Source organism: Ixodes scapularis, unplaced genomic scaffold, assembly GCF_016920785.2.
Source record: "Ixodes scapularis isolate PalLabHiFi unplaced genomic scaffold, ASM1692078v2 PGA_scaffold0__279_contigs__length_252992795, whole genome shotgun sequence".
Taxonomy (NCBI): Eukaryota; Metazoa; Arthropoda; class Arachnida; order Ixodida; family Ixodidae; genus Ixodes; species Ixodes scapularis.
Window position 1 is genome coordinate 22,140,054 of NW_024609835.1, and position 72,089 is coordinate 22,212,142.

The following is a 72,089-nucleotide window of genomic DNA, read 5'->3' on the forward strand; positions in this document are numbered from 1 at the left end:
AAGTGACTTCCTATAAATACCTCGGTGTAATCATTTCAAACGACCTGCGTTGGAACACCCATATCAAATATATTGTTCGCAAGGCATTAACTAAGCTCTGGTTTCTCCGGCGAAATTTAAAGCAAACCTTATCGGATGTAAAATTAACAGCATATAAAACGTTTGTTCTGCCTATATTAGAGTATGCGTCCGTTGTTTGGGACCCGTTTACTAAAACCAACATAAATTTACTTGAATCCATACAGAGAAAAAGCTTGCGTTTCATATACAACAAATTTCAGAGACAATACCCGGTTTCCGAACTATATGTGTGTTCCAGCATTAGCCCATTAACCCATAGACGCATGTTTCAAAGATTACAATTTTTGCTCGACCTACTAAACAACCGATTTAATATTGACACCTCTCCATATATTTCACCTGCTCTTCATAATTACCCCACGCGAAATTTTCATTGTAGATCGTTACAAGAATACAGCTGTAGGGTCGATGTATTTAAGGTCTCATTTTTCCGAAGGACCATTCATGATTGGAATGCCCTACCCAGTCATATAATAAATGCTTCATCTGAGTCATCACTCATTGCTAACCTTCGCAGCTTTTGTAACTCCTGCGATTGACGGTATTTCTTGTAGTTTGTTTTGTTGTTGTTGTTTTTCAAATTTTTATTCAATAGTGTATAATGATGACATTTATTGCCTTATTCGCGTGTGCTAAAATGACTAGAAATGTATGCCTTTATACAACATTATGTACCCCCTCCTACCACATCTCCCGAAGGAGATAGTAGTATCAATAAATAAATAATAATAATAATCTAATCAAGTATCATATCTTGGTCAGTTACTGCATGACAGACGTTGGACCCACATTGTCGTAGACATTTGAGATGCCAAAAAAAAAAAAAACTCGGAAAGAACATGTTTAGTTTTAAGCTGCACGAATGCTTGAGGTTGCAAAAGCGTGAGAGACACCTTGAGCGATGCACAACCTTCGGCGGAATTCGGAGTCGGGGACACACTTCCGATGTTCGATACACTTTGTGAGACGCGTCTGTCTCACCTTCAAAATGAGCTTGGCAGTGCGTGACACTGAAAATCCAGATCTCCATGACGCTATATTTCCTGGAGTTTTGCCTGTTTTAAGAGGAACAACATAGGCTGACAACCATACAATATAAGTTTCTGGCAAGTTAGTTAAACATCCCAAAAACAGTGGCACAAAAGACAGGACAAGTAGAAGACTGGGCAGGACGAGCACTACTTTCAACTGAGGTTTAATAGAGATATAGAAAAAGAAATTTACAAAGATCAAAATCAAAACTGAAAAGAAAAAGACGACGCAAAAGATTGAAAGGAAAATGACGCACGCGGAAGGGATTATTGTAGAAGAAAGAAATTGCAACAATATGAGTTGATGGCCTAGTCAGTTAAACATCGCAAAAGGAGTTGATTCGAAATATAAATGACTAGTAAAAAACTGGACAGGCCATCAAGTTACATTGTTATAATTTATTAATTTCTGACAGGCCCCTTTCCGTGCATCAATTTTCCTTTCAATTTTTTTATGCTTAATTTTTCTTGTTTTTTTTTTCTTTTCTATTAAAATGTTAGTTGAAAACATAGCTTGTTTTGGTTAGTCTTCTACTTCCCTTGTCTTTTGTTGTAACTGTTTTTGTGACAACTTACTTCGCGAATTTCCCCTGACCTGGAAGCATAATTTTGACATGCAAAGAAGGCAACCAATTTGTGGGTCTCTTGAAGGCTTTTCAACGTCTGATTGGATTTTCCTTCTGCTATACCACTATACGCGTACTCGGAAATTTACAGCCGTCACAGGTAAGGACCATCATGCGTTCACATTCTTCGACGTCATGAATGTCCAAAGAGCTGATGATTTCTATGGCATGCTGCAAACGCTCTGAAATCAAGAGGTTTATTGTAGGTGGAAACAAAATCGATAAATTATCACTGAAGGCTTTTTTTTTTGTCTTTTGTAAGGCTATTGGTGAGTCTGAACAAATTTTATGCAGTAGTGTAACTTAATTAGCACACTCCAAGGGTGGATCATTGTATATTTTGTTGCCTGCTCAATTGTTTTCCCAATCTGGTATTAATTCAAGTCTATTCAACTCAATTCAGCGAGCGGTGGCGCCTGAGTGCACTTATCTTGGTTGGATAACGAAAGCTTTGGATTACAAAAAAAAGAGATTTTCTGCCGAACGCGCGACATTCACATAATTTGCACCAATCTCGTACTAGCATCAATAAATATAAATTGAATACATACCAGTTAAGGACTGCAAACTCCTGCTGGTGAATGGTGCAAACGAGAACCGGAGTTTTTCGTAAGTCTATAGATGTGTACCGGCTTATATTTTACCTTGTCTGGATTTTCTACATGTGCATTCAAACTAAAGATGGAGTCTAAATCTAAATAAATACGGAATTAATTTTGTAATGTCGCTTATTGTGACGAGACGTGATGGATATCGTAAATGACTGATTATGTTAATATTCCCTTTTCTATGAAAGCTGCTTTATGTACGCTAATAGTATAGGCATTTTACTCAAGTCGGGCTGTCTATACAAATATTGTACATGAAGAGTATGCCCCAAGTGCTAAGCATCAACTGCAGACTATCTATATTTTTTTTGCGACCGAAAATTTCTTTTGCGAGCTTTAGATTGCGTGCATATTACTGACCAGATTATACGGTATTTAACCACGTGATGTCCGAATGCGCGAACACTTTCTGATAATTCATCACATGCTTTAACAGACCTTAAACTAAATAGATTATATTTAATGACTGAACATATCTTGACCAATATCACCTTGTCATGTAAAGCATTATGAGAAAATTATCACTGCCCTTTGTATATGGTACTGATATAGGAGTTACTCCTTAATCAGGTGAGTGGGAAGTGATATCAATAGCGCCGTAGGTCATCTGTAGTCCAAATAATGCAAGTGTCCCATCATTGGTGTTGGTAAGGTTAGTTTGGCCAGAAACTTCTGCCACTGATCTTTCATCCAAACCCGCTTTCGGGTCTTTCAAAATGATGTTGAGGCTACACCAAACTCCACAGGCCATAAGCGGAGTCGTGCAATGCAAAGGGTTGCTGGACGATTTTCTTGACCGATGACCTTACTAGACGGCAGACGTATATAAAACATATGAGCCTGTATTAACGTCGTAATGTCGCTGATGCTGCTGTATAGTTTCATGTGCGCTTTTTAGATGTCGTTAAGATCAATGTTCGTCCTCCCTTTATTTCGTTTTTGACGTGATGTCAATCGGGAACCCTTTAACCCAGGAATGTTTTAAGCATTTGGTTTTGCATTAGTATAAGGTAAGCATCATTTAAAAAAAGCCGGTTAAATTTTGGAATTGCAACATCTCAATTTATATACTTATATGACGTAAAATAAGAAAGATGCATGGAAATGTTTTAGCGAATTTCAGCTGATATTATTACTCGGCAGTCAAAACAGACTTGTGCTTACCTCAAATAATCTACTCGAGATACTGCATTTCAAATACTTTTGGTAGTAATTTGGGGTTTTGCAAATACATTTTACCGAAAGTATTTGTCACTCTGTCTTAATTGAATTTTTCTGTATTTTCTACGTGTCATATTAAATATATTTCGCCATCTTTGAAAACCTTTGCAGCTCTAATATTTCAGGCAAATAGGAATCGGCGCCCCCTTGTGTAAAGCTCTGCCGATTCAAACTTGAAGAGGAAATGACCGAACACAGAACAGGAAAGACAGGAAAGAAGCCAGAACGAGAGATGCCCTCAAGGTGACAAAAAAGAAGGACTAAAAGGAAATTAGAAGATGATAACAAAAGAAATCAAAACGTGTTTTATGTTTTGCGTTTTTAAGTTCGACCAAGCTTTGACCAAGCTGGCTGAAGGGTGCCAGATTGAGGATTTCTTTCGCCAGGCTGGCACACTCCGTGAACAATGCTTGTTGAGGAACGGTGATAACTTGACGCTTTCGCATAGACAGAAACAAGGCAGGAAACTAGGTACAAAGAGCACGAGCTTTAAAAATGCGAGGAAAGAGTCCTCATGAAGTTGTGCGCCTTTCTGAACGCCCTTCTTCAGCTTAGTTTGGCCTGAGCTTAGTATTAGGTGAGTTTAGTATAAACAATAAAGAAATCGACAACCGCCTGCAGAAACAAGCGCTTCTGCGTGTCCTTTTGTGCCTTGTTTGGATTTAGTGATCTCTCAATGCTGGGTTTCGGTAACTTACTTGAGGAAGCCACGCTCAAAATTTGTTTAACGTGAACTCCTGATATAGCGATATAGCCCCCCCCCCCCCCCCCCCCCGAAACGAAATCCTGGCTACGTGCCTGCAACTTACGCATAATAAATTTATTAGAAGTTGCAATTTTCAATGATGTGACTTTAGGTAAAGGGGTCTATATTGGCTCATACAGTCCCTTGCACAGGGACTGTATGAAATAGAGTTGTAATCTATCCTGTTTGTTTTCTTTGTTCGCATATAGAGCTTTCCGGCGTTACTGAAGTTTATAGGTGTTACTAATAAGGAAAGATCTTCGATTGAAATTCAATCACAGTTGATAAGTATATTCGTATTCTACTCAAGGTATTTTGCACGGAAAGTGACTTGAGTAATATTCTAAATTAATACTTTACATGGCGGATTAGTAATTTAAATACCTGTTTCGAGTATTTTGTCCAACACTGAGTCAAAACAATGCTGCCCTTAGTTCGTTGGGGGTCTTTCTTCTATGGGGATCGGAGTGTACGAAACGATTCGCACCTGACAGATCTCCCGTCCCTCCATGAACCTACCCAGGAGGAAAGGCCAATTTCATACAAAACAATTTCGGTGAAAAATTTGTGCACCCTGTATTGTAACAATATCGTGCAGGACCATTAACAGCCATATCTGCCTATTCATAAGAAATGGAACCCGGAGCTCCTTTTTATGCTGTGCGGAAAGAAATATATCAACAGCGACAAAAAAACTGAACTCGTTCTGGTTTCTTGGAGGGCATCGTGAATACCCCAAGCGTTGTTAGGACTTCCCTAGGGACATAAGCACCTGTGTTTTAACTCCACACAACAGCACTCGTGCCGATACTCTCAGACGTGTAACTTAATTTATGTTTCATTCTAACAGAGACCTTATATGGCCAAGATCAAATGGAGTTGTTATTTTGAATCACTATGATCTGCAAAGACAACACCATCCTGCAGCTGACATCAGAATCGCCGTAAAACTGTTTTCTTTTTTTTTTTTATCTTGTTATCGTTTTCTCATCCCATTGCCCAACCTTGACTATCTTTCTTCCTCGGGCTGTTTCCGGGCCCACAAACAAAAAGGAAGGACCGGCCCAAGAGGAACACGGACGTTTCATTCATCATCCGCCTTCAATTCCCCCTTCACGGCCTCGCATTTACATCGCTTAACGTGCGGAAAGCGCGCGCGCACACACACACATGCGAACGGACATGGCGAGAAAAAAAAGAACTGCCTCGATTTATGGGGCGCCCCCTCTCTCGCTCGTCCAGCAGCAGCAGAATTTCTCGAAAACGTTTCAATGGACACATTCGCTGAAAACGTCTATATATTTAGTCCGCGCCGCGCACATCTTACTCTCCCCCTCCCCCACCTTTTTCCTTTCCCTCCCAGTGGGCACCCACAATCCCCGTGCGCATGAAGAAAGTTGGAGCGGCAAACAGAGACCGTCGGCGCAAGCTCTGATGGCCACCCTCTGCTGTGTTTTTTACCCTCTCTCTTCTCCCTCCCCCACCCGAGGGTAAAGAAACTGGCAGACCAGCACCCCACGATGCGAGCTAGCACGCACGCACTCACGCACGCCAGGGCCGATTATCGACTACAACAGCACCACCAACCTCCCTTGCCGAGGTCCCCCCCAAAGAAAAAACATATCAAACCCCCAGAAAATACAACGGCAGAACGTAGAAACAATCTTGGAGAGGGTAGATGTTTACGAGGCGTCCAGAGAGAGAAGACCCCCACCCGAACGCGGGGCACCCCACCGGCGGCGTTTCTCCCTCCCGCGTGCGGGGTGTGCAATTTTCTCGGTCTTCGTGCTGCGTCCTCACCCATAGCCTCGGGGGCGTCTACTTCACCGGAGGGCCGGGAGACCTGGGCGCTGCCCCCCTCAATTCTCCAGAGGGAAACATCACCTGTGGTGTGGTCTTTTGGGCTGCGTGGAACCCGACGGGGGCCCCCGCCGATCGTCCTCTGCCAGCACCCAAAACACAATGCACGCTCGTCTTCTTTTAGCGGCGAGGGAAGAAGGACCCGACTGCGGCCGGCACAGCTGGTGGTCTTTCTTTGGCATTCCACGGACCCGCCGCAGCCGCCTGCCTGCCTGCCCGCTCTGGTGCTGAGTTCGTGAGGTGCTGCTCCCCCCTCTCCTACTCTTCGAGATGCCCCTTAATTAAAATTTGACTATTTTCAATCCGCTTCCGTCTTGCAGAATGCTTCTATATATTGATGGAGATGGGTGAAACTTGAAGGAGACGTGCGGGAGGAGTTTGTGTTGGGCTTCGTATGTCTGTCTTCGAGGAGGAACTGGTGGATCGCTGGGTTCCTTTTGAGGGGCTTTGTTGCTGGTGCCCGCAAGGCGCAAAGAGACGTCGTCGTCTCGTGATGAATCCTGGACGCAATCTTTGGGCTCATGACAGGCTGTCCAAGCCAGATGTGTAAGTAGTTCAACTACTGTACTCAAGTTACTGTAGCTTAACTACTTTTCTGAGTAGTTTAGTAACTTGCAGTTACATTTTTATTTCGGTAGTTAGTAGTTTACTTTAATTGCTTTCTTCGAGTAACTTCTACTAAAGTTACAAAATTACGTTCGAATGTTAGTGGTTGTTTTGCCTATAAACAAACATTCCTGCACAAAAGAGATAAGATGTTCGAAGATCAGCTCATATTTGCAAAAAGGGGGTAGCATGTGATGTAGGAAAGGGGGGGGGGGGAGAAAATGGCTTGGAGAGTTCAAACCCCCCCCCCACATTTTCACAAGCCCCCCACCCCCGGCCCCCCCCCCCCCCCCCGTACACACACACACTGCAACAACACTGCTACAAGGCGCGGGGAGCGAACAGACACGACGCAAGAAAGGCCGAGTAACTCCGGGATCGGCGGCGAAGACTGGCGTTTCTCTGTGTCCCGAAGCTCAAGGAGACTTGACCCTATTGAAGAGAGGACTGGTCCCCGCTTCTCCCCAACGTAGAAACTATTGCCCGTTACAGGAGGCGCACATACTGCATCCTCACTCAAAGGAGGCAACAAAATGCAGCACCTGCTCTGAAACTCATCTTGTGCTCCCGTAGTTTGAGCTGTACTCGAAGAATCGCGTGCTAAAGGGCAACGCAAGAAATTACCTTTTTGCGCTATCTTCCCTCCCAAAAAACCAGAATATGCAGATCTTCAAAGATTTATAAATCGTTCGAGAAACCTGTAGTAATTCCCCCAACGTTTTTATATAAAAAATAATAAACAAGCAGTATTGGGAAGTACTCTAAATGCATGGTGCTTAAAGTAAAACTGTTTATAATATTTGCACTTTACTTGAAGTAAATTATCTGAGGATGTACTTGTACTTCACTAAAGTATTTTTCTGGTACTTTCCTAGGAAATTAAAACTCTCGACTTCGATACACATTCCCCAAATTCGACAACAAAAAATGGCGTATCGTCCTGTGAAAACGCGATCCTTCGAGACGTCATCTGGTAATTTCTCTAAGTGAAGTAGCGGCGGCTGTAAGACCGATGGAAATAAGTGCCTTTAAGTTGATTGTGTCAAATAGCTCATCAGCGAGAGTAAAGCAACTTCTCTGCGACGACTTGACCGTATGCAATATTTGCTGCAATTTCCGTAAAAAAATTGTGCACCTCCGATCACCCCTGGAGCAATGCATACCAGTTAAAAAACACTGTATAGGGAATGAAAAGGCATCATGAAAGATTGTGTTAAAAGTGCTTGTAGTTTACCTTGAAATGTATATATATGCGTTACTTGAAGTCAGACGTGTACACGTTACTGAAAAAAGTAACCGATTACAATTACAATTACTTAACTGTAAAAAGAAACCGATTACAATTACAATTACAGCCTCAAAAAAGTAATCGAAAAATTACTCTAAATGGAATACTTCCAACGTTATTTTTCATTCAACTTTTTTTTTTTATATTACGGTAGCATAATCCTTAAAATCTCATCCTCAATTGTTCCGAAAAAAAAAAAAAAGCCTTGGCCGTTTTAGTTTAGAGTTGAGTGACGCCAAAACACCCAATCCCTCTCGTGAAAAAAAAAAATACAAAAATAAACAAAATAAAAAGAGCGCTGTGTAAATACATTACACACAACAGGTTGGATAAGGTCATCTTTTATACCCAGACGTAATCTCCGGTGCACAAAAAAAAAGTGTACCCAGGAAACGAATCCAAGTGATAATGCCTACTAATCATCGAGGTCCCGTGCTGAGTAATTAAAAAAAAAAGAAATAAATGACAAAAATAACTTTGCCCAGAGTTGAGTAACTCCAGCACATCTAGCCCCTCCCCGCCCCCCCCCCCCCCGTCACTCCAAAAAAAAGAAGAGAAATTGAAAAAAAAAAAATTTTATTGAGTAATTTTGTAATCGATTACAGCAAAACAGTAATTGAATTGCAAGGATCGTTACTATTTAAAGTAAGTAATTGAAGCGTTACAAAATCACAGTAAAATGTAATCGATTACAATTAATCCATTACTTGTAACGCGTTACGTACAAGTCTGCTTGAAGTACATTGCAACCGGTGTACTTACTATTTTACTTGAAGTACATAACCTCTCATTTACTTCAAGTAAAGTAAAAACTTTAATTCAAATACTTTTAGATGTATTTGACGCAACACTGCCTAAAAATCAAGGTCACACAGTGCTAAACCTCAAAATACAAGTGACACATTCGCAGTACATCATTGACCAAACAAACAAGAAAGTACAAAACAATTTCGCACGCAGATGCAGAACCAGCTATCAAAGCATTTCTGTGAAAAAAAACGGGCGGATTAATAATTGGCTAGCACAATTTCGCTAACGCATCAAAACCTCTGTACTTTCTTTTTACTATAAAAAACATATAAAAGCATCTTCAAAAGTAATTTGCTACTTTTTTATGGTAATTATAATTCTCTCAATTACTTTCTATTTGAGTAATTTCTACTCCACTCAAATTACTTTTGACGTCAATAATCAGTAACTTAATTTAATTACTTTTTTTTAGTACCTTGTACATGTCTGGTCCAAGCACAGAGGTTCCACGCTTTGGTTTCCGTGCTCTGGCAGTGGAATGAACGAAAGAATACAGCAAGCGTCCGGCCATCAACAATGTTTTTTAGTTTTTTTTTTTTTTTTTTTTTTTTTTTTGGGGGGGGGGGGGGGGAGTTTACGTAATAGAGTAGTTCGATCAAGATGTATACACCATTTTACGTTTTACGCCAGCATGGTAGCACCGTCTGTCGCACGGGGCGTGCGCATATGCTCTACCATTTGAGCAACCAGGTTTCTTCTACACATACGCACACACAAACCAGCTGGCGCCAGATGCGCTCGTTTAGAAATAATGAGTCGGTGTGTACATTGGTTACCGCAGCGACATTCTTAGGCATTCCTTTTGGGGTAAAGAGCCATTCGAAGGCATTTATGGTTCGCGATGTTTCTACAGAAACAGAACATGCAAAGATTATATATATATATGTAGAAAAATTAGAAAGAATTACTTGCGACTTAAATTCGGGCCTTTCCTATCAGCACAAAATTCGCGGCCGAGAACTAGGGCTGCCCTTCCTTTCTTTTCCTCTATCACGTCCATAACAAAGCCTGGAGCACGGAATATTTAAGAAGTAATAAGTCGTCTGCGCTAATAAACAACAGAATACGTGAAACGTGATATTTATGGCCGCCCAAACACTAAAAATAGATCGATATCTAAAACAAAACTTCAGCGGTCATAGTTGCAGAGAGAGTTGGACGTGACGCGTTTGAGGCATTGCGGCATACTTAGTCACTTTTTTGCTGAATAAATATTAAAAAGATAACGAATCGGTTGGAGGGCTTTTAAAAAAAAGTCAGCGAGGAGCGTGTTCTTGCTTCTTTCTTCCCGAGTAAGAGGAATGGTACCTCGTGTCCCTCTTCTTTTCAGGACGTTTGCTGCACCAGCGTTTTCCGACGTCACTCGAACCGTGGCTCTGAAGCCTAATCGCGCGTTCACACTGGGCGCGGATCCGCAAACGCGAAGTGATTCCGCGCGTTCTCAGCCGCAAAGCGGCTAGAATCGAGTGGTTGGAGCGCGTTTTTGCCAACCGCTTCGGGACCGATTTCTCCCAACCGCTTTCACGAACCGCAAAGCTGCAACCAATCACAACGCGACGCTGACGTGCCGTCAGTGGCTTTCGAAACAAGATGGCACATGTCGCTGGTGAGGCGTCCAAGGCGCTGTAGTCCTAGCGTTACAGCAGACATATCAACGGAGAAACGTGATGCTCATGTCCGTCACTTGAATCTGCCGCGAAAATAATTGGCTCGTAATCTTAACGGGCTTCGCACCGGAGATTCGGTTCGGGTAAGAGTTTGTTTATTATTCCGGGTGCCACAGCCCGAAGCTCGCTGCCTTGTTAGCCTCGGCCCGTAGAACTTTGGAGCCCGCACTGGTCGACCGAAATGTCAACTTTTTTACCAACTCAGACTGTCGCGCGAACTATTGCTTTCGACACCGTGCATGACCACCACGAAGGCTGATTGAGACGTACTATACCGCACTATAACGCACTATACCGCGGAGTCGGCAGGGTACCAGCGCGAGCTTGACCTGTAACGTTTACTACTAACAAAAGAAATAAAGGAAACACACTCAAGGAATAAAGTGTACGTACCAGACGATGCAAAAATAATCCATACGGCGTTTTCTTTTTGTTTTGTTTTTTTTAACTTAATGTCGAACAGACAGTAGACTCGATCGACGTGCGAGTGACGAGAGGAGAGTCCGCCACCAACGAAGCCGCGACCGGCTAGCCAAACACACTCCCCCGCACCACGGTTTACCCCACGGTTCACCCCACGAAGGCCCGTTCACACTCTTGCGACCGAGTACGACCGAGAGAGACCAGACCGGTTTTTAAGCCTCTTGCGATCACTTAGGACCGGATGCGATGCAGCGGGGCTGGTCCTCGAGGTCGCAAAAGGTTTAAAAACCGGTCTGGTCTCTCTCGGTCGTACTCGGTCGCAAGAGTGTGAACGGGCCTTTATCTTCAAAAACGATAAGAGCGAACAACGAGGGTGGAAAACTGGCGCTCTATTCTGAAAACAAGGTCCGCCTATTCATGGGGGAAGGGTCCACTTTGAAGGAAAGGTCGGGGGCATCCTCTTGTGTGTCATCAAGGCGCGCCTAGCTGGGCTTCGCTTGTGGGCGAAGTCGAGGGAATCGCAGGCAAGTTTCGCGGATTAATATGGATTTTGGATTGTTTAACAGGGTTGCCAAATGCAAGTCTCAAAACATCACGCGTCATCGCCGAGAAACTGCCAACCGCCTCTCGGTGTGTCTGAACGGGGTCGCTCGCGAACCGCACCCGCAACCGCTTCGCGAACGCGGATCCGCTTCCAGTGTGAATGCGCCATAAAGCCTGATTTGCATGATGCGATTTTACCTGCGAATTCGCAGCTGCCAACTCGCAATTTTTTGTTTTTTTTTGTGTTTTTTTTTTTTCGCACGAGCGACGTTGCAATTCCTAAATCGCAAGTAAAACTGCACCATGTAAATCGGGCTTCAGGAAGTTATTTCAGTGAAGAATGAACAGAGTGTGGCACCCACCCTTATTGCTAGAATGGTCGGTACCGCTTTGTTGTTCATAGTTTGGCCTGGCATGCATCCAGCAGAAAGTGAGAGTAACAGAATGGGCAAGTGGCCTAGTTTGTACGTAAATACTGCACCGTATGTCCCCGATTAAGCTCCTTCAAGTAGGCCCCGCCCTCTCCCATTCCCAACTCCCCTATCCACACGTGCTCACATGCGCACACACACGTGCTTTGGTCCCGTGGTTTGACTACTAACTAATGGTTCCTGAATACGTCCGTTCTGCTGTTGAAACATGCGGAGAAGGTCAGGACCCAGTCACTGGGTTTTGTCCCGATGTGGGTTCCCCTTTTTTCCTGGCAGCGGGAAGGTTCACTCGGAGTGGTCTCTGTCCTGACTCCATAGTATATTTTTCCCTGGAATGAACTGTAGCGCACGCTACAAGCCGTTGCAGCCCATTCATGGATGTGATTGGTCCACGTACTGTTCGGTTGTAGTGTGAACGGGACCAGATCCGAATAAAAACAAATGGCAAAAAAAAAAAAAAAAAAAAAAACGGTTTGGATTTTTTGAGAAGGTTCAAACGAGAAGGTCCGGACTAGTGTGGGGCGAAATGAAATAGAGCGAAATGCTAATGTGACCTTTCGAGATACACCCGCGTAGGAGTGACCACAGCTTTAGGCTAATCGACCATAAAATGTTTTATATGTTGTCTTTCAACAAAACTATAAGGCAATCGAAGCTACAAATGACTTAAAAAGGGAAAACCTCCTTGAAGCCGCAAAGTAGACGTCATTTTGCACAGACGCTGAACTTCAGCGCAATACCTCTTGGCCTAGTGGAAACTAAACGTGCTCCTAGCTTACTGAGCGCACACTTATTCACGAAAGCCTTCCGTTACGTTCTTCTTGAAGTCATAACTGCGGGGTGCAGGGTAACTATTGCAGGGTTGACGACCACTTGATACCTACGCACGAGCGGGCCTAAATAATTACTTTCAAGAGACCTTCCATTTGTACGCGAGAGGTTCGCCAAATACAGTCATTCCGAGGCACTTCAGCTTCTGTCTCTTCGAACTCTCTGGAGCTAAACCCTTTAAGTGCTGTAATGGTTAGCTCCTAAACGTGACCATTTCATGCTGCGCGTATCGATGTCCGACCGGAGGAGCAATTATGAGGGACAAGTGAAGATGAAAATCTCATTCCATTCCCCTCCACATCGATGCAAAGCGGGTTTTTTTTCGTTTTTTTTAATTCTTCGTTGGCAATTTTATTACGTGTTGTCAACGCCTTTCTGCCTTAAGTTGTGGCCCGCTTCCAGATGATAAGAAAATTAACTGAAAAATTATTCGGGCGTTTTCTCAAGCAACTAGTGTGCGACGCACCCTAGTTGCTTGAGTTGGCCGCTTCGGCAAGCATGGAAAGCAAGCGCCAGGAGAACCAACATCAGCTGTCAACAGCTCAGCCAATCAGAAGCGAGTTCTTCTATTTGGCATTCGAGCATATCACCCACAAAACACACCAACACATAACACGGCAACGGTCAAAAGCCACGCGATACTTCCCGTTAGAAACCCCGATTAAAAAAAGCGAGCAAATACTTTGCTAAGGGAATACATTTTACTCCGCAAGAATTCAAGGGCCTTGGAACCGACAGCTTTTGCCGAGGTAGAACGGCTGGACGCGCAGCCTGTAGGGTTTCCTTTGAATTGGGAGGGCTGGCTGTCGCCATCCATCGTCTTGGATAGCCTGGGACAGCGAAGACAGCCGTCTGTGCTGTATTGGCAAACACGGTATCTCGGTGCGTCGGCTGCAGCTCTCTTCTTTGGCGAATCAGCGACACCGTGGACAGTGCGATGAGCGCGTACTCTCTCAGACGCGGGATGTCGCCACCGCTAGGGCAGGATTTGGCGGTTTAAGCGCGCTGTCTAATTAAAATGAAAGGAATAACACCATAAAATCTCTCCGATTGTTAGCAATTTCTGACACTGTAATACTTAGGGAGTATTACGCGTGTATACTATTACAGGTCGACCTTCAACGTGTATACTATTACAGGTCGACCTGCCAAAATCTGTCTAATCCAGCTTCAAATGCAAAATACTCCTCGTATCGCTCTATCCTCATCCCCCATCCGCTGGACGTTTTTGTCAGACTTCTCGTTAAAGCAGTTTTTTTTTTTTTTCAGCAGGAGGTTTAATTGTTTTAAAACACAGAGATGTAGCGGGCCGGAAACGGAAAAGGGGGGGGGGGGGAATATTTTCACAAACAAAAAGTGATTTGCAAAGTTGTTCTTTTGATTCAGGCACACATAGCCTAAGATTGTTCGAGGTACCTCTCAGTAAGATTTCGGGTTTTCAGTAAGATTTTGGGCCCACCCTTGACAAAATGCTGTATGAAGGGGAGAGGGGGCCAGGCCCCATGGCCTCCCCCCTGGCTACGTGCCTGCTTTTATGCGTACGTTCGCATTAAACTTTTTAACAAAAAGTGGCAAAATATTTATAAGGTGTTGATCTGTCATTCGTAGCACACACGTTTGACTTCGCTGCCTTCCTCCTAAAAATAGTCTTCGCAGATATATACACATCCATTCAAGACCACTCCGAGATTTCTTAGTATTGAAAGCTTTTACTCAGGAAGGCCAGCGGCAAACTTAACAACGTCGTTCGCTGCAAATGCACCACCTGATCAGCGAACTTTGTCTTGCAGATATCTTCAACTTGTTCGTAATTAGTACGTCCTATTGTACCGCGTCTGCAACCCAACATACTCCTCGTGCTGGGGCCTGTATGTGTTTGTGGCCCTCAAACAAAATTGTTTGGGGAAAAAATATTGTTTTTCGTATGTCCACAATGAGAATAAACTATTTTAATCTTGTCGCTGACACGGTCACCTTCTCCTCTCCCTTGGTAGCCTTTGCGCACCAGGGGAGAGGAGAACCTCTCCCCTGGTTCGCACCTTGATCAACATTATTCACAACTGCAACGGCGTGCATTTGATCCCTTTTTCTCTTTTTGACATTTCGGCCGCCAAGGCGATACAGTTTTCGCGGCACGCTTGTGCAGGCAGTAGGTCCCCGCTTCTCTCCTTCCATGTATTTCCCGCTGGGTGGTGTCGCCTCCTCTCATGTACCGCGTAGGAAGAAAAGGACCGTTCTTGGTGCAATTTAGCAATGCTTTCTAACGGGCGCGTAGCCAGGATTTTGTTTGGGGGGGGGGGGGGGGGGGGGGGGGCCCACCCATGACAAAATGCTGTATAAAGGGGAGGGGGGAGAGGAGGACCCATGCAAACTGGAAGATTTCGGGGGGGGGGGGGGGGGGGCCAGGCCCCATGGGCCTCCCCCCTGGCTACGTGCCTGCTTTCTAAACCGATCGATGATTCAAACAGTGCTAACGTGTTACTTTGAAAACGGAACTTTGACTCTATGGAAACTACAGGTAAATCAAAGTCTAGAATGGGAGGCACAACCATTTCAATAGGATGAAAAATTTGCTCCCGATTATGCAGTTTTTCGCTTGCTCCCTGTATGTCTTGAATGTATTTGCGACTCAATGCTGCTTACAGTGTACCCATACTCTCACTCTTCCGTGATGCTTCACTGGGTGGCATCGGGAATTTAGTGACGACTAACGACTTTAGTTTTAACTTTGTTGAGGCATTTAGCGAGCTGTGTGTCTACCTACTACATGTATTCGAGCGCGGTACACCCCGAGCGCGGTGCACTTCATTAAATATTCTTATTTGTTCCCAACTCGGCAGGAATTAGCTTACTGCCTTAGACTGGGTCAATAAATGAGAAGAGCAAGCGGAGTGTTTTGACCGAGCCCAGACTCTCCTCGGAAGCTGCGAAGTTATGCGTGTTGACAAATGACCGCGTAACTGTTGTCAATGTTTTTCTGCCCTCCCAGATGCCACAAGTCACGATGCAATCAAAGTGCTAATCATTAACCTTCATTTCTCCAACTCAGTCAACGAGAAGGGCATGCAAGAGGTGCAGCGTCCCAATGAAAATGTACTCATGGCACCCAAAAATGTGTATAATTGTTTGCACTAAGAGCTCGTGGAAATTGAGTCACACTCCCAGTTGCCTTTGCAGGGATTGCTTGAATTGGCTAACAGAACGCTAACGATTGGTCTAGCGTCGAATGCATCTAGCGGCAGGGGTCGTGCATGTAGGAGCTCCTGAGAGTGTAATACAGAAAAAGGATGTTTCAATCACGTCGGATGCCAGAGCTAAAGCACCCAATCTCCGGAAGAAAAATCGGCCGCGGCGGGTCAAAGCAACGCGACAGTCCCTCGAGCGTGGAGTTCCGCTGATTGGCCCTGTTCCATCCACTTATCCGAGCAGCGGCCCCCCCGGGGAGGCCGGCCGACAGCGGGCACTAAAAAGGCGCGAGTGGTTCATCGGACAGGTTATCGCGAGGCGCGTGATACGAACACGGCCCTCAAAAACTGCCAGGCCTGCGGCGAGTGCGTGCAGAAGCAACCCGAGGCGTGATCGGGTTGACGCCGAGTCTCCTCCCGGAAGCACGCCAACACCACGCTCCGTCCCACTTCAGGGTGGACCGCAGCGGAAGGTACGAACCATCCCCCAACCAATCCAGAGCTGTGAACGTGACACGTGACAACGTGCCCCTCGAGTCCCTGCACCCCTCCCGGAGGACAGGTGACACTCCCTTCAACTGCATTGGACTGGTCATGATGGATGGCGGCGTCCTGTGTGGTCCATCGTAAGGTGAAAGGGTGTATGAAAGCTCGAGGAAGTGGTCGGTGTCGTTGATGCCTGCTAGCTGCCTGTTCGCCGAAGAGCTGTCGCGCGCCCCTCTACTCGGAACGACGAAGTCGTGAAGGAACCCGCTGACACGCAGAGACAATCCACAACTCGTTTGGTGATGGCAAAATGGTACACGGTTGACCGAGTAGATCGAATTTCATATTCAATGGGTTTCTTTCGTTCGCGCAGAGGGGCCTGATTTTTGATATCAAAACACCTTGCTTTTGCGTTGAAACACTCAGGCCCGTTACGCTCCCAGAAGTTACGACACAATTTCTCTACGCTGTAGTGTGTCTCAACGCGCGCATTAACCGCTCGAATGAATACAAAATTGTAGGCGTAGTATAAAAAAGCAACGGCAGCTAACGAATACTGTGCAATCGTGGGAAGGCGTCGCAGCATTGGAGATCTGCATGGAAGATGGAACCGAGGAAGGATGCGCTTTGCTCGTGTTTATTACTTCCAGGAATGCCCGACTGTAAGGACTCTAAATGGTGAAGCGTGGAGATGTTAATCTTCAGAGAGAAGCTTAACCGAGGAAGGATGTCCTGGCAGTGTTTCGCGGGTCTGGGGATGCGGATGTCGCTTCTGATAATAAAACATGTGGAGCGTGTTACAGTGCGTCGTTGATGTTAGTGACAAAATCAGTCAAGCCACTTTTACGACCCTGATTTACAGCAATGAAGGCACCCGAGAAACCTCTACATGCGTATTTACCTCAGCTATGAACTCGTAGCAGTAATAATTGAAATGCATATCAGTCTAGCCAATCAGAAGAGCGAGGTTTATCTCTTGCATAACAGTCACGCAGTCTTAGTGACGAAGGACATCCGCCCATTCTTTCACTGAGACTGGATTGCCATCGACACTTGAGGCCGATTGGATAACATTTGCGAGGGTCACACGCCTTTTCCTCCTTAAAAACTCGTTCCCTTTCTGGTCTGACATTCTCGCTTTTGAAGCAAATCGTCGTAGAAAAGAGTTTAGCGATGTAGAAACCGCTGTCTTGAACTTGATGGACGTTGAACGTAAAGGAATCGTAGGCCTCAAAGTAGTAAAAAAGTAGAAACATACTTTGTTCACACGTAGCAAAATTGTGATATGTGGAATACATTTTTTTATCTCGGTAACCTTCGGTGCAATGGAATGTTTTCGACCAACGATCACCAGGTGGTCACACAATTCAGCAAACTCAGACAAAAGAAAGGCATCACAAACAAAAAAGCGCACATAACGGAACTGACAAATGAACATGAACTATAATAAACGCCGCATAAAAAAGGAACAAAACCAAGGAAATTAAAACAAGAAGTCACATACGAAACGACAAAACCACATACATCATTATCTATAAACATGAAGAAATATGGCCCAGGAAGTGTAAGAAAACGATTCGTGCGAAAAAATGACACCAGCAAACTGAAATTGTTTTCTCTGCCGTAACGACTTAACGTCCCGTTTTGGGCGTCTCGCTTTTGCGTCGTGCTTTAGCGTCTAACGTCTTAACCAAGTTACCATCGCAAAGCGCATTGTAAGTCTAAAAAAAAAAGACATTGTGGCAGCCAGTAGCCGCTTCGGACTTGCCCGACGCGTCACGGGAGGCATCCTTTGTCATACCGACGGCAAATGTGCACTTGGAGAAAAAGGTATTATTGGCCCCCAACAAAGATTTGAGAATGAACCGAAATACGTTTACCACACGCTGTATTTCTCACGCATTACACCACTCGTTTTCACCACGAGGTAAACAAGTGGCCAGCCCGACCCCTTCCTTGAGAACAAAGAAGTTTACCACCAGGAACGCTATAAGTTCCGCAGAATTTGTCAAGTAGCATACACTATACATCCGCGTGTGCCACGCGAAACAGAACACAATTGAGCCTGTCTATACAGCTGTTTCGGGCACAGGTATCCACGCGTCGTCCACAATGGCGTACACGAGTTCTTCGAAGCGGGAGCCTGCAGTCTGGTCTGCTGGGGCAGCGGCGGAGGGACCAGACAATGCGTTTCTATATAACCGCGGCCGCCGCACAATGGACAGGCAGTGGGAATCGTGGGAAGACGTCAGCTGCGGCCCTTTTCTCGTTTCTTTCTCCTCTTACTCAATGCTCTCATTTCTGCCAATAGGTTTCTTCCCTAAATGCTGCGCTGTCTCCTCGGCGGTGCAAAGATGGAGAGGTCTGCGCGGCGAACGCCTCTTCTACGCCGAGCCACGGCGAGCACCCAAAGCGTCGTGGTCGTGCAGGCGAGCAGAAAGGTTCGGCTATAAAGGAGCTCGGGATGCGGCCGAGTTCGCCCCCACCGTGTCAACTGCCGCGCGAAAAGAAAAGCGTCTAGGGCGAATTCGAAAGAGCGGCCCGAGCCCACGGAGTGTGGAAACCTCTGCCGCCGAGAAATGGGAAATGACTCATATCGATTTGCCTAAATGGGGGGGAAGGGGGCACGATCTCCGCCGCGTATTAAAAGAGAGCATCTTGATTCTTTTCTTCCTCGGCGCTTCTTTCTCGGGGACTTCGTAATGCGTTTTACGGGGAGAGTCTTCATAGCGATGAGATGAACTTTTGCAACGCTCGCTGCTGTGGCAAATTGTTTCGGGATTGCGTTCGCGTTTCGTGTTGAGAGTATACAACGCGCCGTTTGCGAAAGCACCTTTGTCTCGTTGTCATGTTTTTGGTTCTCTTTTTTTAAGATGTTCGCCAATCACTTCGTTTGTTATCCCGAATGTGGAAAGAAGGAAGGGGGGGGGGGGGCATTTAATAAGTTTATTTCGTTGTGCAGAAAGACAAACGGCAAGATCTTTTTACCGGCCTCGATTTGTTATTGCCCATGTTTTTTTTGTTTGTTTTTTTCTTTTCATTTTTTCGCAGAATGAAACTTGTACTCTTCCAAGTTTCTGCATTCTAATGCTGCAACGTGTGCATTGTGTGCTCCTTACTAACTCTCGGAGCAAGCATGTGCAACTCTGAATTATGTTTACCTAGTTTAACCCTTTGCACTGTATATAATTGGCACCACTGTCCTGTAGAAACATTCGATTACCTGTCTTTATATATATCTTAAATTGTTCATTCACTCATATGCTGTGTTTCTTCTGCGGATGTAAAGGGGAAGCGGGGCATTCCCCTCTCAGATGGAGAGAAAACGGAATTGATCGATTGATTGATTGATTGATTGACTGACTGATTGATTGATTGGTTGATTGATTGATTGAGGCGAAAACACCCTCGTTAATATTCCTCTATGAACCTTCTGCGTGCCGCCATCTTTGTCTGCTGGGCTGTGGAACGGCTCCTGAGCATGCGCCGTTCATTTGCTGTGCGGTCTATCAGACCCTGCGCTTGCGTCCACAGCTCAGTGACTCAGCATTTTTCACTTGGGTGATAAGCTATGCAAAGATCTATAGACCTCCACATCGCTTATCACACAGGTGAAAAATGCTTAGTCACTGAGCAGCAGCAGAGGACATTTGTTTATGCGAACAAATATGGTCTAAGAAAAAGACAGGAAGTGTGCCGGCGAGCTGGTGATAGTTACTCATTTTCTGTAACAGCCGAGGCTGTGGTAAGGAAAAGAGTAGAAAGTGACACCGAGGGGAACGTCTCAGTAGAAGAAAAAAGGAGCAGGACTCATGACATAGGCGACCAAAAGCGTTTTTTTGGCCGTCATTCCGAGGTTGGCCAAACGCTCACTACGATCGACGGGAATATGAGCCATGTCAGACTATCAACTTTCAAGACGTTATTTTAATATTGCGATGACTCCATGCTTTCATCGCGCATTTTACACAGAGCATCGAACTTAGTACGCAACTTATAATAAGAAGTCAATATTGGAACTGGTGACGTCAGAGCGATGCAAATCCTGGTTTTGACGTCACGAATGAAAACCATAAGAGGGCACTACCGAAATATTTTGGCACTAATAATCTGTCGAAAGAAAACGACCTTTCTTTTTATTGATCTTTCATTTATTTGTGGCGTTTATGGACTAATGGATCCTTTGATGGCATTACAGTGTCATTTGTTTCTCTTTTAAATTTAGCGGTGTTTATTGTTGATCCTGATGTTAAAATTCTGAGTGGAAGGAGAATTGAAAGAAAAAGTTTACGAAGAAACAGAAATAAGAGGACAGACAAACGTCTCAATCTACACCTTTATAATATGAGACGTTCGTCTGTACCCTTATTTCTGTCTTCTTTTACTTTTTCTTTCAATTTTCCTTTCCAGTCTCAGGATTTTAACATCATGATCAACCGTCACCAGCTCGCCTAAACTTGACATTTTTTTTTCGTTTATTGTTGAGTTTACAAAACTGACCATATATTTTTTTTTTCGAAAGCAACGTTTTTCTGTCGTTGTTGCGTATGAAACATTACAGCACATTTGTTGGGTGCGAGTCCCTTTTTTCACAACATTTTTGTGCAGTGCAACTTATGTATTGTGGAACATTTACTGGATCAAATAACGTTGGGTTCTCCAAAAGATATCTGAGCATTCTTGACTGAAAAACATGTACCTCAATTAGACTGTTTTTTTAAGACAATAAATGTATATGCACGGCGTTTTGCATGTTCTTACTTTTCCTTTTTAGGGCGATACATTCCTCTCTTTTATCAACCTTCTTTTTAGAAAGCAAACACAAGCAGCATTGTAAAGCACTTTAGCTGCGCATGACTCTTTGCATGACACTTTTATCGCTAGAGCGCTCTCTAACAATAGAAAACATGCTAAGTATCACGAGTGGCTAACGTGCATTCTAAGGCTGTGTGTATTTGCTTTCTAAAAAGGTTGATGCAAGAAAAAAATGCATGGCCCCATAAGGAAGGGAGACAACATTGCTTCATTAGGTGTAATGCTTCAGTTACACCAATTATGAAGGTGTAGGGATGTGAAAACACATAGAGCAAAGGTGTCACGTGGGAACTTCAAAGTTGCACTCGAAAAGGTCTAATGCTGCAACAACACCAATTGAAAGCTGTGACTTATAGACATTGCATAAGTGACCGGTTACGTTTCTATGGGTGTTTTGAATTTTACAGTGTAGCTGCAACGGTAGCAGTTCGTGGTGAATGTAAATGGTATAGTGCTCGTGTTTCGGTTTTGGTGATTGTGATATATCGGGTTTTCTTTTCATGTTTTTCTCCGTAAAGCCGGTTAAGAAGCTTGTTCAAAATTTAAATTTTGAGAGTCCTTACTCCAAGAGAAGGTGGTTTTCAGGTTATCATAAAACCCGCCAGTTAATTTTCGGCAACAATAGGTAAAGATATACCTAAGTATGATAAAAACTCGCGATACATGCAATACATTGTATCAGTAGTAAAAGAAATTTATATTTACAGCTGAGATACTAATACATTTTTTTTCTAAATGTATCTCGATACAAAAATACACATACCTAAAAATATCTCTAATATACTACAGCGAGATTTGTATCACGATACAGCCCAGCCCTACTTCATGGCAATAAAAGAGATCCATTGATTATTGATTTATTAAGGTGCCGAAATATTAGGTTGCCAACTGGCGAAGCCACCGTATACTAACCGTCTACTCAAAGGAGAGTACATTCGTCAATGCAAGATTGTATACCTTATTACGTTGGGGAGCATTGTCTTAGCTTAACGTATGCATGTCTGTTAATTGAACACGAAAAACTGTCCAGCGTTAATATCGTTCTGTTCGCTGATTTATAAAACCCCAAGAGGAAAAAAAATCAAACAGAATGAAAGAAGGACGAATCACTGACTTCGTTGTTGGTCCCTCTTTCTTTTCCTTTTCTTTTTCTTTTTTTTCTTTTTTTCTGGGTTTATAAGTGTTAGCGTTCAACAGCTAGCCTGCGCTATTACTTTTAGTATTTCAATATCAGAAATTCTGCATTTGTGAGACCTTAACCAGGAAACCTCGAAAATAAAACGCATTGCACAATGCATAAAAGAAGTAAAACAGCTGTCATCACTTCCCGCAGTTGACACTCACTCATGATGCAAGCTCTTTTTTTTTATACTGCGGACACTCGTATAATAAAGGATTACTAGACAAACTAACAGTACTTTGACTTCAGAATGAAAGTTACTTTCGATATGTTTGAGCTACGGCCGGTCTTCGAGCAATTCGTAAAGCATGCAGTTCGCCTACCTTCTCTTTTATTCCATTACATTCAACGACCACTCAGTCATGGCCCGGACTTTGTGCATCACAGCACCATCAAGGCGACCTTGTTTTTTTGCGAAAAAACCGTCCTCTGTTTCTTCGCAAGATTTGTAAGGGAATAATGAAACCGTGACGCCGTCAACCGTCGCTTTGCAAACTTTTGAGGACGACCGCGGACAATACTTTCACGAAAAGACGCCCTTTTGCAAATAAACGATTCACTCCACCGACAAAAACGTGGGAGAGAGAAAACGAGAGAGATGAGACCAAGTCGGCTCCAATTCAATTCTTGCCGAGAGCACCCACGTGCAACGCTCGGTGACTTGCAGCAATCACCCAGGCGTGCACCCCGTTCTCTGGCTGCACATCGCGGCCGCGCAATGTCTCCCTCCAGGTTCGCGTGCGCGCGGATCGAGGCGGTCACATCCATTTAAAACTGCACCGGTCGTTTCAGATCTCCGATGTGGATACACACGAAACACGTTTCGCGGAGCAGCCTTTCCTTTTATCTGAGGGAGACATCGACTGGATGTTTGTTCGCTCGTCTCGGCGTGCCGCTCGGCTTTGCATGCTGGGAAGAGACTTTTACAGTCGTGAGTTGCGGCTGTTCGTCTTATCAAACGATTTGGGTGCCAATAAAACCTAATACGTGAACACTTGTTCCGGCACTAAAGATCCGTAGGGCCGCATTATCGAAACACGAGGCATTCTTCAAGTGTACGACGCAGATTCTTTTAAGGAAGCGCGCTTTCCCACAGGAATTTGCAATGAGCATACGTAAAAAAAAACTGTCCTCTTTGAATCAGCTGCACATGCCTTGTAGTTCTATAGTCAGTGTCACGGAATGCCGCGTCCTAAGAGTCAATATATGTATCTGGGGTCATGTACTGTTTTGTTTTATAATGAAAGTTTGTTATTCGACATGCGAAAATTGCAACTTCCAGAAAACAAAATCGCTCGCGAGGTTTGAATAATGGTCGTGTTTTATTTATTTATTTATTTATTTATTTATTTCAGCACCCTCAGGACCCCTATGACATTACAGAGGGGAGGGCATTCAAATTAAAACTGAAACATTCAACTTAATAAAAATATAAACAAAGCGATCAATTCTGTCAGAACATAGTCCGGTGTGTTAGCAAGAGTGGTTAGTTAACGCTTCTTTAAACAGTTCATTAGATGATATGTTTATCAGGGGTGCTAGAAGGCGGTTCCTATCTGACGACGTTCTTAGTATGAAGGAGTCGATGTATGCTGACATTCTACAATGAGATATGCCGACCTAAAATTATGATCAACTCGTGCAGAAATGCATAAGGTTGCTAATAATACACTTCTTGGTGAAGCGTTAGATTAATAAATTTTGTAGAAAGGCATAAACTAGATATTTTAAGATGTATGGGAAGGAGGGGAAGGGAGAAAGTGGTTTTCATAATCGAGACACTACAGGTGCGATCATAGTTACTACATATAAAACGTGCGTCGGGATTTTGCTGATCTTCAATGTTACTCACCATCGTCATGAAGCCGGGGTCTATTATTGAATCCTAAGGTTCTGCAAAAATTAAAAATTAGGACGGAAATGGAGGGTTAAGATGTCACTTTCTGTTCACCTTGTCCCTTCGTAGACAATATTTTTCTTTCCGTCTAAATCTTGGGCATCCCTCAGCTTGCGTGCAAAATACAATTTATTTTAATCGTGTTCATGGCACTGTTTGCTGTGGCCCCTAAGGAAACATTTTGATTGGAAACAGCCGCACCTTAAATACGCCCGTAAGTCTGTCTTTGTGCCGACCAAACAGAGAGCCTATCGCAGCTTTCGGGGCGAGGTCGACCAATGATATGCCGGAAAAAGCGTTTTCATCGAAAAATTAAGTAATCCTAATGTCCTACAGAGACAGCTTTGAAGTTTACTTCCTCCCTCTATGTATTTCTTTCACTGAAAGTAATATGCCTTCTTACGCTTGCCTATATAAAGACTGCGACGTCAGTCGCTTCATTGCAAATGACGTGACTTCGAGGTTTTTCTCATAAATTGTGGTAGGGTTGCCTTGCTGCATGCCCATCCGGGAGGAACAACACGAAGCCGGGGTTTCTGTAACAAGAAACTACATTTATTAGAGTAACAGAAATGGGTTGTTAGTAGTGACGTATAACATTGCCCCTATAGCGTTCGATCTACACGCCTCTGTGACCTCAGTCCGTCTCCCCCCTTTTTGGGCGGTCGTTGGCGGCCCCTGGGCGTGATGGCAGACCCTCGCTCCCACAAAATTCACGCATGTTTAGCGACATTTACTTCAACATCTTAAATTATTTTGTATAGCAGGCACGTATAACATTAGTGCTTAGTTTTCTTTTAACTTTAAAATGTATTCATTTGTTATTCTATCCATACTGCTTTCCCGATCGCTTGATCAAGGATTATTATCTGGAGACTGGGAGGTGGGGAAGGTGATCCCTCTTCACAAACGTAGCCACCAGCATAATCCTTCATATTTAGTCCAGTTTCTTATAAAGCATTTCATGCAAAATTCTTGAGCGCGTAATTTATTCTCATCTCGGTAACCTTATTCAAACTTTTTTATCAACCGTGCGCAACATGGTTTTCGTAAATTTTATTTATGTAGAATGAAACTTCTAGCATTTACTCATGACCTTCAAATCGTTCTCGGCCGGAGCTTTATAACTGACTGCGTATTTACTGATTTCTCAAAAGCTTTCAATAAGGTGCTCACAAGCTTCTGTTTCATAAACTTTGTTAACAATGACCTCATAAGTACTCTCTTGGATCAGATCATTCCTACTGGATCGTTCCCAATTTGTTTTGGCTAACGGAACAAATTCTTTACACTCACCTGTTACATCTGGTGTTCCCCAAGCTTCTGTGTTGGTTCCGCTTTATTTTTTTATTTATATCAATGATCTTTTAATGTATGTTTTATCTTTTAATTATCTTATTGTTCAGCGACTGCTTCATTTACAGGCAAATGAGTAACGACTTTGACACCACTGCTCTTCAGCACGACATCAACAACGTCGTTCATTGGGCACAGATTGGTTCATGGAACTTAACATATCTAATTATAAATCAATTAGTCTATCAAAATAATACTTATCCTTACTTTCACATCAACAATTCATCCCTGTTCTCTATAACCCACATAAATACCTTAGTGTTTCCATAACCAATGACCTCTCCTGGAACAACAATGTTGGCTATGTTACTATTAGCGCGAATTGTTTATTAGGCTATATCAAAAAAAATGTTTCACTCCCCTGTTTCACTAAAACTTATTTATAAAACGCTCATTTACGCAAAATTTTAATATGAGGCCTCTATCTGGGACCCCGGTATCACCCTTGCATCTATTGTCGAATCCATTCACAATCGTTCCGTTCGTTTCATACATTTGAACTATCACCGCACTGCTAGCGTAACCTCCATGAAATCATCTCTCGACTTGTCTATTCTTTCTTTCCGGAGAAAAATTATTGCATATATGTTTGCTAGGAGGGAAACCGTATCTACAAAATTATAGACCTATATCAGTCTTGCCAATATTTTCGAAAATATTTGAGGGAGTTACACATAGCCGATTATATCAGTTTTTTTACAAAGCATGATGTCTTGAACAAATCACAGTGTGGTTTCCAAAAGGGCAAATCATCAGAGCAGGCACTTGTTGAGACGAAAGATAAAATAATATACAACATGGAAAATAAATCATACACGCTGGGAGTTTTTTTAGACTTTAAAAAAGCTTTCGACACGATTCAACACTAAATTTTGCTAAGTAAACTTCAACTGTACGGAATACGAGGAGTAGCTTTGGCTTTAATAAAACATTATCTAACAAATCGCCTTCAATTCGTCAAAGTTAACAACTCTGTCTCAATCACGTTGGAAGTAAAATATGGTGTCCTCCAAGGTTCTATTCTAGGCCCCTTGTTGTTCCTCCTTTATATAAATGACATTACTGCTATTCCTAGATCTCCAGAACTGATTATATACGCAGATGATACCAACCCATTTTTCGCCTCTGCCTCCAAAGCATCCCTAGAGTCAATGGCAAATAGCTATCTCGCTGAATTAGCAGTGTGGCTCCATAAAAATAAACCGCAACTAAATTCTAAGAAAACCAAGTATATACTTTCTGCTCCAATAAACAAACATGATAATACTCCAATAACTCTATATTTCGAAAACACAATTATAGAGTAAGTCCCCGAACAAAAACTTTTAGGCGTTTGGTTTAACCAGGAGCTTAGCTGGAATGCACACGTAAATAATTTGACTGCTGAGCTTTCTCAGGCAGTTGGATATTTGTATAAAATAGTAAAACCTGATCCCTACATGGTTAAAAAAAACAAATTTATTACTCTTTTTTTTACTCAAAGTTATGCTACTGTATTTTAGTATGGGGTACCACCACGCTCACAAACTACAATAAGATTCTTAAATTACAGAAGAAAATTTTTCGGTTATTTGAAAGTTACACGGGAAATATGCAAGACCTTCCAACTGAGCCACTTTTTAAAAAACACGGTATACTCAAGGCTAACCAAATTTATGATTTCAAGTTAATGCAACATATCAAAACTGAGAAACTTTATGATAAAACTACAAGTGATGTAATGCACAGATACACCTTTCGGCACCCTTTAAGACGACCTCCGCAGATTCGAACAAATTACGGAAAGCAAACTAAAGATTATCAGGTCACCAAATTATTAAATTCAATTGGGACCTTCGTGGATTTTAATAACTCCTTTTCTAAATTTAAAAAAAAAAAGAGCTGAGGACACTTTTGGTGGGCAGTGACACTGTTTTATAGCCATTTTTATGCATGTACAAATTGATATTTCTTATCTCTGAACTTGTGAAAAAGTTCCTTTCATAATCTATATTACCAGTTGCGATCCTCTCTTGATGATGTATCATAAATCCATGACATTATTTGAATTGCTGATTGTTCTACAGCTGCATGAGTGTGTAGTATACTGTGTACCGTATGTACGAACTGCAAAGGGGAGAGAGTCCTTCTTCAAGCATTTTCTGCCTTTAGTCTCAGTTCCCCTTTCGGTTGATCCGAAAGAAATAAAGACTTCAATTCAATTCAATTCACAAGATTAATCATTACTTTTTAATGGTTTATTTGCTCCAAAATGAAAAACCAGGGGTTGGGGGGGGGGGGGGGGGGGGGGAGGCAGGTAGAGAAAAAAAGATGCCATTTCACCTTGACGAGACTTTTATCTTTTCTTACAGTACCGCAACACAGGACATCACCAAATGCACTAGCAGAACCAAATAAATTATTAAGAAACACTTCTTAGAGATTAAACGCGATTGCAGATAATACTAGTCACGTCGAAAAGGACTTTATCACATTTTCATCCTCATTCATAAACAATGTTCCTGGCCACCGGCCGTTCTTAAATATTTCTCTTGAAAACCTGAAACACTCAAAGTTTACTTTGTTTTCAATTTTTTTTGGGGCAAGGAGGAAACTTCATAATAAAATTGCTGCTCGCCGTGATTGGTTCTGACCAGTATTTATCTAGATTTTTTTTCTGAGTGCACGTTCCGAGCTAACGCTATTTGGGTTTTGTTATAGTTTTTCTTTTTGAATAAGCTGAAGTAATTTAAAGTAATACACTTTATTATTCCTTAGAATTTTGTATTTTTCAAACAGTGGATCTGTACGCAAGTCTCGCTAGAAACCATGCAAATTAACAAGCATGCGAAGTGTCTGTTTTTCAAGGACTGTTATTTTATTATAGTTCGTCATAGTCGTGGTACCCGATACTAATGCAGCGTATGATATTTCTGAATAATATAAATATTAATATTGTAAATTTTAACCATAAAGGGAGAAGTTTAGGAATTCTATACATACATCTGATATATTTAGATAGTTCAGAACAAAGTTGTTCCATATGCGTTGACCAGTTCTCATTAAACCTTGAACATATGCCATATACCATATACTAGTCCTCATTAAACCATATACCTTGAAATTTATGTTATTTTACCTCCTCTAGAGGCATTCCATAAAAATTTATAAGTATAGAAGTTTTCCCTTCCTTGTTACTTGGACGAAATATTACGTATTTGTTGTTAATTTAGCAAGAAGCGGTATTTGTTTACGCTTAAGCCGGCTTGCCAGCTTTTCCAAGTATTCCCAGGCCATCATTTCTAATATGTACTTAGGCTGTGCTTTAAAAAAAAAAAACATATTTGTGTCGTCTGTGTAGATGATCAGTTCGGGGGATCCTGTATGTTTGCCATATGATTTGCATAAATTAGAAATAACAGAGGGCATAGATAGGATACCTGTGGCACTCTCTGTCGTCAATGTAACTTATCAGAGGCTACTTCATTTAAATGCGCATATTGATATCGAATCTTTAAATAACTTTCTATTAGCTTTAATGCCACGCCAAGTATTACATAATATTGAAGTTTAGTCAATGAGATATGGTGTTGTATTATGTCAAACGCCTTTGTAAACTCTAAACACAAACCTAATGTATAAAATGTTTCTTCAATGTTTTTTTATACTTTTCTCTTTTATGTGCAGCAGGGCAAATTCTGTAGATTTCTGTTTTTGAAATCCATATGGCGCCTGATTTAATATATGGTACTTACAGGAAAACGCCTCTAATCTAGTATAATTTAGATTTTCAAAATGTTTGAAAAACTTGGCAGAATCGAAATTGGCCCATAGTTGTGCAACATTTCTTCCCCGCCTTTAAAAATTGGATAAATTTAGCAATTTTTAACTAGTTCGGAAATATTCCTGCTTGTAGCATAATATTTGTTATAATGACAGAATGAGACAGCGTTTGTGACACATGTTTCACTGGAACCGAGTTAAAACCGTCAATACCGGCGGCAGAATTTTTTATGTTTTATTGACTATATAAATTTCAAACGGCGTAGTTGGTTTATTCCTTTTTTATGTATTTATGCAGGTTACCTCGCAGCTCCTAAGAAGGCTTTATTGTGAGGGAGGGTTGCGAATACATGAACAAATGTACAAAAGCACAAGGTACGATAACATGAGCGCGCAAAACAAAATTGCAGTAATTACGTAGTTTATACAATATAGAATTAAGCAAAGCGTGTTTCGTTCATGACCGCCCCGGTCATCTTCTTCGTTACATTCGCACACGCTAACCAAGTGTTCATTCATAATATTTGCAAGGTCTTTACCTTATTTTTTTTATCGATAATAAATTTATTTACGCATAAAGAGAATACTTCCTATTAGTTGTATCAATCACTGCGTTCCGTATCTTTCACGGCGCGCTTTTTTTTTATTGTTGAACATATTTTGTTAATACTGACGTTTTACCCTTTTGTTTTAAATATCGGCTGCTAATTTGGTGGCTTTATTTCTCTTTTAAACCGACTCAGAACCTGCTGGTCTCGTGTTTCCAGAAAGCCATGATACATGATTTTTATTATTATTTACTTTATAAATCTATTTTGTTATTCATGGTTTCCTAACTTCCTGCTTTTTAGTTTTGGATTGTACGAGGGCGAATACATTGTAATAGCATATTTCAAAGATCTTTGAGAGGTGACTAAAGGCAACATCGCGATTTGCTTCTTCACAGAGGCTGGTGCAGTCAGCACTGTCAATTAAAGCAGAGAAATGGGAAAGACTTTGTTCATTTGTTTTACTGTCACAAAATGTATTTTGTTTACGTAGTCTTTTTTTTTTTTTGACAAGGAAGTTAAAAAATATCTAGGATGGTGGTCACTGATATCACTGGAGAAAAAAACTGAACTGAAGGTGGTGTTGTGTATATTTGTTATGCGTAGCTCAAGTAAGGAGGCACATCCTGAAGAAATCTTGGTGGGTAGAGCTATTGCATTTGTACATTCGTAGGTTGTCGTAATATCAGACAGGTCTGTGGCGGCAGTATTGTTCGCGCTCATGTCGATAGTTGCGCCACCGATGATAATAAATCTTAGCTAGGACGCGGCGGAAAAAAGCAAGTTTTCCCAAAGATAAAAATAAATCGCCTTATCTCCTGTTGATGGTCTATATAACAACAATCACTGTTTTCCCCGCATAAAAAACCAAACTTTCAGCGTACAAATGAATAACAAAGAATCCTTGAACAACGTGGGGCGAGATATTTTCCTTAACGTAAATAGCAACGCAACCTCCTCGCTTTTGTGTCCCTTGCAAGACTTTCATATTTTTATCCTTCGAAATATGGCGCAGTGTCCCTTTCCGTAAGCCATGTTTCTATAAACATTTTAACGACAAGACGTAGACATAGCGAGCCAAAACAGATTTCATTGTCAAGTGTCTTAATTTTTATACTTCTTACATTGAAATGAATTGCTGTAAACTGCTCGTTCTTGTTATGAAAGTGTTCATAAAAAAGATAACTGTTGTAGTAGCCAAACTCATTTAGCCAATCTGGTGTGGGAAAGCAAAATTTGCCATCAAAACAAAGGACAAAAAACACGTTTTTCAATTTAGGTAGTTCGTATCCAATTTTTTTCAACCGGGTCTTCATGCTCGATTTAAATAGTTGCTTTGTTTTATTGTACCCTGACGTAGGAGTACCCTTGTTTTTGCCGCACAAACTTCTAGCTTCCTGTTTGATGATGTCATGTTCTCTTGCAGATACACATCGTCTGCACTTGCTCCGTTTCCTAACAAGTCCTTGTTTTGAAGCCACGCACTTCGCTCAGTCCGGTTAACAGAACGCACGATCGCATGGGCGATTTCTTTGCTATAGTTGGGACGTGATGAACAGCCTCTATGTTATCCTTTGTCAACCCATGGCACTTCTATTTGATTAGCGATCTTGTTCAGTTTTTCCAGCAGATTTTCATTTAGTGTTTCAGCGCGTCCATGTACTTTGAGATTATTCGCTCTTGCTTGTTCGTTTACCTTCTTTTTTAGTTCTTTGATGTCGCTGTCGTGTGCTTTTTTTTCAGTACTTCATCGTAGCTATGCGGCAGGGACTGTATCGATTTTCAATGTACAATGCAGCTTATTCTATTTCTACCAGCTCGTCAACTTGCTGCTTTAGAGGTGCAAGTAGTGTCGAAATCCCCCTTATTCAAGTTAGCTGTTGTTGCACGTCTGACGGCTCTTAGAGCGACCGCGTATCGTCCTGAGAGCTCCACTCCGATCACCCAAGCTGATACTAGAAGCTCCACCTTAAGCGCAAGCTTTCTGCCCTTCCTAATACAAGCGTGAACGCGCAGGCACGCGCAACCAAAGCACTGCGGAAGCCAGTGAGCTTGCGCTGAAGACGGAGCTTCTAGTCTCAGCTTAAAGACCAACGACCAGTTCCCGCTTTCCAGTTTTCCCTATCTTCCTCCTCTCCCCCTTCTACCCCTGTCCACCGTTGCCTGTTTCCTCCTCCCCCAAGTTGAGGAGGATCTTCTGCTTTGCAAAATGACGAGTCTGGTCGTCGGCCTTTAAGGGTAAATGCGTCATAGTTTTGGCTTTCGCTCCTCGGCACATCTGATTTTCTTGAACCCCTGTCTTTCTATCTCGTAGAGCGATTTCTGTCGCACCCGCTCAAGTGCTAACGTGATAACTGAACCGATCGTTTTTGGGTATGGTAGCAAGCACTCACAAGCAGCAGTCAGTGACAGGAATTTTTACGTCTTAAGAATAATACAAATTGGTACTGCTCCAACTTGCAGAGGCAAATGATTAGCCTACTGCAGATAGCCCTGTCGCTGACTGCCCCGTCGACGCTGCGCTGCTTCTTTTATAGCCTTTGTCGACTTGGTGTAGTAGCCTCAGCTGCGTCGCTAATGCCGTTGTTACCGCCGCTAGCTGCCGCAGTCGTTTTCTTGGGCCTGTTAACCATACACTTCAATAAACGTTGTTTTAGAATCAAAATTAATTTTTTGCTATAAATGGCTATACATTGTTAAAAATCAAAAGCGCAAACTCCAAGGAAAAGAAGAGGGGAGAGGACAGAGCGCTTACTCCAACTGAGTGTTTAATGTGTTTGACGAGAAAGACAAAAAGGAAATGGGACATGTGAAGGTAGAAAGAGGAGGAAAATTAATGTTATAGATAATAGATAAATCAAGCAAATTAAAATTTAAATGTAACTTTACCCCTCTACATTAGCAAAGAGAAATGAGAAAGAGAGAGAGAGAGAAAGAGCGTTAGAAAACAAAATTTAGAAGTACAAACAAAAGCAACCCAGGACAAAGATAATGTTAGAAAACGTTAAAGCGACCCGGTTTAAGAAAAAAGTTTGAGGTAACCCATCTTTTTCTCAGACAACGCTATGCGGAGCGCGAGTGCGTCTGCTTCCTTTGCAGGGGTTGTGGTAAAGTCAAAACACCAAACGCTGATTGAAGGATAGTGGGTAGACCTCAAGGCAGCTTGCTTCGAGGTTTACCCACTATCCTTAATCAGAGCCAATCAGAGCTCGGCGTCGTTCTTACGTCACCGCATCTCCTGGTCAAGGAGCAGACGACTTGCTCTCTGCATTGATGGTGTGCTTATGCAAGGTTCCCCTGAGGCAAGATGGTTTTCGCCTCATAGAGTTCTCTGAATCTCTTGTTATGGTAGAGCTTGAAGATTTTAGTCTGGCGGAATATCGGTGTGCAGTGGCAATCCCGGACGAGTAGGTCGAGTAGATCTCATGGATTTAAAAGAAAGGTGATGTTCTAGAAGTTTCACATTCACACAGCGGCTAGATTGTCCTACAGATTGTTGTTTACCAGACGAGAACGGAATTGCATACACTACGTTGACATTGCAGGAGACGGACTTATGTGTATGATTGGCGGTGCACTCTTTATTATTTTAATTTAACGAATTGATCTTGGGACACAATTTTTCTTAGTTTGTTTAGTGCTGATAATGCTACCCGTACGTCGTATTTTGAAGCTATTTGTTTCAAGTTGTGAGATGTATTGTGGATGTAAGGTGTCGCAGCCGACCGGCTTTTCTTCTCATAATTTAGCTTTCCTCTTCCTTTGGGAGTTCTCAGGCATTCCGCTACGTCAAACAATAATGAATTAGTGTATCCTGAATCCCGCAGTCTTTCCACATGTGTTTGGAAACTAAACTTGGCCGTGTGTTCCCAAGACTTCTGCACGGTCGCTTTGAATCAACTTTGCACTGTTCCTTTTTTTATTATCTTTGGAAGGAGCATAAACAAAGGGTAGTAGCCTTTCTTTGACCGTGGTAAATAGGTCCAACACATGTGTGAGCGTTCAAATGACAGTTAGATATCTAATATTGAATTCTGCAATTAGTTGGTAACTCACGCGTGAACTTAAGTCCTTGAGCTTGTGTCATGAAAGTGTTACTTATGATATTGAATGTAGCAGTATCGTACTGGTCAGGTCGGATACAAAGTAGAACGAGATAGTCATCAACGTATCTATCTGTAATTCCCTCTAGCCGTGAAGTAATCACACATTAAATAAAAACACCGCGATGGCTTATATCGGGGTCTCCTAAACCCGACCCGCGGGCAAAATCTGTCCCACGGGGGAATTCCGACCAGCTGGCAGCAGGCCGCTGTCCTTCCAATGAATCCCGACCCACGGGCCGCTTCCAGCAGGCTCGCTACTTCCGCAAAGAAAGGGCGCCGAAACGCGCACCAACCGCGTAATCTAATATACCAGAAGAAAAAACGAGAGAAAACTGCCTATTGTAGGCGTGACCTCTTGTGCTATAATGTTCTGAATGTCGTCCTCACCAGCTACACCATTCTTTTCCACCTGTTTCATACCTCTGTAACTTCATCTGCCAAAGTTAATGTGAGTTCTCATGCATATTGTGCTTAGTCAGTGTCCTGTGACGTATCTATCGCCTATTGTGAGCCCCCGTTCCATAGTCCAACTCAACTGACTTACGTCACGCAATGGCGGTGGTGCTGCTATCGGTACTGGATATGCGCAGACGCTTAATGTCATAGGTTAATACTAGATTCAAAACTTAGTTTTATTCATCCAACTTACATTCTTCTTTTCTTACTTTCTACTCAAACTCTAAATTTTTTCTTTAAGAATGACTGCTTATTTAGGACATTATATTTAGGTTTCTTTCTTATTTATATTCACTTATTTCTCTACCGGCCCTTGAGACAGCAACATATCCTTCATCCGGCCCCTTACAGAAAAGGTTTGGAGACCCCTAAGTTATGGGAAGGTTGGAAAATAAAATTAAGTTAATTCATGCACAGCACCCTTTCTTCAATCGGTAATAATGTGCATCCGGAATGTGTTTTGTCCAGGTGAGTTCATATATTTGCCACGCCCTTGCCTATTAATTAATTATGCGAATTAAGCTAGAAATAAGTTGATAAGGTATCGTAAACACAGATACGTTTTTCCTAATAGCGGTATAACACTCGGAGACTTCAACAAACACACACAAAAAAAACTTAAGTCTTGAAGAATGTAGTATTAAAATGTTCCCTCTTTGTTCATTTTTTTAATTCAAATGTCATCTCTATCACTGCAGCTGTCTGATCTGCATAATGACCTTTTATTAGTTTGAAAGGGAACGGGACCTCTAGCGTAATTCGAGGGTAATAGCGATGTGTATCAGCGGAAAGGCGTCAACTATTATGTTGATTAGAAGGACACAAAGAAATATACGGTAAAAAAGGAGTGACGTCTTGGTGTTATTATCGACATCAAAACAGCCATGGGATCAAATAGATTAAACTCTCATTAGCTGTTCTTTTTTTTTTCTTTTGTGATCGAGAATATAGTGTGTATTTTCTACGTTTTCTCCGTGTGCTCACAAAGATATATGAACACGAAAGTCTCTGTAAGTCTTGTTTGCTCTTCCAACTTTGACATTCTGACAATGAACATGACGTGTTGCTTCTTTATTTCCACAGCCAAGACTGCGTTTTCAATTGTTCAATGTTTTCCTCGTTATTTGCTGAATGTTTTCCGCTGATCGCAGTGATTGATTCATCGCGTCATCTGCGGTAAAAAAGAACTGTAGCTTTTTGTTTTTAGTCTTTTATTATGTTAGACTGTTCAACTTTTGTGAACTCTCGGGTTGCGTTGTGTACCTGATATAAAAAAATAAAAAATACATTTACACGTTGCCTGCTTCAACTGGACGGTACATGTCCCAACAGTTGTCCTTCCCGACCAAGTGTTTGCGGATTCGTGACTCCTTATCTAGAGCGTGCCTTTGTAAAATCTTTAATAAAATATGTATTGATCTCTAACTTTACAATCGTTCAACAGAGTAATAACATACCGGATGTTCGGGAGAAAACAGAGCCAAATTTTTCTCATCGCAAAATTAGACTACCTCGAACGCTTAGTTTTCGCCCAAATATAGGAACGGCGGCTGGGACAACGAACATTCGGTACCTGCCGTTACTCGATGAAGCAATCATAAGAGATTTCTGGTAATTAATGAGAAAATGGTGGCCTACCCTCGAAGGCATGGAGATAAATAGCGTCTGGTACCAGAAAAGGGTACTCTTTTTTCGTTGAAAATGTTCCAAAATTGCTTTTTAACTTAGAAATCAGAAAACGTCAAGTTCTGAAACCTTGTCGTCCTGCCCCAAACATGAGAACAACATTTGGGCACCTACTGAGCGTCCGTGAACACGTGGATAGGTTTATTTTTGCGGTGAGAAAAACAGAATTATCTCGTCCCCAGAACACCTGTAAAACCATGCTCATTAAGCAAGTTTTAAGGCTTTGAGCCCCTGCTTGTGGCAATCAACCAAATCTGTATTGTATTGAATTGAATTGAATTCAAGTGTCGTTGCTATGGCGCACGGATCCCGTTCATTCCATGACAATTATTTTACCACATTTTCAGCGCTTCATGCGCCTTGACTTTTGGTTGGGCTGAAGCGTCTTCTACATAATGGCACCACACCGAGGTTACCTGTTATAACTTATAGCTCACATCACTATAGTAGGTTGCAGGTCATGAAAGGCAAGACAACCCGTTCCCCCACGAAGCCTTCCACCCTTTCCGCTTTATGAAACGCTGGAGAGGGGGGGAGTAGAGAGGAAGAAACCACCAATGATGAAGAGCACATAACTTTCGGGGTGCGGCTTGCCGTACTTTACTTAATCTGTAACAGGCTGTAGGTACTTACTGTAAAACACCACGTTTTGTACCAGAAACATGGCGACTTGCCCGTCTCTTCCCGGCTGCGCCAAACAGTTCTTTCTAAAAGGTAAGTTTGAGATTGCCCGTCATAATATAACGTAACATAAAGCAATTTTTATACGTTATGACCTAGGTATTCTCAGAAGCTCCAGCATGTCTACCAATTCGTCTCGTTTTAATCGCACTAGATTAAAAATAGCGCAAAGATAAGGACAGACGAAGAAGGGGACAGGACAGGCGCTAATCCTGTCCTGTCCTGGCCACTTCTTCGCATGTCGTTGTCCTATTGCTATCTGTAATTTGGTATGTATAACCAACTAGTATAATCGGTTCAATCAAAGCGAAGGAAAGGCGCTCTCGCCCAGTCTTGGGTAAGTTACTTTTAAAAGGTAATTCGTTAGAGTTAGTTACTTTCAGAAAATTAGTTGCAAAGCTACTATTACAGTTGCCCCAACAAACGAGTAACTCCAGTTTACAGTGACTTTTTAGTTACTTTCTATAACACGAAAAATTTAGGTAAAACTAGAAAACGCCCCTCACCAAGTTTTATTGCATAAAATTAAAAAGTGCGCTTTTTACTTTATATTGTAACTTAGGCGCAGCTGATTCTCGAAATTAGTGTCTTAAAGTTTCCCTCGTTTGATGGCGAACACGTCCCTGCCCTTGCTGAACAGACCCCGCGCAACCAGGGCAAGGAGCGAACCCCACGCAAACAGCAGCAAATTTTGCCTCGACTGTTGACACCACACCAGTGTAGTGGCACGAATCAAAATACGAAACATGCGCAGTGCGGAGTAGTGGCGCAAATTAAAATACAAAACATTCGCGGTGCCCTGTGTGTGTATTGTTTTTTCACGGTTGATTCAGCCGATTAAAAAGCGTTTGTGTCCAGTCACAAAGTGCAAGCGCGTGCGTAAAAATAACTAGATTTGTTTTCATCACACCAACACGTGACTATATACGGGTCGTGATTCGCGAGAAAGAACGTATTCATAAGTTTGTGCATGGCCAACTTGACACTCGAAATGTCGAAGCAGACAGTTTGGAAAGTGCAAGGAATACCTAAATTGTACTCGTTCAGTGATAAATTGATCATACAAAACTGGAAAGTAACGACAAAAGTAACGTCGTTATTTCCATCGTTATCTGAGAAAAAGTAATAGAACTGCAGTGACAAGTTACTTGTTTTAAAGTGACTCGTTACAGTTATAAGTTACCAAAAGCGTATCGAAATTCCAGTAACGCGCAACGCGTCGCTACTTAAGACTGCTCTCGCCCCACAAAGATCACCCGGTTTCAGTTGAAAAAGGGCGCTTACCCTTTGTGCCACCGGGACCGCGTGGCTATTGAATGTTTACACCTAATGCCCTTCCCAGCTGCTGAACTGATTACAAGTTCAATCCTTGCGCTTCGAGTGCCTATGCAAGCGCAATATAAACTCAGGAACTTCTACAACCGTATTGTGTTAGTCCTTTTGTATGTGACAGCTCGCTAAGTCGCCATGCTTGTAGTTGCCAGTCCGATCACCCCTTGCTCTTTTAACTCGCTCGATTCTACCAGACTTCCACATTACTGTGTGCATACACAAGTCAAGCAGTTTAAATCGGGCTCTAATAGGAGGGGGCGGGGGGTGCATGTGAAGCTCCCATGGGTTCTGCAACTAGAACAAGAAGAAGGGAGGGGGGGGGGGGGGGCCAATTGGGTAGCCCAGACACGTAAAATTTAGGGCACCTCTGCGCCCTTTGAGATTTAGTCTTTTCCAAGACGAGGTGCGGCTAATAGGGGTGTTGCAGTGCATCCCAAGTTTGGCACGCCCAAACTTTCCTTTACAATTAACTACTCAAGAAGTATTGTAATTTTGGTCATACAATTGTTAATTTATTGGTAGCGCAGTCTTAACCAAGGACATAAAAAATTTATCATTCCACGTGTACAAAATTGAAAATAAAAAAGTGCGCACATTTCCATGTTATTCTTGCTGGCTAGGTGATCGGAAAGCATAGCAAGCATTATCATGAGCCGTCTATACAAGCTCTGAGTTTCGGAACAAATACCCCCGCAATCAGTCGTGCGTGTTTGGATATGGCCTGGAAGGCATATACTCTGGGCAGAATATTCTACCTCACGTAAACCTGCATTTTCTGCATAAAGGTGTCGTAGAATGATAAATGTTTTGGAAACCCGACATTTCTCCTCGATGCTTCAAATGACATTCTTCAGTAATTGGTATAAACTTAAACTGCTCTCATAATTCTAAATATTCAGGATGTGCACGAGATATTCACGATATCAGTAAATATTATGAATATTCCCACAACCAGTTGCAAGCCTTTTGAATACATGCTGATATCAGCAGCAAATATTTTGAATATTAACAAATTGTGAGTATCTGCTGATGACAGCAGGTATTGTGAATATCTGCGGATACTGCGAATAACAGCAGATGTTCCAAATAGTATAAGGCCAAAAAAGTATGAACCGCTTCTCATTGTTGCCAGTGTTTAAAAGTTGTTTCACACCAGAAATGATAACGTCCCAAAAGAGGGCTTTGCCGTCCTGGGGGCATCAATCAGGCATGGATAATTGCGGCCATCACGTGATGCAAGAAGAATATTCTCTGTTTTTCTGACATGGTTCAGTAAAAAAAGAAAGTATCATTAACCAGCTCTCTCCAGTCGGGGTATACTTTATGACGAGTCCTCCATGAGACCGGGACACGGCTGGATGTACGTGCACGCCTGAAAGCAGGACCGGAGACGTCTTTACGCGTCCATTGTTGTTTGAGCGTGGAAAGATGGACGGTAATCCACTTCGTCCGAGGCGTGCTTTTTCGTTAGCGCCTTTGTTCCGCAGAGTTGCGAATCTGTCACGCCGGCGAACAAGGCGCGCCGCCCGACAATGACGCCAGACAGACGAGCGCTCTCTCTCGCCCCAGGTGCAATTTCGCTTGTCTCGTTTTTCTTCATTCTGAGCAGAATGCGGGTGGGCTTATTTATAAGCTGTTGAAGGCAACGCAACGCCGGAGCCTGCTCAGCTAATTTCACTTTAACTGGTTACATCTGTCACGCAGCAAGAAATAGCGAAGGCCAGCTGTTTTTGTTTCTAATCTGGCAGGTGTTGGTATAGAGTACCGCTCGCGTGCGGTGCGGCCGTGCTAATTGCCTTACGACGGGAATGCGCTGTATTTTTGGCGCAAAGGAGATGTGGTCGCGAGTATGTATGATGATAGCTCGGATTGTCATGGTACTTTGTGGACATAAAGACACTGCACTTCTGAAGTGTACCTGTAAAATAAAGTTTGATATCATTGTCTCTATCGATGAAATGCCAACATACATACTTTACCGGTCGTATGATAGTAAATCATCCTCTCTTTGTCACTGTTTTTCTTGTTTCCCGTGCTTTCTCCTTGAATTCCTCCCCCCCCCCCCCCCCTGCCCCCCCTTCCTTTTCTGAACAAAAAAAATATATATTGTACGTTATTTGAGACAAAAAGAAAGGCCTCATTGCATAATATTTTTATTATTACTTTTTGCGTCCCCAAAATTCGACGCACAATTAATTTAAAGGTTGTTTCTACAAACACGAAAGCAGAAATGAAAACTCAAACCCGTGCAATAAACAAACCGAAAGTTAAAGAGAAAATCGAAAAAAGGAGAAATATGTTCACACCATTTTTTTAAACGAGCCTTACAAGAATATATTTTTTACAAAATTTGCGAATATGTTGGTAGCAAAGCCGTACTTCCAATTAAAGTAAATTCCCTCGCTTTTTGAAAGACAACGTAAAAAGATTTTCGCATGTTCAAATATCGTCGAGTTTTGAATTGTGCATTTGTGTATTGAGTGTTTGTGTACTTGTGTTCCTACCCTTCATCCGTGTTATCGCACTTTGTGGCTGGTAGACATAAATTAATGAACTTTGTAAATGACGAAAATTTGCAGTTCTTATGTTTGAACTACATACAATTTATAAGGCAGTTCATCGATTGAGCGAAACATTGAGCTTCCTCGGAATTCACACACACTGAATGTGCGAGGTTTCTAATTCGGATCCCCGAGCGGTGAAAGCAATTCCCGGCGAAGTAAACGGTATACGCTTGACGGGTTCAAATATTTCACTGCCACTACTTTATTTTTAATGGGCGTGCATGGAGTACTATCTTATACCCCACTCGCACCGCCAGCATAAAGATACCTCCAACATAGGTCCCTTTGCAATCGGCGAATCAGCCCGAGCTCTTGGGTCACGATCACATGCCACGCGCGGAGGACGTCGAACTGATTCGACGTCGACCATGAAGGCCTAATGGTACTTTTGAGGTCGTGTCAATGGGGTATTCGATTATCAACAGTAACGAATATCTTCAGCCGACTACACATCACGATGCACTCGGAGCCCCAATTTCTGGTTTTCCTTTTATTAGTGCAACCGGTAAGAAGCGCGATCGGTGTTGTACTGAATTGATAAGGCGGTTCTACGGGTAAGAAAAGGCTCCGCGTCTTCTTGAAACTGTGGCAAAATGACCACTGAGGCATGAAAGAAGAGCCCCATTTTCATTGGCTCAGCTTTATTAAGAATAATAAATATAGTTGTTCCGAGTAGAGATCTTTGTGGGCTCGGGCTAGCCCGAAAGCCCGAGTTCGACACGACGGTCGGGTCGGGCTCTAGCCAATGTATGAGAGCACTGTTCGGGATCGGGTCGGGTTCGGGCCGATTTACGCCGAACTGCGTCGGACTCGGGTCTGGCCAAGTTGGAGGCACCGGGACCCGACAACCCTACCTTGCCAAATATTTCGGAGTTGGGGTCAATATTTATTTTATGTTCGAAAACAAAATAAAAAAGAAACGGAAAGTTTCTTTAAACACAAAAAACGCCAGTCTGGATATTGTGCCGCGGGTCATTAGGTTATGTACAAAGCACGCGCTAAACTATGACAGCCGTATAAGTCAGTGGTTCTCAAATGGGAGGCAGTGGCCCCTGCGAAGGTATTTCTAAGATACAGGAAGCCATACACATCAGTGAACCTGGCTTTTTTTTTTTTCGTACAGAAAACTTTTGGGTGATATATATATATATATATTGTATACCTTAAGGAGAGAAGCTTAGTTACACGAGCACTTAGCTATATAATATTCTTTTATCCCTTTAAACATCATTACTGCAAACCTTTCCCTCTCCCGCAACCGCGAATCCAGCACTTTCGCCGATCCACAAGAGATCCCCGAAACTGGGTTCGGACATTTCATTGAACGCCGTTTTATCAAATACCGTTTCATCGAAGCTGTTTCATCGAACGCCATTTTATCGAAATCCATTTCATCGTACGCCGTTTCATCGTAGCAGTTTCATCGAAAACCATCAAGTTATGCAGTATGACTTTTTGATCTAGGATATGGTTGTCTTTTATAACCGGAAGAATAGCAGACCTTCCCTTTTCTACGGAGAGGGGAACTAATAATAAGAAACCTTATTTACTCCGCTACACCTTTTTTTTTTCATTGTAACTGTTTGAGTTGTGCTGTTAATATCGTCAAAAATAAACGGGATCATCGCCTTGACGTTTCATGAAACTTGTGATCATCGGGTGCAGTGAAGAAGGTACGTCCCTTCAAGGGTGTATCTACGTTCTTGAAGAGGCGTATTTTGTTTCAAGCACAAAGCCGTCTTTGAAGCAATTACATCTATCCAGTCGCATGTAACAGAAAAAAAAATGTTTGTCTTTCTTCTTTGTTTTATTGTTCGTCAGTGGCAGGACCGTGGACTTACTGGTTTTTCAATCTTTGTGCTTAGAAAAGAAAGTTTTAGATTTTCCTACGATAAAATGAAAACTCCACTAAATAGATAAGTAAAGGGCGCAGAGAAGAATAGTTAAATTCATTTCAGGATCTACCTTTCATGAGTGAACAAGTAGGAAACGAAATCTGGTGGAGTGCAACCACTTATCTTGCCTGAACACAGAAAACACTCATTACTAACCACTCAAGATTTGTTACGTTCTACAATTCAGTAACCGAGCTTTTGGTGAAATAGGGACCAGGGCAGTAATTTTATTTCTGTTGATTCGACAGAAGCTTTAAAACACCTCAAAAAGGGGAGTAAATAATCTAAAACGCGCTATAATGCTCCGAAATTCGATAAAACGGCGTCAAGAGATTCGATGAAAGAGCGTTTGATAAATCGGCGTTCGACGAATCCGCGTTCGATAAATTGGCGTTCGATGAAAGGTCCACTTTTTCGACAGCTATCAGCATCAATGACTCCACTTCACCAGACATCGCGTGCATGTTGAAAAAACCGCTTGCACACACTTTTTTTCAGCACGCACAAAAGTCAAGCCCTGCGAACTGCTATATAGGGTCATAGCGAATGGCGAAGCTCAGAATCAGATTAGATATAAAAATGCAACTTGCGCATTGCGCTGATAAAAATGAGCATGACGTTTATTGATATATACTCTTATGAGCACGTTGCATATTTCAAGTATAATCCTATTCAGAGCATGGCGGTAAATACGCCTATAAAACACAGACAAAGAAATAAGTTCACAGGACGTAGGCTATTCAGAGCTCCATCCTACCACATCTTCCGTCCATGGGTGCTAAGTTCGACATCGGCGAGTTGGTCCAGGAGGCGATGGTTGGTTGTAGCGGGTTTGCCGTACACTGCGAATTGTCAGCCCCACGCCTGAGGTGATCGCGAACGCTAGGGAAAGTCGCAAATAGACCGGTGGCATCACTATGATGCAGACGTCACAAACTTTGTAGCATTTCCAAGCTGATGGGGCGTGGTTCCGACTAATTGCGGCAGGTGGCAAACTCGCCGACCAACAAGCCGATGTGGAACATTGACCCCAGTGGCTTCCGACGCCTCCCGCGGGAAAGTAGTAAATTACCATTTTTTAAGCGTATTGTTAAGAAAAACTAGTCATGCGCCGCTTCAGCGTCTCTAAGGCTGAGCTACAACTAATAAATTTAACCTGGTTATTCGCTAGCGATTAATCAAATACTTATTAAATTAATAACCTGCGTAGAACTCCACGCCTAGTGTGCGATAGCATAAAAGGATGAAAACACCACATTTTCTGCCTATTTCTTGCTTTGCATCAATGACGAATGAAACATAATCACTTGAAACACGCATCATCGTTCTAGAAGTAGCCTGAGTAAATAAAATTGCTGTGCAGACTTTCCAAAATAAATGTGTTCCTCTTCCGAGATTCGAAATTCTCGTTCAATACGAACGGTGTTAAAACTAAGGTAGAACTAATAGAAAGCAGAGTCGGGCTCGGTCCGGGTTCGGGTATGGTTCGGCGTGATTCAAGCCAGGTTCGGGCTCGTGCTTACTTTTAGCAAGCCCACTCGGGCTGGGACTGGGTTCGGGCAAATGCTTTATCAGGCCGGGTCGGGTTGGGCCTAAAATTCCGGCCCGCTCTGACCTCTAGTTCCGAGCACATGGCCAGTCAGTGTATATGCCGGAACTTCTGGAAGGGTTTAGGAGGGGAAAAGGAAGGGGGGGCGGGGGGGGGGGGGGGGGTTCAGAAACTTTTCGGAATGTTATCGCGACGAATTCAATGGAGACAAGAGAATCTAAAACTCCGTTCAACGATTCCATTACTCGAATAACATAAAGTGTCATCTATCTAACGTACGATGCAATGCGTGAGTTAAATTAATTCCTTGCACTCGGATTTGTTTTTTCCTTCGAATGACGGTGTAGTACAACGTATCCAGCTCATTGCTTGTATAGCAGTGTAAAACGCATAGAGCTCATTGGACATGCCGTTAAGAAATATCTGTCAGAGGAAAGTTGAATTGAGCATCGTGGTCAGAGAGTACTTCGCGTTTTCAAAAACCTAATTTCTCTCTCCCCCCCCCCCCCCTTCCACCCGTCCAACATATGTAATGAAAGCGTTAAATATAATATTTTCTGTTTATAGTACGAGTAAACGAGATCATTCTCAGCCTAAAAACGCGGTGCGCGGCTGAGTCGCGAACATGTTATTCGCGCTTTGCACATTAAGAGATTGTGGTGTCGCTTCATAAAAACCACCAAAAAAACAAATCATAAAGCGCGGAGCGGAATAATAGTTTGCCGTGCCCTGCCCTTTTTCTTTTTTTTTAACTATCAGTGACTCGTAGGGAACGCAATACGTGACACCGTCGTCTCTCTTGTTTCTCTTGGGCACCGTTGTACACACCACGACGCTGAAACAAAAAGGCGGAGATAGAGAGAGAGAGAGAGAGATGAGCTGCTTCTGCATAGAAAAAAAAAAAGGCGAGGGCAAAAGAAAAAAGAGACAGGGAGAGAGAGAGACGAAGGAAGGTCTGCCTCACCACCGTATACACGCTCCGCTGGCTCTGCCCTCTCACTGCGGAGCGGCCGACAAAAGAATGCCCGAAGATGCGGAACCAGCAGGCAGTGATGCAACAAACAAAACAAAAAACGACGAGAGGGGAGATTATAATCGCGACTAGACAAATCATGCCATCATCAACCTGGAATGCCAAGTGGCTAGAGTGTCGACTCCGTGCGACAGGTTCATCGAGGAACGCGCGCCGCGCTCTGCTTTTAGTGTATACACGCCTCGGGCACAAGGTGGCGCAAAACATGGGATCGGTTCATTTGTGGGTTGCGAGGTGTATTTTATCTGTTTAAAAAAAAAATGGAAAGGAAGACGAGATTGGTGTGACACTTTCGTTGCGTCTATATAGCGCAAGCGTGGAAAGTTGGGCTACGAGCTGAAAGCCGAGAAGCGAAAATAATTAATACTAAACTTTGAAAGGAGTCCCCCGGGAAAATTCGAAGTAGCGGTGGACATTTAGCTCGGAGATTTAGCTTCTTTAGAACTAAAAGATTCGCGGAACCTACAAGTATCATTGAGAAACATCGACAGCCACTATGACTTGCACTTCCAAGACGTTCCTATTTTTCTCATTTTGAACCGCTTCGAGTGCCTACGCGATTTAATAATACGAATGGAAGGCAAAAGTTACGAGAAAGGCTTAACGTCCCCAGAAAGAAAATATTTTTGTTCCGCAATTTATTAAACCCGAAGTTATCGATGTTATGTGAGATAAGGAGATGTTTACTTCTCAAATACACTTCGCCCTAATGTGGTAGTTTTGTTTTTAATAGCTATTTACGAATGTGAAAAACGTGCCAACTCTCCCCCTTTAACGTATAATGTGACAAGTTTACTATTTACTAGATACTGCCTTTTTAGAGCTAGTCTTAGAAAAGCCCCTTCTCCACCCATCGATGACGATACCTGCATCGGTCGTTTCAATGGGCAATCATGCACAAAGCGATTACAATTATTATTTCGGTCATGACCGATTACGCGCGGGATAGTCCTCCTAAGACAAAGAGTTCACATTTGAGTTCGCGAATGCGGGCCCCGGGCGCGACGAGCTTGCTGCCAGTGTGTGTAGACATCGCGACAATGTTAGCCCGAACACGACATCTGCGCATTTTCGCATTTTACTTCTAAATAGTATTAGGGAGCACAAAATCTTATTGCTTACATTATAGAACTAAATGAGCTCTTTCCGTAGCAATAATAACTTGGATGAAATCTTTTGGTTTCAAAGAGAAAAACTGGAAATCCCGGCGATCGCTTGTTCGCGCTAACAGTGTCGCGCTCTGTACCTCATAAAACGCTCAATCTTCATGATTTGGAACACTGGTTACACAGTAGAAGACTTTTACAGTAATCATTACAAGTAATCTAACCACTTGTAATCAACATTTTAGACAAAACACCGAGACTGGCAGGAAGGAAGGACAACACAACACGAAGTCTCAAACCTTCACAAGCTTGTTTGAGCCCTAATTTTTTGTTAGTTAATACTTGTAATCATTTACTTTCTGGAATGATTGTCTAATCATTCCATTACTTTTATTACAAAGTAATTACGAGAGTAATATGATTACGTTTGAAGTATTAAAATTACTTCTAACTGTTACTATTTTTCCGTCCACTTTCAAATGGCTCCCTTTGTTTGCACACGTTTTCTAACAAAAAATCCTTGAACCACATGTTTTCGCCAGGATCTATCAAATTCGATGGATATAGAAAATAAATGTTAAGTGGTTTGCTATTGGGTCATTCTCATCCAAAAATGGATAGTAAAAAGGCCCGTTTTCCAACCAGCAGAAAAATCTGCCAATCGAAAGTAATCAAAAGAAACGGTGACTTTTGCAAGTAACGGGCAATTGCTTTTCTTCTCAAAGAATCAGATAGTCTTAGTAAATATTTATAAAAGAAAGTAATTGTAATTGTAATCGATCACTTTTTCCAGTAACGTGGACACGACTGCACACTGGCTAGACGTTTCTTTCTTTTTCGAAACGCGGTTGCTCGCAAACGTGTTTGCATTAATCCACGTGAGAACACGACCCGAGAGAGGTATGGAAATGTCCATAAACGCGGCTTTACGAAACGAAAAAATAAAAGGAAAAGATGTAGAGGCGCGAGGCGTGCTGGGCACGCTCGTGAAGCAATAATCCACGGATGTCTCGATTAACCCGCAGCCCTGTTCAGTAAAGCTAGTGCCGCTTCCTGTGGCAGCCTAAACACGGGACAGCGTGATGAGCAACATCTTCGGTCAATGCTCCATTAAAAAGAAAATATGAAAAAAAAAGCTACGCCCTCCCGGAAACCCTGCAGGCTACAGCAAACCAGCACGGACGGTTCCAGCTGCCGATACGGTTCCGGTGCGCAACCCCCCACAACCAAGAACCACCGCCACGACGAACAACACAGCCACCACCCAAACCCACCCAACTCAGCCCTGCAAGGCAGGCTTCCCCGCCGAACGTGCACACTGCGCCCCCTCCCTGGCCCCAGCGTTGCCCGCTCTGACAGGGGGACACCTATCATTTTCCCATCGCGTAATACCCGGCCTTCCAGCATCCACGCAGCTGCCCCCGAGGGGGGACCCCACGCGGGCCACCCAAGCGAACACCGTGACGTCACGCACAAGGCGGACCAATCGGGACGCGAGGTCTCCATCCGCGCGCCCCGTGCGCCACATTGGCCGGCCATCCATTTGGAACGGCGCTGGCTGCTGCTGGGCTGTGCCCCGCGATGACTTGCGAGATGCGCCGCTGCCGCCCGGCTCCGCGAAACGAGTACCTTTTTCCCCCGTCCTCACGGCGGGGCTTTGTTGTTCGACGTGGGTGTCCGTGCCGTGATAGGCGCCTGCCCGCGTCGAGGGCCGAACGGAGTTTCGTTTTTGTCTTTTTCGGGCTCGCGTGTTGGGCCCGTCCGGACTTTGATGGCGCTCGCTGCCATCGAATATCCCCTCCCCAGCGCCCCTTTCTTTCGCGTGTAATAAGGGATGTGTTTCTCTCCGCGCTGTCCACCGATGGCAGCCCGCTGCCGGCTTCATCCTTTATTCAGCGATCGTCCGCCCGTAATTTGGTTTCGCGGCAGCGAGCCTCTCGCTCGCGTCTGCCGGGGTGGTGACCCTCGGCGGCGCCCGCCGCGGGCTTAGTCTCAATGGGAGGAGGAGATATTGATGTCCATCGCTAACAGAGGGAGCTCTCGGCAGCGCCAGGTTCCGTGATAGTCGACACGAGCGAGCCAACGTGGCGGACACGGTGTGTATACCCCCGGGACCGCACGTTCAATTACTGGCATTATGTTAGGTGGTTCTACTATCTAACACTTGCACAACGGTTCCTGAAACGCGTCCCGACTGATGCGTTCACAGTCCTACCCCGCCCATGCATCGAAAGTGGTCTTGTAGTGGCAACCAACAGCGTCGCAGGAGCCCGTGTGTCAGGCTGTCCTATGTCGCAATCCTGGCGGCTGGTTGCAGAAATTATGTTGAAAGGGACGAGAGGATCGGAAGAGTGGCTGTCGCCGCATCGCCTGAATTCGCGTCTGTTTTGGACTTCATCAACCGTGATGCCGCAGATCCACCTGCAGCCGAACAGGTGTCTGCAGCATTTACCTCTGCTGCTCTGCCACCGCCAGAATCGCCACAGGCACTTTTATGACGACATCGGGCAAACACTGGGGGACCACTTTTGAGGACGGGGTAAAGAAACCAGTTGGAAGCACACTCCGCTTACAAAAAAAAATTTCAGGTGGTCTGTATAAATCTCATCCACATTTTAACAACTCTTTCAACTTGCCATCCATTCATGTCGTATTGAAAATTATCAATTGTCATTCCATTACTTTGTTTCAACGGAATTCTATAGAATACAGACAATAGAAAGGCTAAAAATTTTTTATTACCACGTCTCAGTAGACGTTTTGTCACCTAATGCCTCCTTGCTGAGGCTGTTTTTCGACTGTGTCAAATAATTATCTCCTCTTGCAATCCTTAATAGTTGGAAATGCAGTTCACCAACTTTTATAAGCAATATTTGGTACAAACTTTATGGGGAAAAATCACCGTCCTTGTAATCTTTTCATCTTCTGGGGTGGTTCTCGTTTAAAAGGTTGCCTTTCAAGTGTAGGGTATGTATAGCGGTAGATCAATCAACATAGCTGAATTACTATAGTGTTATGATTCTAGCGTGTATATTTGTCATGTCTACGCATGTGCACACGCACGTAGGGCATGTTTCTATGAGTGTAAAGTAACAAACCTTAAAATTAATGTTCCGATCGTTTCTTAAAGGGGGGGGGGGGGTATAAACTGTACCAGTTTTATAAGAAAGGGGATATAAACGTTTCTAAAATCTCAAACTGCTTTCAATACAATTTTTATACAATTTATATCCATACTCTAAAAGGCTACGTTCAATGAATAAAAAAGAAGGTACATTTGTTTAGGATATACTACGTATACTACACCCTTGTATACATTCTAAGTATGAAGACTCTGCATTCCTTTATTTGTTTAGACAAGACCATTAAAAAAGAGAGCGGTGTGGCGTCACAAATAATTGCTTGGATAGTCATCGAATGAAGATAGTCATCGAATGTAGACATTTTCAAAAAGAATAACATAGCCTCGATTGCAGAAATGCGTCCACCACCAACTGCCACTGGCGCTGCATGCCCGTTAAAACGCATTATCAAACACCTGTGGTTGTTTTCTTGTTTTCAAGTCATCTAAGGAAGAGCGATGGTTGGCGTTCCGAGTGCATTGCGGTGCAGTATAAACTCGTAAATTTTTTTATTGTAGCGCCTTCAGCAGTAGATTCTCGCACGGAAGTTTGCGGAATTAATCGATTACTGCATTTATCGCCGTATCATTTTTCAACACATTATCGGTCAAACGTGAATTCATCCACACAGTGGTTAAAGACATCATTTTTCAGGTCTTCCAACTCAAGAAAACATACGTTACCAAATATAATTTCTGTTTTGAGTCGGTAACGAGTATGTGAAATTAGTCAAGGATCACGCAGCTATTTTTGAAGTCATGTTTGATCCATTATTAAAATAAAGATTTCAAGTAAATGACATATCAGAGCGTTAATTGCTTAAATATTACTTAGCAGCTTGCACCCCGAAGTCAACAGCCGGTGTATAAATGTATTTGCAAACCAATAAACGAAATGGCGTCATTAAAAAGTACTTCTTATAACTCGCCCAGCTTACACGATTCCCAAGAACTGGGTTCACCACAGGTATAATATCACGTGTATAATGTCGCAGTATTTTAACAATTCTATTCAATGCCACATTAGAACTACTAATCCAACAATTATTCGTCGAATGTTTTCCGATTAATGTATTAAACGCTCTCAAGCTCTGCACAGCCCAAGTGATATGTGCCTTATATGTTTACAGCGAAAGCAAACAAGACACATTCGGACGCGTTGCACTATTCGAAGCTCTGCACAAGGTCGAAACCCGCACGCATTGTTCATGCTAGTCCGTCGCACCGTGTGCCAACGAAAACGTGACAGAACCCAGGTAGCACTCCAGAGAAACGCCCAACTTGGGCAATGGTCTGGCAAACGTAAGGGCCTAACTTTAGGCCCAGTAAGGTTTTCTACAATGGCGTTCATCAGTGCCAAAGTACGTTGCCTAACTATGACCCAAGTTTGCCGATACTAAAGCATGCCAAAGTTTGGCTCTTCTCTGGTCCGCCACAGGAGTGCCGAAGTGGTGCCATGCTTGAGCCATAACTGCCAGAGCAACGCCTAATTTGGGTATTTCGGACATGACAAACATTGGCTCTTTTCTGGTCCGCCATAGGAGTGCCGAACTAGTGCCATACTTGAGACATAATTGCCAGAGCAACGCCTAATTTGGGTATTTCGGACGTGCTGAAGTTTGGCTTTTCACTGATCCACCACAGAAGTGCCAAAATAAGTGTCATACTGGAGCCATAACTGCCAAAGCTATGTCTAATTCTGGTGTTTCGCACATGTCAAAGTTTGGCTTTTCTCTGGTCCGCCACAAGAATGCCGAAGTAAGTGCCATTCTGGAGCCATAACTGCTAAAGCAACGCCACATTTGGGTATTTCATATAAGGAAAAGTTTGGCTTTTCTCTGGTCCACCACAGTTGTGCCAAATTAAGTGTAACACTTGAGCCATAACGGCCGAAATAAATCCTAATTTGAGAATTCGGAGCATGCCGAAGTTTGGCTGTTCCCTGGCTAGCCACTGGAGTGCCAAAGAAGTGTCAAAAGTGCCAAAGAAAACCTAGGGACCAGCCGATTTTTGAAATTTTTTTGGTCTGCCACAGAAGTACTCTTTCACGCGCTCCAGGATAAATTTAAATTAAATAAGTGTTGGAAACAAGATGGACAGAACTCACCATTTGTGTTTCCAAGCAGCACGGTGATACTTGGTAGTGTAGTGCCAGTACCGGCTGAAAGTCGGTTCCCATATATCGCTCAAATGTCTAGTTTTGCACCAGTATTTTATATCCGGCAGGTATTGCCGTACAGTCTTTTTGCCCCAGTGTCGTGTTTGCGCAATATCGCGCGAATACTGTACGATGCGTCTGCTCCGTACTGGCCGGACGTCGTACAAGTCTCTGTTGTCTAGGACGTTGCATATCATTTGTCCCTTATCAATAACATACAAGGACGATCGAAATTTTTTTAAACGCTCCCAGAAGTTTATTAAATCACTATCATTACACACAACTTATTCTCGACATATTTACAAAGGTCATACCTCTTTGTAAAATGAAAAGCAAATTATAAAATATGAATAACACTGATTTTATGCCAAGAAAAACGCATAAATTAAAACACCAAAAAACCTTGAAACATTGAGAGGAAAGCAGAACTACTATCAGAAGCATGCTTGCAGGTGTACTTACTAATAAAAGCGATATCATGCAATTCTTGATAGATGCATAATCCGACTCGGGCAGCCCAAAAACATAGTCGAGAAAGAAGGTTGCGCACATTAAATTGGCGTCTTGTTGTCGGCGAAACGCATTTTTTGTCAAAGCGTGTCCAACAAACACAGCACAATAATTCCACGGACTCCGGCGAAAAAAAAAATGGTCATTACGGAAAAATTGGCGTGGACGTATTCCGGCCGTTTACAACCAAAAAGCGCGGCCGCGTCTGCAAAGCACGAAAACCACAGAACACTGAACAGCGCATTTCGGAAACCGGACCTACGTGCCCGCCTATTTCTATAACTTGGTAAACGGCGCAAACAACAGCCTCAGAGATCCCATCAGCGCGACAAAGAGAATCACGTGACAAATTTTCGTCCAGGCGTTTTTATACTACGCGTCCTCTAGAGCGAGGTAACGCGTTTTGCTCCACCCTTCTGATTTGCTTAATGCAGCCGTCGCGCTCGCCTAGAGCCACAAGAATACACGAACGCAGGTGGGGAGGCTTAGCAAAAGGCGAGGTCAAAGGGGCACGAACAATGTAGCTAATTAAAAATTAGGAAGAGTTAGACAGAGAGGACGGACAGGACAAACATCTTGTCTAACTCTTTCGTATTTTGAATCACCAACGCGCACAATCCAAGTTTAATGTAACTAAGCTCCCTCTGCAATTTTGACTGAAAGTGAAGACATTCCACACCTCGTACTCGAGGCTTGGAATGTCACCTTTGGTTAGGGGGGGAGGCCGGGGGGGGGGGGGGGGGCGAGGAGTGAAAGACTGTGAGGGAATAGAGTGTCTGGGTTGATGCTGTCAAATGCTTCAAATTAACTTTAAAAAAAAAATCGTCCCCGCCAGGATTCTCTTTTAGTTCCCCCGAGTGTGAACCGGGCGCGATACCACAGAGCCACTGCCGCTCCCGCTTTTTGTTATCGCCAGGACTTGACAGTGCTCAACCGCAATGCAAAACACGCACAGGGCTACGCTCGCTTTTGCAATTCGCCGCCTAATAAAGATATCTGTTGAGGAGACGAGCGCACATCAGTCTCGCGCAGCGCTTGCCCAACGGCAGCAGTTTCTGCAACGTCCAACCATTCTCATTGCGTGACCCGATATTGGCATGTGTGCCTACGCGCGTACACAACAATCTGGCGAAATCTGCGTTTGCAAAGTCTGATCTAGCCGTGGCAAAACATTCAGCGCACCTTTTGCCTGGAGAAATCAAGAGACACCAAAAATGAAGTCGAAATTTGTGAGCAAAATAAAACTTGTTCTATTTAACTAAGCTGCAGACCACCCGTATACATCCAATGCCTTATCTGCCGAACTGCAAGGCAGTAAGCCTAGTTCTGGCACTTCTTTGGCGACTTTCGCCCGTAGCTCCCAGATGATAACCGAACTATTAGGAAGCGAAGCCTAACTTTGCAACTTGTTTGGCGATCTGGACCCAAAGGTGGCAGACGTCAGCCAAACTACAAGGCAGTAAGCCTAACTCTGGCACATTTGTGGCGATTTTGTCCCGAAGGTGCCAGATGACAGCCGGACTATCAAAAAGTGAAGCCTAACTTTGGCATTTATTGTTTGGCGATGTTGATCCAAAAATGCCAAATATCACCCGAAATACCGGGCAGTAAGCCCAACTCCGGCATTTGTTAGGCGATTTAGCCCAAAGACGCCCGATGAAAGCCGAACTACCAGGCAGTGAAGCTTAAGTTTGTCACTTGTTTGGCAAATTAGAGCCAAAATACTCAGACTCTTGCCAAGGAAGGTCAGGTTTGGCTCTACTTCGGCTTCTTCGGGCTTTTCAATCCCTAAACTCCCACACGAAAGCCAAATTTTGGCCCATAACTCCGTGATACCTGGGAAGGGTCCATGACATGACAATAGTCAGTAGCTTCGGCTTTGGAAGGAGATACAAAAAGGGGTCGTTTCTCGTTTGCGATTCATGAAGCCCACTGAAGCCTTTATTAACTTGCACGTATATGCACTAAGTGTGTGCTGATACACGCAAGGATGTTTACTTTTTACTTTGAATTTCACTCCCTGTACTGATTCTACTCCCCACATTCTCAGCAGCCAATCTGCACTCAGTGTAAAAAAAAAAATGCCCTTCACTCCGAATTTTTTTGTTTTTTTCAGCCGCGGAATTAGTTGTTTTTGACGCTTTTGCGCGCGCGGAGACGGGCTACATTGTCACACTGCAGAATACCGTAAAAAAAAAAAAAAAAGAAACTAAAAACATTACCTTTAATATTTTGGAAAAGGCAACGAACGTTTATATGCGAAAACATACGAGGCCGACTCGACAGCATGCATTGAGCTGTAGTGTCGGGCTTCGCTTTATGTATCATACATGTTGGCGGTTCACAGACACTCAAATTATCATGTACCTTGCAAATCACAAATAACACTTCTTAGTTGGCTGGAGCAGAACAAACAGCACCCTAGACATCAATTATTCTGCAACATCGAATAAGTTCAGTCAATGATGAAGGCGTAACGGTTGATAGTGGAGCTTGTTGGTACATACTTGTATATATATTTTTGACAGCTTGAACCAGGGGAAGATATAGAGAAATTGAGACAGGAGAGAATAGACAGCTGACTACCAACGATTATTTAGTGGGAACTTCTTTTTCCTTGCGTGGGAACTTCTTTTTCCTTGGTTTCTGCCGTTTACCTCTGGCCACTCAAGAACTATTAAGAGAGGTATCGCCAGCACGGCGTTAGTTTCTGCCTTAAACAAATCATGTAAACACCAGATAGGGCAGAGCTTTGAAAAACAGATGTCACGATTACGGAATTCGGGATACCCAACAAGTATCTTGGTACCCGTTTGTGAGACCATCTGCAGAAACTTGAAGAGTGCAAAGTCGGGCAAAAAATTGAACGAGGAAACCCGAAGGAAGATCGCTGTGCTACCATACGTTCACGGGATTACGCACAAATTGAAAAAGATCGCCGCGAGGAATGAGATCCAAGTAGTATGCTCCGTGCCTAACAAAGCGTACTCCATGTGCAGACGAGTTAACAACAGAACAGGCAAAGAAAAAACGTGCGACATTGCCCACAGAACACAATATGTACCATGCATGACAGGAGTGGTTTACAACATTCCCCTTTCATGCGGGAAGTGCTACATCGGCCAGACGGGCCGATGCATTAACGACAGAGCCCGCGAGCACGCAGCATCCCTTAAAGGAACGTCGGCAGGGCATCTTGCAGCTCATTGCAGGACTTGCCACTGCAGTGCAGCGTTCAAGGACATAACCATCCTAGCCAGTAATAACAATACTCATGCGCGCGAGATGCTCGAGGCGCTTGCTATCGAAGAACAAGCGAGTGGGTGCGTCAGCACCCCGTCCATCACTATTCACAAAAAGGAGAGACAATATCTACGGTGCGTCACGGTCCAGAAAATGGCAGTATGAGCTTGTGGCGGGTGAATTTAAAATATTAGTTTAGGTTTAGGTAATGTGAAAATTTTGTAAACATACACATGCATTATTATATTAGTATAATAGGTTTTAATATGTAATAATTTTTGTTGGTGTCTGAAAACACGCAAGGAAAAAGAAGTTCCCACTAAATAATCGTTGGCAGTCAGCTGTCTATTCTCTCCTGTCTCAATTTCTCTATATCTTCCCCTGGTTCAAGCTGTCAAAAATATAGATGAAGGCGATCTGGAACATGATGTGTTTGTAATGCACTTTCTCTGTCGGAAATGGTTGCAGCATTTTTTCGACTTGGACGGCCTAAGCGCCTACCCGTGATATTCCACGTGAATCTCGTCGACCAAGCTGATTAAAGACAGACCAATGATCAGTGTCCCACTGGCGTCTCGGTGCATAAAAATTCATTTCGAGACTTAATTCGGACAATGCAGAACCAATAAGCGCACAATTATCGATGGAGAAAGCATGGAAGAATTCTTTAATTTATTCTATTCTACATCTCGTTGCCTTTAAATTTCACGTACAAAGTTACAATAATATGTCATGTGCGAAACCGCAACTATGCTTATTTCCAGCAGACACCAAATTATTTATCCTTTGCGCAAAGATGAACGAATCATTATCACACAATTCCGCGATTGTGGGGCCAGAAACAACGGTGTACAGCTATATCCTTCAGAGTTTCATATGTTCAAACTTTAAAAGACGATAGGCTGATCACTGCCATTCAATTTTGAACCCGTAAAGAACGTGGTGACAAAGTGGCGGTCGACCAAACTATACGTCCGTAAATTTATATTCCGTGTTGCATTTCATTCTCGTCATTTCGAGCAATGTTTTGTCCTCCTCATATTACACGGGCGTCCCGAGGAACCGAAGGAATAAAGGCGGGCTTCGATTTTATCCGGATCGGTCCATCAATCTAAGTGTCCAGGCGGGTGCCATGAAACGAGCTAATCAAAATAAATAAAATCGACACGTTGAGGAAAACGCGACACTGTATGTCACCCGGCGGCCACGTAATGGATCATGCTTCGTTTCGGAATGCCTGAGCGTTCCGCCCCTTCGTCGCGTGAGTCTCCCATCAATCGACGACTCACGTCCACTCCGAGCGGCGATAGAAACAGGACAGAACTCACGCACACGTAAAAGTGTAAATAAAAGGTTCCGTAGTGTTTCGTCGTCACTCCATCATGGTGGCATGCAGCTGATTCAGTGTCCCATGTCCCGGACGTGAGTCCAGGCGTCGGTGACTCCCCGCTTTTTCTGGCCTATTCTAATTGTCGTTCGAGTTCGGAAAGTTCAGCTAGAGTGAATGCAGCACAGTGCACCATACCAACTTTGAATTACGCTAACGTTGAACTCCTTTATTTATGTACCAGCAGTTGGATTTAAAGACATAATCAATTAATTCTTGAATCAATGATTTGTATTCGAGGCGCATTGTAATAAATTGAAAGGATGACAATCATTGATCATAAAAATCAAAACAAAAATTCATATCAACAAAATCTGAGGTTAAGCAAGTAGTTAAACAATGCTAAAAACGGCACGCAATAAATAAATCAAGAAATATAATTTCAACGATGGCGAAGTATTATTACGTAATTCAAAAGTGGAGAAACGCTCATTTGTTCATGCGCTTGCTCTTTGTATATTTACGTGCTCACTACTTGCTATTTGCTTATCTACTTGCTATTTGCGCATTTCAGTTATAAGCAAATCAGATATTAAAGCGGGAAAGTCGAGCTATAGAGTGTACTAAATAACGATAGTGTTAATATAATCAAGGTTTCACTAACTAATGATTATCATTGTTCTGAAGTACTCTTCTTTTAGTCTCTAGTCCTAACCCTCCTAATCTGTAACGCTTCAGCCCTGAGCATATAACTCAATGTTAAATAAATACATATATATGTATAAATGTCAATATAGACAGTGCACTGAGTAAACAGTTTGAACCCTCTGTACAAATCGAGGACGAAAACGCCACCCCCTCTTTTCCACACGAGCTGCTGTACAGTTAGTTATTCCATAACTGGCGGCATGGAGAACCTGATTATATTTCTGCACGCCACTCCCTTGTCTTGACATAACGTCATTACTAGAGTTTCCAGGGAAGCGTCCACTACCGCGTGGCCATTGACTGTAAATCTTTTTTCTTGTTTGTTTTTTGATGACCCCGTTCTAGCACGTACATCTATTAAACTTCGCGCGACCGTGATATTGCTTTCGTAAATGAGGCGTTCGCGAGAACATGCCCGTCGTGTCGCGTAGGTGTGGCCGTGTTCTCGTAGAAAAAAAGGAATGTAACTTGGAGGAAAAAAATATCTTATATAGTATACATATATGTCACATATGTATGTACGTGTGTATGTGTGCGCGAGTGCGTGTGTGTCCGTGCGCGTGCGAGTGCGTGCTGTACCCTTTATTAGCAATCGAAGTTTATTCTCGGCGCTAGATAGATGTAATGGAGACAGCGAAAATTAGTGTGGAGTACTCAATACATCGGCGTGACGTCCTCGCACCTTGCCAAAAAAACAAACAAATTCGGTGATTCGAAATGTATGCTGCAGAAGGAATATGTGCTCCGCAGAAAGATCGCCACAATGGTCTCTGTTGTGACGTCAGTGCAAGTCATGTATATCTGCGCACATTAGACAGGCAGGTACGGCTGACGTCAGCTAAGATATTAACGCTCGAAAGTTTCAGAATAGCGTCCCACCGCCGTAAATATTTTTATTTTTGTTTAGTACATACTGCAGACCTTCGAGGTCCAAGCAGGGTGGGCGGTAAAAATAAATAACCCTACACAAAGCAATGGTTGGACATAGAACAAGAAAACAAGGGCGGAAAGCTGCTGCACAGAAATATAAGATATATAAAATATACATATATATATATAAAATCTAGTAAATCAAAGTTATAACAATGACCCATCAAAATATGCAATGAAAAAGATAACAGTGAATCTGCAAATCTGAAATGTAAATCAAAATATACATTGACAAAAAGATTACAACGAAGCTATAAAGCGGCGAGGGTCACTGGGATAGATAAAAAGATTCCAGTGATGATGCTAAATCAGGCGATGAAAAGAGTTCCAGGGGCGATAAATTCCACTCGTTTATTGTTCTTGGTAAATATCAAAATTTAAATGTATTTGTACGTGCGAAATATAGGGTGTTAAAGAGTAGCGGTGATTGTGCCTTGTTTGCCTGGTTGAAAGTAGACTAACGTAACAACAGGAATTCAGAGAAACCTTAGAATTGTAAATTTTGTGTAAAAACTTTAAACGGGCAATCTTATGTCGGTGTTGAAGAGTAGGTATACTGTTTTTCTGCATTAGTAATGGTGGGGAATCGGTGCGTTTGAATTTACCATAAACAAAGCGAAAAGCGCGTCCGTGAACGTTCTCTAGAATGTTTTTTGTAGATGGATCCTATATTATGGAACAATATTCGAGTTTGGGTCGAATAACGGAAGTGTAGTCTAACAATTTAACGTTTGGGGGGAGGGGGGGGCGTTCTTAAGTTTATGCCGTACAAAACCAAGCTTGCGGAAGGCTCCCGAGGAAACATAATTCATGTGATCGGACCAACTCAAGGTTTCATTAATGGTAACACCAAGGTATTTAAATTGATCAACTTCAGAAATGAGGAAGTCCTTAATTGAATAGGAAAACACAATAGGATTTTTTTTATTTGTAATACGTAAAAAAAAACAGTTTTGTCCAGATTTAGCTTCATATCCCACAGGTCACACCGATCTTGTATCGCACCAAGACCTGAGTTAAGCAAGCGTTGGTGAGATGATGAAGCTATACTTTTAAATAACGCACAGTCATCCGCGAATAATCTTATACTTACCGAAGGATCAACCGCGTCAACAATATCATTTACATAGATTAAAAATAGTAATGGCCCCAATACGCTGTCCTGGGGTACTCCTGACGTAATGTATAACGCATGCAAGCATCTGGCGCTTCCAGTTCCGCTGAGATGAACTCAGTTTTTATTGTGTGTGCAAAAGTGTGTATGCAAAAAAAAGCGAACTCTTGCTCTGAATATTGTTTTCATTTTAAGTGCGAGACGTGAATGCACAAATGCTTCCTAAAATGTATCCAAATACAGATACAAAATAATTAGGAAAAAAGGTGTATTTATTACCACATTCTATTCTACTTTTCATAAAACTATCTAAATAAATTATACAAGTAAAACGAGCGCATCTAATCATCCTCAAATACGTTTTAAATTAAATTTTGTTACGAAAGACTGACATCTTGGACTTATATTTAACCCAGGTGAAGAAGTTCATCCCGAAAAGGGTGGAGTATATACTAAGAATCAAGTGCTTAGAAAGAATGCTGCAGCTCTATCATAACTTCACTGGCGGCGGATTCAGCACAGGAGAAAAACAATATTGTAACGGGGATGCTGAAGAACGTGCCAGAACCCACCGAGGACGACGACGAAGCGCGTGCAGACGGAACTTGATACACTTCTAATCTGGTCTAATTGGGCTATGGACGTCCTCTTGTAAATTAAAAACGTAACATTTGGTGTCAGAAGTCGGATTTCTGATACGGCACCTCATGCTAACCGAAAAGCACCCTGTCAGGCTGAAAGTCTTCTGTGACATGGTCAGCACCGGCGTCTCATGAAGCCGTAGGGTCGTGGCTGGATTACCTCAAGCTGCACATCTGCATGCCGTAGTACCTTCGAGGGACAAGTCACCATTTCGTCATGATTTCCATGACTATTTTTTGGCCGTGGATTGAATATCTGCGTTGGTCGATGGCCACTTATGCATCCCAGGCCTTCAAGCAATCGAGGCGCGTAAGTCTTGAAATCCTTGACGGTCTCTGGGGCCATTCAACGTATGAGGTTATAAGTGGTGATCTTCTAAAAAGAGTTCCTGCTTCTCCTGGGTTTCAGCGTCACCGGCAACTTTCGTTTGCGGTGTTCATTTCCGAATGCGCAAATGTGCAGTGTCATTTTGCACCAATAGGATTTGTGCCGTCATCGGAGTTCTGATCAGACATTTCATCAGGAGCGACGAAAATGGAAGTTGGCGGTGGCCAAGTGACAAGTCTCCGCGCATCAACTTCTAAAAGCGCCAATGTGCTGGATTTTGGGTTTGCGGAGGAACTGTTACGTTGGCGTGAAATTCGTGAACTTCCAGATGAGCATCGGCAACGACACGTGCAAAAAGAACTGTCTATCTTTAATGGAACGTAGCGAGGTTGTTAAACAGAATGAGCCAACCAAGGAACAAGCATCACTACAAAACTCAGAGGGGAAATAGTGTAGCGGTGCTGCTGAGGCACGCGCCAGAACCCACCGAGGACGACGACGAAGCGCGTGCATACGGCACGTGACACACTTCTAATCTGGTCTTTTTGGGCTACGGACGTCCTCTTGTAAATTAAAAACGGAACAACATATTCAGTGTAAGATTAATTAAGAAGGCTGAGTTTATGCATCGAAGCCTTTTCAAACAACAAGTCCTTAATTCGACGGGTTTAAAAATATTAAATCATCGAACCAAAAAGGCAATAATTGTACTCATCACAATAATTGCTTGTTCTCTTTGTCATTTTTTTAATGCTTGTTCTGCCCGAGGCGCAGCCAGTTTCTCGTCCTTTGCATATGACGAGTGCCCACTGTTTACTATCATATCTCATTGCGAAGAGCAGTGCCCAAACCTGTATTTTAAACATGTGCATTTGAGATACTAAAGTTTAATTATTTAAATACAGTTGATAAATACGTTCCTCAAAATTTAATTAAATACGAAATTAAAAACACTCAAAGTATGTTAAATAGGTATTTCAAATACTTGCATTTGGGGCTGTATATTAAATACGTGCATTTGAGATACTGAATTTTAAATATTTAAATATAGTTAATTTCTAAATACATTTCGCAAAATGTAATTAAATTTGAAGATGAAAACACTCAAAGTATGCTAAATAGGTATTTCGAATACTTTCTTTTGGGGCTGTGTTTTAAATACATGCATTTTAAGTACTAAACTTTAAGTATCTAAATAGAGTTGACGAATGCATTCCCCCAAATGTAATTAAATACAAAATTCAAAACACTCAAAGTATGTTAAAGAGATATTTCAAATACTTGTGTTTGAAATACTGCCCATCCGATTACCTTCCAATAGATTTACAAATACATTTTGTTCACACAGTCCGACATCTGAGACTTAAATTTAACAGTGTGTAAAACGTGGAACGTTTTAAAGAAATAGTAGAGTGCATATATACATATATATGGTTTATCAAGTACAGACATGTACAAGTTACTCAAAAAAGTAATTAAGTTAAGTTACTGAGTATAGACCTCAAAAGTAATTTGAGCAGAGTAGAAATTACTCAAATGGAAAGTAATTGAGAAAATTACTAATCACCGTAAAACAGTAACGAATTACTTTTGAAGTTACTTTTATATGTCTTTTTTATTGTAAAAAGAAATTACATAGGTTTTGATCCGTTAGTGAAATTGCGCTAGCCAAATATAAATCAGTTTGTTTTGTTCACGAAAATGCTTTAATAGCTAGTTCTGCTTCTGCGTTAATTGTTTTGTACTTCCTTCTTTGTTTGGTCAATAGTGTACTGCAAATGTTTCACTTCTACTTCGAAGTTCAGCACTGCCTGAGCTTGATTTTTTAGACAGTGTTTGCTTGTTTACAGTGTGGCGTAAAGTACATCTAAAAAGAACTTGAAGTAAAGTACAAAGTAAATGAGCGGTTATGTACTTGAAGTAAAGTAGTTTAAATACACCGGGGGCAACGTACCTGAAGTAATGTGCATAAATACATTTCAAGGTAAAGTACAATTACTTTTAAAACAATCCTTCATGATGGCCTTTCATTCTCTAACATTGTTTTTTTAACAGGTATGCATTGATCCAGAGGTAATCGGAGGTGCATCAGTTTTTACGGAAATGGCAGCAAATATTGTATAAAGTCAAGTCGCTACAGAGTAGTTGTTTTACTCTTGCTGACGACCTATTTGGTACAATCGACTTATAAGGCACTTATTTGTGTCGGTCTTATAGCCGCCATTACTTCATTCAGAAAAATGACCACATGACGTCTAGGAAAGAGCGCGTTTTCACACGGCGATACGCCATTAGGGGAATGTACATTGAAGCCGGCAGTTTTTCTTTCCTGGGAGGGTACAAGTACATGCTGAAGGAATGTACTTCAAGTAAAGTACAAGTTCTTAAAGAGTAGTACTTTAAGTACAATGTACTTAGAGTACCTCCCAACACTGTTCGTTTATTATTTTTTATTTAAAAACGTCGGGGGAATTATTAAGGTTTCTCGAATGATCTTTGAATCTTCAAAGATCTGGATTTTCTTAGCTTTGGGAGAAAAGGCAACGCAAAAAAGCGCATTTGCGTTGCTCTTCAGCATGCGATTCTTCGAGTACAGCCCAAACTACGGGAGCACCAGATGAGCTTCAGAGCAGGTGCTGCATTTTGTTGACTCCTTTGAGTGAGGATGCACTGTGTGCACCTCCTGCAGTGCGCGAGAGTTTCTACATTGGGAAGAAGCAGGTACCAGCCCTTTCTTCAAATGGGTCAAATCTCCTTGAGTTTCGGGACCCAAAAAAAACGCCAGTCTTCGGCGCTAATCCCGCAGTTACTCGGTCTCTCTTGCGTCGTGTCCGTTCGCTCCCCGCGCCTCTTAGCAGTGTTTTTGCAGTGGAGGGGCTCGTATAAAGTGTTGGTGAGTTTCCAACTTTCCAAACCATATTCTTTGCGCCCCCCCCCCCCCCTTCTTTCTACGCAACATGCTTCTCCCTCTTTGCAAATATCAGCTGATCTTCTAACATCTTATCTCCTTTGTGCAGGAATGTTTGTTGAATGGCAAAACAACCACTAAAATTCAAAAGTGATTTGTAATTTGAGTTACTCAGAAAAAAGTAACTGAAGTAAATTACTAATTACCAAAATAAAAATGTAATTGAAAGTTACCAAACTACTCAGAAAAGTAGTTAAACTACAATAACTTGAGTAGAGTAGTTGATCTAGGTACAAGCCTGATCGAGTATGAAGCGCTTAAGATGAATTTGCAGATCTGAAAATAAACTTTGTTTGTAATAATAAAGACTGTACAACGTCAGAATACACATTGTAATCAGCATGACTTTTATGTCAAAGGCTCAGATGCAGCAGAAACGTTATTTAAAAAAAAAACACATCGTTAATGCGACGTCTATAAATTTAAATCACTCAATCAAAAAGTCAATAATCGTACCCATCCCGTTCATTCATTTCTCTACTCTTTTTTGTCTTTTTTGTTCCATGTTTATTGTATGCAAATTACAGCAAATTTCACTATTTGCATATGACTCCCATGCGATGAACACATAATATCGGATTTGAGTGGGAAGAACAGTGCCCAAAATTGGCATTTGAGAAGAATTTGAATTTCAAGTGTTTGAAGTACTGAATGTTCAGTATTTAATACACTTAACAAATATATTCCTTGACATTTAATTAAATACGAAGTACAAAATGCTCAAGTGTCTTAAATATGTATTTCAAATGCTTTTATTTCAAACACTGCCCACTCCTGCAGTTGACAGAAACATTAGCCAAAATGTAAATAAATACGGAATACAAAATTATTTTGTACGGGTATTTAAGATACAAGTATATAAATAATTCCCGTTTCTGGCTAGAAATACTACATCCCACCAGGTTTTGTTGCTGTCCACTGATGCCTATTAGAGTGTTACCTCACGGATCAAAGTGCTTTGTGGGGTCAAGGAACACAACCATCGGCCATTGACTGACACTTGTCAATGCATGCAAGTCGATTCTGTGGGAAACACGCGGAATATTTCGGGTTTTTACAGGGATAGCTTTTTTTTATTTTTTTTTATATTAAAACTGTTTTGCTGTTTTCGGGGAGTGCCGTGCACAATTTCGTTCACAATATATAGTCTGGCCTCAAAAGTCGAAACTTGCGACTTTGTTAAACTAAAGTGTGGAACTCCCTAGTCAAGCGCATGAGAGGTAAGTTAATCGAAGAGAAGCTTGTGGAAGAAATACACTCACCGAAGAAAAGCTTAACTACTTTTCTGAGGGTCAACAGAACAGCTAACCTCGCCTTGCGACAAGCCAGAAGAAAAGCTCACATTGAATGTACAATGGTTCACAATTCACGAACGTCTTCAATCTCTCCAGGGCAAGGAAGGTGCCCGATGAAATGCAAGTGCATTACCTACATTGGTATGTTACAAATTAAGCTGCTATGTTAGCCACCCAATCGCACTGAATTTCGAAACATAGAAAAAAGAAAAGTTTTACTGAATACTTGAGTTATGAAATGTTAATCATTTTAAAGATTATATAATTAACTTAAAACACACTGTATGCTAATAAACTAGCCAAGCAGAAAAAAAAAGTATACTACACACCAACACAGGGCTCTGTACGTCAAGGAGCGGTGGTGGCGCTGCTGTCGGTGCGGCTTATTCGCAGACAATAGAGTTATTATAACGTACGCAAGAGGTTCAACTGGGACTATTATGCTGTGGCAAACTGAAAGACAGAAACCAGGCGAAAACTGACTTTAAATGTATTTCTATGGAAAAACGCGAGTGGAATTTCTCCTTACCCTCAATTATAAGAGCAAATATGCCGAATAATTCATACGTACTAGCTAGGTAGCTTCGAAAAATTCTCAGTCAGGCAGGCTAAATTATTAGTCAGTAAGGACGTTTTCCTTTCAAATTATTTGCATTAAAATGGTGCTAAAACGGCTTTATACACGTATTTATGTGCACTGCAGGACACTGTGCGCGTGAACTCGATGTCGGCGCTTTACAGCTTTGGGGATATACGTACCATTGAGCGAAGAACATCGGAAAACTGAAACAGACGGCAAGAACTAAGCAGTAACCCTGAATCAGGAACTCCCTGTGCATGTACGATCAAAATAAATTTAAGGCCACGTAGGAAAGTCCGCTTTTCAATAAGTAGGTGCGCCTTTATTCTTTCTGATGTCCGCGAATATGCTTGTTCTACGTTTCAAACATCACCCGCATGCTCGAAATCTTTGACAACAAGTGCACGATAAAAGCTGCCGGCAGAGCAAATAATAAAGGGAAACACCTTTCATAGCCCGCGTACTTTATTATTTACGTTTAGACCGTCTCGAACCGCTGGTAAAGATGCAAGGCGGGGTAGGTCATTTTCAACTTGGGCCATGTCAAACCCCCGTGGGTCCCATGCACCTCGGCTCTGCGAGTGCGAAGCTGCCGTGAAGTGGGCTCCACAGCATGGACTTTCACGAGTTAGCCTGCCCATGTAAAACCCCACTAACTTCTACTTCGTAAATGCGGGGCAAAGTTGGGATGATGTATACACTGCACGGTGGCGAAGCGCAGGCATGCCCGACTTGGGCCGCTCATGTAAAACACCCATGGGTCCATCCTCGTCTTTGCGAGGCCGAATTAGAAAAGCTGTGGGCTCTACGGTGACAAGCCGTAGGCATGCCCAACTTAGGCTACCCATGTGGAAGACCAGTGGTACCCAGCTCGGCTCTACGGGGGTTTCCTTAACAAGATTGGTGCTCCATGGCAGAAAAGCGTAGCATGACAGACTTGGGCTGACCATTTAAAACCCCCGTGGGTCCTACATAGGCTGTGCGTGGGCTAGGTTAGCAATAGTGTGGGCTCCACGGCGGCAGAGCGTGGGCCTACCCGATTTGGGCATGCCCGATTTGGGAAAGCCCCAAAGGTCCCGCCGGTTGTGCGTCGACCAAGTTAGCAACGGTGTGGGCTTTACGGTGGCCAAGCGCGGCCATGCCCGACTTGGGCTCCACATGTGAACCCCTGTGGGTCCCACCTAGGTTGTGCGTGGACCAAGTTAGCAACGGTGTGGGCTTTATGGTAGGCAAACGGAGACATGCCCCACGTGGGCTTCCCATGTAAAACCCCCATGGGTCCCATTTCGGCTCCGTGGGAAACACATTAGTAACGATGTGGGCCCCACGGTGGCCAAGCGTGGGCATGCCCGACTTGGGCTGCCCATGTAAAAGCCCCGTGGGTTCCACCTCGGCTCCATGGGGGCAAAGTTACCTACGGCGTGGGCTCCATGGTGGCCAAACTTAGACATGTCCGACTTGGGCTTCCTGTGTAAAACCCCCATAGGTCCCTCCTCGGCTCCGCAGGACACAAGTTAGCAACGATATGGGCCCCACGGTGGCCAAACGTTGGCAAGCCCGACTTGGGTTTTCCGTGTAAAAGTCCCGTGGGTTCAACGTAAGATGTGCGTGGACCAAGTTAGCAACGGTGTGGGCTTTATGGTGGCAAGGCGTGGCCCATGCCCAACCTAAACTGCCCATGTAAAACCTCCTTGGTCATACCCAGACTTGCGTGGGCCAAGTTAGAAATGGTCTGTGCTTTACGGTGCCAAACCGTGGCCATGCTCGACTTGGGCTGCCCATGTAAAACCACCGTGGGTCCCACATGGGCTGCCCATGTAAAGCTATCGTGGGTCCCACTTAGATTGTGCGTGGACCAAGTTTGCAATGGTGTGGGCTTTACGGTGGTGAAGCGTGGCCACGCCCGACTTGGGCTGCCCATGTAAAGCCCCGTGGGTCGCACTAGGTTGTGCGTGAACTAAGTTACCAACGGTGTGGGCTTTACGGTGGCAATGCGTGGCCATGGCCAAAATGGGCTACTTATGTAAAACCCCCGTGGGTTCCACTAAGTTGTGCGTGGACCAAGTTAGAAATGGAGTGAGCTTTACGGTAGCAAAGCGTGGCCATGCCCGACCTGGGCTGCCCATGTAAAAACCCCGTTGGTCCCACCTGGGTAGTGCGTGGACCAAGTTAGCAACGGTGCCGGCTTTACGGTGGCAAAGCGTGGTCATGCTTGACTTGGGCTGCCCATGTAAAACCACCATGGGTCCCACATGGGCTGCCCATGTAAAGCTATCGTGGGTCCCACCTAGGTTGTGCATGGATTAACTTAGAAATGGTGTGGGCTTTATACGGTGGCCAAGCGTGGCCATTCCTGACTTGGGCTGCCCATGTAAAACCCCGTGGGTCCCACCTACGTTGTGCAGGAAGCAAGTTAGCAACGGTGTGGGATTTACGGTGGCCAAATGTAAACATGCCCGACTTGGGCTTTCCATGTAAAACCCCCATCGGTCCCAGTTCGGCTCCGCGGGATGAGAGTTAGCAACGATGTGGGCCCCACGGTGGACAAGCGTGGGCATGCCCGACTTGGGCTGCCCATGTAAAAGCCCCATGCACGGTCCCACCTAGGTAGTGCGTGGACAAAGTTAGCAAACCTGTAGGATTTACGGTGGCAAAGTGTGGCCATGCCCGACCTGGCTGCCCATGTAAAACCCCCGTGGGTCCCATCTAGGTTGTGCGTGGACCAAGTTAGCAACGGTGTCGGCTTTACGGTGGCAAAGCGTGGCCATGCTCGACTTGGGCTGCCAGTCTAAAACCCCCGTGGGTCCCACCTAGGTTGCGCGTGGAACAAGTTAGAAATGAAGCGAGCTTTATGGTGGCAAAGCGTGGTCATGCCTGACTTGGGCTGCCCATGTAAAACTCCCGTGGGTCCCACTAGCTTGTGCGTGTACTAAATTAGCAACGTTGTATGCTTTGTCGTGTTCCGAGGCGAGAGAAAGGTCAAAGCCCGGAGCCGCAACCCGATACCCATGAGTCCTTTATCGAACCTTAAGCGTATCAGCCGGTGACGCGCATCTCGGACCCTCGCGCGTGGCCCAGCCAGCTCAGTCTCACATCCCGCTAGACATCGTCTTCTTTATACGACACCTCCCCCTTTCAGCCTCATTGTCCATAGCGTTCCGGCGGTCGTGAAGTTCTCCCACTTCGTGTTATGGTTGCTTGAGGATCGTTCTCTCGTTGACTGGCCGGCTGGCTGTCGCTGTCGGGAATCGCGGGCTGGAGATGGTGCCGTGTACGTCGTATCGTACCTTGATCGGTTTCTACAAGGTAAGACTGAGGTGGTCCGGCTTGGTCCCGCACAACTCCTTGCGAGGCCGCTCCCGCGTGAATCCACACTACTGCGTGTGGGTGTAGCTCCCTGCTATTTCTTGTACGGTGGCGCCTATTATAGCTAGACGCCTCTCTCGTCTTCCGTTTCCTGTATCGTGGCCGATGCCTCCTGGAGTGTTGCCAGAGGGGTCTGAGGGTACTGGGCGCCGTTGGAAAAGTGGAGCGTAACTTCCGCCCCATCAAAAGTTCGGCAGGGGAAAACCCTTCGAGCCCAGGAGTGGTTCGGTGGGCCAGAAGAGCTTGTGCTGAATTCGAGGTTTTCTTCAGCAAGTTCTTCGCACTCTGCACTGCTCTCTCCGCTCCTCCGTTACTCTGGTGATAATGCGGGCTTGAAGTAACCAATTCGACTCCCCACTCTCTGGCGAATCGCTGGAACTCGGTTGAGCCAAACAGGGGACCGTTGTCGGAGCGGATGACTTCCGGGTAACCGTGTCTTGCGAAGTTCTGGCTGAAAACCTTGATAATGTCCTCTCTGGTTGTTCGAGGTATTTCTTCAAGCTCGAAGAACTTCGAGTACTAGTCGACGATGACTATATACTTCTTCCCCCTGAACTGGAAAAGGTCCGTTCCGGTTTCCTGCCAGAGACAATCGGGTAGTGGAGTCTGAAGAAGGGGTTCTGTATGGTGGTCGTCTATATTGCTGCAGGAAGGAGAGCGACTCACATAGTCATGTATTTTTGTGCTTATGCCAGGCCACCAGACGGAGTCCCTGGCTCTTGCCCGGCATCGGACAGCACCCTGATGGCCGCAGTGCGATCGCTCCAAGACTTCTTCTTGCAGACTAGGCGGGATCACCAGCCGGTCGTTACGCATTAGTAATCCCTGCACAACCGAAAGGTCTGCGGCGAGACTAGTGAATATACTTAAGTTCGGAGGAAGTTTGTTCGTTTCCGGTCATTGTTTTTCGCAGTATTCCATAACCCTTGATATGGTTGGGTGTTTGGAAAGCTCTGCCTTCAGTCTGGACAAAACTGAGTTAGAGGCTGAAAGGAGCTCCACTGTTAGCATTTCATACTCGTGAACCAACGTTTCACTGATCTCCACTGTGTTCCTTGAGTCTGTAGAGTGGCCTGTGGTCGGTAGGGGTTTCCTGGACAAGACATCCGCGGTGAACATCTCTTTGCCCGGTACGTGGTGTATCGCAAAGTCATACTCAAAGATGCGCATCCTCAGACGCTGTAACCTTGGTGTCATTTCGTCAAGGCGTTTCGCTGTGAACAGTGGCACCAGAGACTTGTGGTCTGTTTCGATGTGGAATCCCTTTCCTACCAAGTAGGTCCGGAAATGTTCACAGGCCCATACAATGGTCAAAGCCTCTTTTTCAACTTGGGCGTATCTCTGCTGGGTTTGTGTCATGGCTCTCGGTGCGTATGCCACTTGGCGTCTTTTGCCGTTTTCCTCTTGGGGCAGAACCGCCCCGGTCCAAACGAAGACGCATCCGCCGACAATGTAAGTTGTGCATCCGGTTTATAGAACGTGAGCACAGGAGTCTTGCATAGGAGATCTTTGAAGTTAAGGAATGCTTCTTCCTGAGGCTCGCTCCAGAGTCAGCTAGCATCCTCGTGTAGCAGATATCAAAGTGGCTTAGTTTTCTCAGCTATGTCGGGAAGAAACTTCCCAAGATGATGGTTGACCATCCCCAAGAATTATCGCAGCTCTGCCAAGCTTCCAGGTGCCGACATCTGGACGATCGCTTCCGTTTTCTAGGGGTCTGCCGCAATGCCCCTGCTGTCCAGAAGGTGGCCCAGAAACCTGACGCTCTTCCTGGAGAACTCGCACTGTGAGGTGTTCAGGGTCACTCCGGAGTCATGGAGGCGGCGGAGTACCAACTTGAAATTTTTTTTGTGTTTCCTTTTGTCACGACCGAAAACTACGATGTCATTCATATGACATACTTGTCCTATTATTCCCTCTAGGATCCTCAGCATCTCCCAGTGAAAAACTTCGGGCGCTGTCGCATAGCCAAACGGGAGTCTTTTGAATTGAAATCGTCCCACTGGCGTGAGTGGTGCTTGACAGTAGGCGGCATTAGCATCTAGTTTGCTGAATTCCGTCGCCCCCGCGAGTCTTGCCAAGCTCTCCTCTACGGTTAGCATGATGATCCGCTCCCGCACGAGTTGCGGGTTTAGCTGTGTATAGTCCACGCAGATACGAAGAGAACTGTCTTGCTTTTTGGCCACCACCATGGGTGCGCACCATGCTGTGGCATGGTCGGCTCTTTCAATGACGTCCATGTCTTGCATCCATTGCAATTCCTGTTGAACGCTGGGTAGCAGAGGTAGAGGTACCCGTCTCGGGTATGTGATTGCGAATGGTCTCGCATCGGGGTGAAGCGCGATCTTGTACTCCACGGTCACTTTCCCCAGTCCTTGGGAAAGCGAGGGGCACTTTTTACGAAGGTGGTCATGCCCCGGCTTGCTTCTGGCTTTGACATCGTTCAAGCTAAGTAGCACTTGAAAGCTTGAATTGCAGGCCGCCCCAGCAGAGGGTGATTTAGCTGGTCGGAGACATAGATGATTTCTCTATAGTAGTGCGCCCATTCCAGGTTACCGTCGCTGTGAACTTTCCTAGCGTGTTCAGCGGAGTGTGGCCTGCTCCATAAAGATTCGTCCCTGTTGTCTGCAATGTTGCCAACGTTGTCGCGTCGCAGGTATTGGGAGGGATAGCTGTGACTTCCGCCCCCGTGTCCACCTTGAATGTGATGTCCTGGTTGTTTACTTTGACTGTAATGTACCAGGCTTCCACGTTGCTTGAGCGTACCAGCTCGCCGAGGAAGACTGCGTTCAGTCCTTGTCTGTGCTCTTCTGATCTGAGAGTTTCTCGAGTGTATTTGGAAAAACAGACGCTCTCAAAGGTGGCCTAGCTTCTTGCAGGGGTTGCACTTGTCTTTTGTGGCACGTTGAGACTTGGCGTGTTTCCATGAACTGCCACACCATCGGCACCTCCATGGCGAATTATTAGACTGGGCTTGGAGAGGCAACGTGTTCGGACGTCGAAAGTCCTTGTTCTCGCTTTTTGTTTTCGGCTGTCTTCTTAGCTCTTCAAGAACGTCACCGTCTGTATTTGTGATGCGTAGCTCAGTCTGTTGGCGCTTTACCGTCTCTGATGATCGAGCTGCCGTTGTCGCGCGCTGCAGTGTAAGTTTAGCATCGAGCAGGAGTTTCTCGCTTAGTTTCCTGTCCAGGAGTCCGACGACAATGCGATCCCGTATGAGCTCGTCCAGTAAAGGGTCGTAGTCACAGGTATCCGCCAATCTGTGCAATGCCGTGATAAAGACCTCTACAGGCACGTCCAGCTCTTGCTTTCTAGAATTGAACTTATCTCTCTCGAAGATGACGTTCACCCGCGGAATGAAGTGCACGTCGAACTTAGCCTTGACTATGTCGTAG